The sequence below is a fragment of the Elaeis guineensis genome, chromosome 9 (genome assembly GCF_000442705.2).
Source record: "Elaeis guineensis isolate ETL-2024a chromosome 9, EG11, whole genome shotgun sequence".
Taxonomy (NCBI): Eukaryota; Viridiplantae; Streptophyta; class Magnoliopsida; order Arecales; family Arecaceae; genus Elaeis; species Elaeis guineensis.
This window is the reverse complement of record NC_026001.2, coordinates 6529588-6601676: the sequence shown is the minus strand read 5'-3', so window position 1 is coordinate 6601676 and position 72089 is coordinate 6529588. Positions and strand designations below refer to the sequence as shown.

Sequence of the window (72089 nt, the reverse complement as noted above, 5' to 3'; positions counted from 1 at the left end):
TCGGTAGATAGCCTTTCTTGAAATTTTTCATGCTGAACCTTTTCAGCATAGTATCAATGTACGTGGACAGGGATAAGCCAAGCAACTTTTTGGATCTATCCCTATAGATCCTCATCCCTAGGATGTAGAAAGCTTCTCCCAGATCTTTCATGGAGAATTGTGACGATAGCCAAATCTTTATTCCCTGTAATGCAGGGACATCATTCCTGATTAAGAGAATGTCATCCACATACAATACAAGAAATACTACTACTGGACCATTAGCCCACTTATAAATGCAGGGCTCTTCTCCGTTCTTAATGAAGCCATATGTTTTGATCGTCCTATCAAAACGTATGTTCCAACTCCGAGATGCCTGCTTAAGTCCATAAATGGACCTCTATAGCTTGCACACCTTATACTCATCTGTGGATGTGAACCCTTCAGGTTGTATCATATACACCTCTTCGTCCAGCTCTCCGTTTAGAAAAGCTGTCTTCACATCCATCTGTCAGATTTCATAGTCCAGATGGGCAGCTATCGCAAGCATAATCCGAATGGATTTGAGCATTGTCACAGGAGAAAACGTCTCGTCATAGTCTATACCATAACGTTGACGATATCCCTTGGCAACCAGACGGGTTTTATAGGTCTCCACATTTTCGTCTGCGCCCCTCTTCCTTTTGAAGACCCACTTACACCCTACGGGTTTTACTCCTTCGGGTGGGTCAACCAATGTCCCACATCGTTGACCTTCATGGACTCCATTTCGAATTTCATGGCCTTTAGCCATTTCTCAGAGTCAGGTCTCTGCATTGCATCCATGTAGGTGATCGGATCCTCATCGTTTTCATCAAGTACGACAGGATCACCATCCCGGACCAAGAAACCATAGTATCTGTCCGGTTGATGTGGTACTCTACCAGACCGCCTTAAGGGTGCATAATCAATGGGCTCCAGATCTGATCTAATCAAATCCGGTTCAGGTTCAGTAATATGTGTCGGTTTTTCCACCTGTCGAACTTCGTCAAGTTCGACCTTAGAGGCAACAGTTTTTTCACTAAGGAACTCCTTTTCTAAAAAAATTATCTTAAGGCTGACAAACACCTTTTGCTCATCAGCAAGGTAGAAATAATACCCTTTGGTCTCTTTTGAGTACCCTATAAAATTACACTTGTCAGACCTAGGTCCAAGCTTGTCTGTAATTAAACGTTTAACATAAGCCGGACACCCCCAAACCCTAAGGTGCGAGAGTACTAGCTTACGTCCTATCCATATCTCATATGGCGTTTTGGCTACAGACTTACTCGGAACTCTATTTAGAAGGTAACAAGCTGATTCGAGCGCATATCCCCAGAGGGAGATCGACAGACCAGCAAACCCCATCATGGATCGAACCATGTCTAACAGGGTCCGATTCCTCCTTTCAGACACACCATTATGCTGTGGTGTTCCAAGAGGAGTCCACTGAGAGAGAATCCCATTCTCCCCTAGATACGTCAGAAACTCATTGAAAGGTATTCACCTCCTCGATCAGATCGAAGAGTTTTAATACACTTTTCAGTTTATTTTTCTACCTCATTTCGGAATAGTTTGAACATTTCAAATGATTCCGACTTATGCTTCATTAAATAGACATACCCATACCTAGATAGGTCGTCTGTGAAGGTTATGAAGTAGAAAAATCCACCTCTTGCACTTGAGCTTATGGGTCCACATACATCAGAATGTACCAAACCTAAGAGTTCACTGGCCCGCTCACCTTTTCCAGTAAAAGGTGACTTGGTCATCTTCCCAAGAAGACAGGACTCACAGGTTGGAAGTAATTCACAATCACGAACTTCAAGAATTCCTTCTTGAGCCAACCTGTTTATCCTGTTCTTATTGATATGACCTAGCCTACAGTGCCAAAGGTAGACTTCTGGCACATTATCTATTCTAGAGCGTTTACCGAAGTTTTGAACCACATTAACAGGCTGTGATAGTAAGTAAATTCTATTATTTAATTATCCAACAAATATTGTAACATCATTCAAAATGATATTGTAAATATTTTCTTTTATTAAAAAATCATAATCGTACATGGCCAAAAGGCCTACAAAAATAATATTTAATAAAAAACTTGGACAATAGTAACATTCACTCAGAATTACATTACGAGAATTGATTACAAGACTCATGATTCCTAAAGCTAGAACTGGAACTTTGCTTCTATCTTCAACGTTCAGGAACCTCTCGCCTTCATCAAATCTCCTACTGACCTGCAGACCCTGCATCGAATTACAAATATGATAAGGGCTTCCGGTATCCAATACCCAGGCAGTAGTATCACAAATCAAAAAGTTGCAAGGAGTTATCATATAATTACCTTGCTTCTTCTTTAGCCTGTTCGGGTCCAGGGAGGCAATGTATTGAGGACAGTTCCTCTTCCAATGCCCGTGCTTCTTGCAAAAGAAGCACTCCGCCTGGCTCTGGTCGTACTTGCACTTCTTGGTCTGATCCTGTGCTACTGTCCCAGCATGAGATTGCACCTTCTTATTTTTCTTCTTCTTGTTCTTCTTCCCCTTTCCAAAGGGTTGACGACGAGAAGAAGACCCTCCCACTACATTCACCGACTCCTTATGGAGTTGGTGATCCTTCTCAAAGTTCTGCAGCAACCCCAACAATCCGTGGTAGTTTACTGCAGGCTTTGTCATTCAAAATGAGTAAGAAATGGGAGGAAGAACTTGGGCAAGGAATTAAGGATCGCATCCTTACCGAGCTGCTCGTGCAGAGGAAAGCCCAATTTGCTTAGGCGCTCAATCATCTCAATCATGTACAGTACATGATCAGTGACTGAGGCCCCATCCCTCATCCGAGCATTGAAAATGGCACAACTAGTTTTGTGCCTTTCAACATCGTCAGGCATGCCAAAGGAGTCGTTCAACATTTGAAGCATCTCCTGTGGCTAGGCGTTCTCAAACCTTCGGCTGAACTCGTCATTCATTGCTGCTAGCATAATACATCGAACGGTGGTGCGGTCATTGAGCCACTTCAAGTAAGTATCTCGGATCGCCTTACTAGCGTTCGGAGCTGGCTCCTCAGGTGCTGGATCCGTTACTACATAAAGGATCCGCTCATGCTCAAGGATGATTTTCAATTTTCGATACCAGCTATCGAAATTGGGTCCCATGAGCTTGTCATTATCTAATAATGACCGGAGCGACAGGATAGTGGCCATAGCTGCATAAAGAAAAATGAGACCTCTATTAGTACATAAATTAATACTAAAGACTTGGACTTTAGTCTAAAATTTTTTCCAATATTTTTACGAACTGATAGCCTCATCCTCCAATTCGAGGAATTACTTTAATTCCTTAATGGGTACTAGAATCCACACAGACTACACACGAGCCCAATTTTGGTTGGTCAACCCATGTGCATCTATGGATAGGTTCTTAACCAGTTATTTCTCTAAACAACTTCTAGTAATTGATTTTGCCCCAGAACCTAATCAGTAGGCTTTGGCCTCCACTGAAAAGATCTGGTTAGGTCCAACCATTAACATGACTTAATTTAGTGAATCGGACCAATAAATGATCAGGCCCGACTTTGGCCGGCCAACCTAACCACCATCAGAAAGACTCAATCAAATTATCATATTATGAATAATAATTCCATTAGCCAATGAGCACCAGGCCTTTGGGCCTCCAATGATCATTGAACTAATGGACTCATTATCATTCACTTAATGAGAGGCTATGACTTAGTTATCATTATAACTTAATCATTTTAGGGACCTAATAATTTTGATGATTTTATTAAAGAATAGTAGAGAAGAAATAATCTAGCCAATTTCAATCCTCCCACTGACTTCACCAAGTTAGATTAAAAAAAGATTTAATTAAAGCTGGCATTAGGAGCACCTAAATCAGTCACACTAATTTACCTAATGACATGGGTGAGCTCTAATCACCAAGTGATCTAATCAAAATCTAACTTACCAGATTGGCCAGGTAAGTGAGATCAGTGGTGGGGATTTACCATTAACTCGTCAATGATCGAATCAATGCGAGTAGCTCCCACTTAAGAACCACTGGTCAAAACTGCCGAACTTACCTTAGACACCAACCGGTTCATTAGTTTTAATTTTGATCAACTTAGTAAATAGGGCTCCACCGCGTAGCCATGAATTAAGTCCATCTTGGTCTAGTTAAAGACATGGACCCATTCAACTACAACTATTGAAGTTGAGTCTAGAGTATCCTTGACCTAATCTAATTCAACTTTTGATTAGATTTGACCAATTACTCTATTTAGTCCATTTTTTAAGCTAACCTTAGGTCTAACCCAATTATGGACCTAATTCATCTAACCCATTGACCCACAAGTTTATGCAATTGTCTTAGGTCTTAATTCACAATTCTAGACCTACTAGACAACACTTAATTCTTTTAATTAAGTACTTGGACTGATGGGTCAGGGTTTGGCATTTCGAAAATAATTTTTAAATTTTGAAAGATTTTATTTTTCTGTTTACCAAATGTGTTGACTCATTTCACAAACGGGTCAGCACATTTCATAAATAGCAATTCTATTGCTCATTTCATAACAGAAAATAACTCAAAATAAATCATAAATTTTCTTTTAGATCTAATCTAACACTCTCATGATAAATTTTTTAATTAAGTTCTTTCGCTGCTTCATCAGCATGAGATATAATTGCATCGGCACCTCTACTGCCATAGGAGACCCCATCGAATGGGAAGAGAGAGCCTTTAAACCCTACTTTTCTCCTATGACCGGACGGCCATGGCAACCAACCCAATTAGATTACTTGCTACTTGGATCAAGTATATCTAAATATACCAATTTTAAAATTTAAATTTTGAATTTCAAATTTCAAATTTCAAATTTTAAATTTCAAATTTGAGATTTCAATCAAATTTCAAATTTGAATTTTTAATCTTTGAATTTTAAATTTTGAATTTTAAATTTTAAATTTCAAATTTTGAATTTCAAATTTCAAATTTCAAATTTGAGATTTCAACCAAATTTCAAATTTCAAATTTTGAATTTCAAATTTAAAACTTCTAACAAATTTCAAATTTTAAATTTTAAATTTTAAATTTTTTTGAATTTTGAATTTCAAATTTAAACTTATAGATTACACCTTAATCTATGCATACATATGTATATCATATTCTAGAACCATGCTCTGATACCATTTGTAGCAAAAATTTAGTGCAGGGGCAAAATGATAATTTTAAAACTTTTTCAAAATTACTATTTTACAGCAGAATTATTAATTAATCTCATTAATTAATATTAATTAACCCTACACTAGGATCTAAATATGATACAACAGCATGCATTTAAATTTGAAATTCAAATTTGAATCAGTAAACCTTTTACAGTACTGTGTTTAGAACACATCACCTTTTGCGGGTAGTTGATCACCGCAATCTGATCACCGTCGGGGGGCTCTGATCGTCACGTCACAGCCACATAAATGTCTGACCTCTGCGGATCGTCCACACGAAGCTCCCTTCTGATCAGCTCCTCACGAATGCTAGTTCGTGATTTCACCCTTTTGATGGCAGATGTTGATCGAACTCCTTCAATCGATGTTTGTCGACTTTTCGGATGCTCCAGATCAACTGCACAGTTGCTTGAGAGGCTGATGGATCTCTTCCTGAAATTTGGTGGACTCACGACACTCGTGGCATACCAATCTCACTTCCCGAACCCTAGGTAGAAACCCTAGGGTACACACCAAAAACCCTGCGCCTAATTTTCTCTCTTTTCTTTCTTTTTCTCTCGGAAGGTTTTGGACCTTCACCTTGCACACAAACCTTCCTCACGCCCCAAAGTTTCTCTCCTAAAATTTTTACGCACGTCCCACCTTTCTCCTCTTTTTAAAACAACATCGAACGTGTCTTATCCGCGTGAGAGGATAAAGATAAGTGGTTGCACATTTGAATTCAAATCAAATTTGAATTCAAACGAAAACCAACTTATCCCTATCCTTTTGGGCGTGAGAAGAGAAGGGGCGTGGCTCTTTGTGCATGAAAAATGTTTCACGAGAAACCTTTTCTCGTATAAGTAATGTGGCGCACAAAATGGATAAGGATGAAGGGGCAAGTGATAAGTTATCCATTCAAATTCAAACATACTTTGAATTTGAATGGCTAACTAATTATTTTATCCATCCATATGGTGCACAAATGAGGGCGTGGGGAAGGGTTTTGCGTGAGAAAAATTTTACGAGAAGTTTCTTCTCGTGAATTCAAATGGGTGCAAGGAAGTTGGGTGTCGCAGGGAATTTAAAACAAGGTGGTTTGATTCAAATTGAGCCAACCTAGTTTAAAATTGGTTAAGCATAATTAGACCAGATTAAACCCAACATAATTAGACTTAATTAGGCTCAATAAAATCTTAATCAAATCAGAAATTAACTAAACCTAACCCCTGATCAAATCAGGGACTAAACCACCTTAGCGATTAGGTCAACATTTAACCAATCGGGTCAATCCAAACTGAATCCAATTCAATTGGACTTGATCCAAAAATAATTACTCAATCAAATTGAGTTAATTAATGATTAAATCACTAATTAAATCTCTCATAAATATTGAGTCCAAATCCGATGGGCAATCAGGCATCAGAGACCATCGATATGAAACACTGATCAAAGAGTTCAAATTTCAAATTCAAAATTTGAAATTCAAAATTTTGACCCCGGTATCCAAAATGTGTGGAACTCATGATCAGAGAATCTTAATTCTCAATCATAGAGTTCCAGATAGATAAGACTCATAATCAGCCATCAGATCAGAAAGGAACCTCTAATGTGTGTGACCCCGCAGGTTCGAACCTAAGCCGGTAGCACAGGAACCAATTTTTGTACTAATCGAAGTGACCATCTAGCAATGATACCCGACGACCGGATAGGTCGAATAATCGCAATCACAAAATTCAGAACCTACGTGAATATGGTTACCGTATAATTCATCCCTTTTGACCCCTTTGTTTAGGACGACTCAGGGTTAAACTGTCAACCCTGATGATATCATCCGAATCGTGCTCAACTCAATTAGTCCTGTGACTCCTCACTAGGACTACCCTGGCCAAGGTTTTGCTAAATTGAAACACGACTGTACACAGCTCCTAAACTGGAGTGGTCAATCCCATCTTGACACACGCACCGACAAGTCAAGTACTTGACTACACCCAGCAGCCTTCCGTCATTGAATTAAAAATTCAGGTAGTCCAGTGCCTAAGTGCAGTGAGTTGCTTGCAAGTCACCGTGGCAGTCTCAGGTCGGAGGGACATTTATACCCATATCTCATCGGAGCAAATCTTGACAGCAGAAATAGTTCCGGAGTTGGTCACGTTCAGTGCAGATGTACCATTACATCTCACCTGTATGCCATACCAGTGTCTCCACACTCTTTGGTTATGAGGACAACCAACCCATATGGCACACAACGACCTATGCTCGATAAACGTTGTCGTCCTTGGTAACAACGTATCATTTGGTCGCGAACATGTTTAAGGACTAAGCGACAAATCCTCCTTTGTCGAGTCTAAATAGTCCTAAGGACTTCACCGCAACACAGGAGTTCATTAGAAGATGAAATATTTGTGATGAAAAAATACCAAAATAACTTTTATTTATTTATAATTCATGTACTAATACAAAAGGAGCACAACCGTCAACAGGCTGACGATTGGCTTTGGGACACTATTCCCAACAGGTTGGTCCTTCCTTATTGATAAAATCTTCAAAAAGCTTAGTGGTTGGAAGCAACAAACTCTCTCTTTGGTGGGTTGCCTCACACTGCTTAATTCCGTTCTGAGTGCTATTCCAGTATTCTGGATGTCGGTCATGAAAATTCCGTCATCTATCATTCAGATAATAAATCAGAAGTGCAAAAAATTTTTTTGGAATAGTTTACCATCGCACAGCTCCATCAAGCATCTAGTAAATTAGAATCAAGCCTATCGACTTAAACTGTATGAAGGTCTTGGAATCAAGAACCTTCTCACTCTCAATCAGGCTCTTCTCTTAAAGTAGTGGTGGAGATTTCTCAGGTACCTCCAGAAACCTTGGTGCATTTTTATTAGGCATGCTTGTTACTCACGAAGGCCCCTACTTCACCCATCTCGTCGCCTGCTTCAAACTATCTCTCCCTTTTAGAGGGAAGTGCTTAGGCTCCTTTCTTCATTTGTAGGATGGTTCTTACTGTCAGTGGACAATGGCCGCTCAATCAAATTCTAAATGGATCATTGGATCGGTGATAGTGCATTATGCTCTTTACTTCCTCATCTCTACTTCTTTGCAACGAAGCATAACTGCTCAATTTCTGAATTCTTGCAACAACCAGTTCTACTGACTTCTTTCAGAAGCCTCATGAACTCTCATGCACATAGAAGACTTCAAACTCTCTCTTCACTTCTATAGAACTTTATACTCTCATTAGAATCAGATACATGGCATTGAAAGTGGAGTTCTAGTGGTGTTTTCAGTGTTCGTTCCTGTTATAAGTTTTTACTTCACGGTGGAGTGATCTCCCCTCTGAAAAAATTATTCTGGAACCTCCTAATTCTGGAGAAGGCCAAATTATTCTTCTGGCTAGCTTATTATGATAAAATTTTAACCAGCGAGAACCTAAAAAAAAGAGATGTCTCATCCTCAAAAAATTATCCACTGTATAATGAAAGCAGCGAAACCCTGAATCATCTAATGCTGCAGTATTCTTTCTCTACAACCTACTAGTATAATCTCTTCTCCCCATTCAGCATTCCCAATCTACCGCTATCATTCTCGGAGGTTTGGACTTCATGGTGTCACTCTCCCCAAGTTAGAGCAATGTCTTCAGCCCTAGACTGCCTGCTTATCACCTCGGTGTGGAGCCTCTGGAAGGAACAAATCTCTAGAGTTTTCAGATTTTTCACTCACATGCCACATGCCGCAACTCGCAAAGCTGCCTCTGTCTTTCTTGAATGGCTAGCGGATGATCCTCACCCTAATGTTACTTTCGCACATTCTTAGTTATCCCAGCAATTTCAAGTGTCGAGATAACGTAACCCTATGATAGGTTTCGGCTAGCTAGGGCCACGAAGTTTCATGAATTCTTCACTTCCAAGGAGCTCCCTGACTGGAGTCTCGATAATGGATAGATGGATAATATATTATCTAGGCGGAGAAGCATGGGCGGGTTTTTCTATAATATTTTATTTCTGGATACTTTTTCATAGTCATCTCCTCATTCAGCTCAATATTATTATCTGTCTTTAAAGGGTAATGTTGTTTTGGATGAGGTTTTCGCCTATCCCTATATTCTCGCAACCTTATACTGAATCGCTCTTCATATTTGTAACTCTCTTATTACAATTTCTAATATATATCTAGCTGGTGAAAGTATCTTACTTTTTCCATTTTCTCCAAAAAAAAATAGTGAATTACAAATTCACCATAGATAGAGAGAGAGAGAGATAAGCATGGTAATTTACCAATTGGTAATGTCTCTCGATGTTGACAGGTAAGATGTAAAACCTCTTCCAAATGAGGCTTAAATATATGAAAAATCTTAAAAGTTTTTGAGATTTTTAATTTCATTCTAAATTTTTATGTAGTACAATCAGGTCATTGAATTAAATTTTTTCAATTTGGATCTGACTCTAATTTTTACGTCTACTTGCCATGACTGGGTTGTCACGTGATACATGTGATCCACTTACGTGATACTTTTTTTGCTGATCTAGAAAAAATTTTGAAAAATCTTTCTCTCTTCTTTTTTTTATCTTCTTCCATCTAGGATTTCTATCATTGAAAGATGAAAAAAATTCTCCCTTTGGATCTCCATCCTTTCTCCCTTTTGTCTTCTTGGAATAGAAAGAAAAAATTTAATTTTTAAATTGGTAGAGATTAAGACTAATGCAACTCTATCACCTCCAATCTCCTTTCATCCTAACTTCACCATTCCACTCACTTCTCATCAATGATTTGGGTCACTTTCTGCTCAAAATCATTATCAGTATTTGAAGCTAAAGCAATCCTTATATCATTTTTCAAATTAACCTAAGGATCTATGATGTAAAGATTAGCGATAATGGAAAAAAATTGCATAAAATCATAACACATTTATAAATACAATCTAATATAAACTGAAAATATTATCTCCATCTCTGAAATCGAGGACAAGTCACTAATACTCGTCACCGAAGATAAACATCACCTCTCTTAAGGCGGTCATTGGTGTTCAAGCATCCAAAAGGTGAGAAGGGCTTTGTATCAGAATAAGTCAAAACCCTAACTGAAGATAAGCAAATTTATAAAATAAAAATCACTACAAGAAAAGAACATTTTTATGACGAAATTACTTGTGACATAAATATTTTCGTTGTCAATAATATCATTTATGATAAAAAATAAAATTCATCATAAATAATAAAATATTTATGATAAAATAATTTTTTATCATAAATAATTATATATTAGCGACAGAAAAAATATTCCATCATAAATATGAATTATTTATGATAAAATTTTTTATCATAAATAATTCATCATTTATTTTAATTTTAAATTTTTAAATATTTATGATGAAAATATTTTCATCATAAATAATTTAAGTATTTACGATGCAAATCATTTTCTTGTTGGTAATAAATTTATTCCTAACAAAAATATTTTTATCACCAATATTTTTAAAAAAATTAAAAAATTAAAAAATTATAAATTATTTATGATAAAATCATTGCATCATAAATAATTGAGTACCTACGATGAAAATAAAATTTCACCATAAATAAATTTATTTATGATAAAAATATTTTTATCATAAATAATTAAAAAATAAATAAAATTTAAAAAAAAATAAAAAGTTACTAATTATTTGTGATAAAAATTTTTCAACAAAAATGAGCTCTTTTTATGATGAAAAAAAATTTCATCATAAATACAAGATTATTTTTGATGAAAATATTTTCATCATCAATAGTTAAAAAATAAAAAATTTAAAAAAATCAAAAAGTTGATTATTATTTATGATAAAAATATTTCATCATAAATAAGCTATTTTTATGATAAAAAATAAATTTTCATCATAAATATGAGATTATTTTTGATGAAAATATTTTCATCACCAATAGTTAAAAAATAAAAAAAAAATCAAAAATTGATCATTATTTATGATGAAAATTTTTCATCATAAATAAATATTTTTTACAATAATTTTTTTTACTATAAATAAAAGATTATTAGCGATAAAAATATTTTCATCATCAATAGTTAAAAAATTAAAAATTTAAAAAAAATCAAAAATTGATCATTATTTACGATAAAAATTTTTCATCATAAATAAGATCTTTTTATAATGAAAAAAATTTTCATCATAAATATGATATTATTACCGACGAAAATATTTTCATCATCAATAGTTAAAAAAATTAAAATTAAAAAAAAAATAAAAATTGATCATTATTTATGATAAAAATTTTTATCATAAATAATATCTTTTTACGATAAAAAAATTTCATCATAAATACTGGATTATTAACGATGAAAATATTTTAATCATAATTAATTAAAAAAATTAGTACTTTATAAAAATCAAAAGTTGCTTATTATTTGAGATATAATTATTTATGATAAAAATTTTATTTTTATCATAAATATTTTTATTTATGATTAAAATATTTTCATCGTTAATATGTAAAAAAATCATAACTTTAAAAAAATCATAAAATTTAAATTTTTGATTTTATGTAAGATAATTACATCTATTTTTTGTAGCAGCTGTATGTATCTTTTATCCTTTTACATGATAAAAAAATAAATATGAGTTATGATCCAGACTGAACTTTTTGTATGAAATAGTTATATAAAAGTGGATGATATTTGTGAATAGAATGAATAAATCTTTTTGAATAAAATGAGCCATATATTTATTTGTGCATAAAATTCATTTATTCATCACTGTCACTGTTACTAGTGATATCAATGAATCTTTCTGATAGAGTGTCTATCTTAAGCTGCATCAAAAGAGCCTCTTTTCATTCAGAAACTATATAGTTAAGTAGCGTATTCTAGCATGACTTCCACGATCTCAAAAGGTACCATACTTCTTACATCGATCGATGTTCAAATGTATCTCTATAAGAGTTCTAATCATGAGAAGATAAATAATACGAGTACTCATCTTCTAGCAATGTAAAGTATAAATAAGAGCTTGTGCTTTATAACACAACTTGCATTACCCGCAGGTCTGCTTTGATTCTGGTTAATTGCTAGATCTTTGATGCTCATATAATTTCTGACGAATTTATCAATCTCAATCCTTACATGTACGCAATATACAAGCTTCTGGAATGAAAACTCTGACTTTCGAAATGAGGACTCCAAAAAGAAGACGAGCTCCTTGGAGATCGAAGACCTCAAAGCTATTGATCTCCCATAATGCCTATTCCATAGCGGAAGTCGAAGAGCTGTTCTTATAACAATTATTAGTGACGTAAATTGAACTTTTTATCGTAATTATATTTTTTATGTACGTAATTTTTTGAGAGAAAAAAAATTTTTTGGAAAAAAAATCATAAATTAACTATTTATATAAATTTTTATTGATTAATAAAAAATTAATTTTTTTGATGAAATTATTTTCAAAAAATTTTTTAGACCAAAAATTTTTTAGATTAAAGAAAATTTATTTTATTTTTCACTATGAATATTTTTTTAATATCATTTTTCTTGTTAAATTTTTTGGATGAAAAATTTTTTTGATGGAAGAAATCTAAAATTATTTTTTTATGAAATTATCATTAGAAAGATATTTAATTATTAGCGACATAAAACTAATTTTCATTGCAAATAGTCTTTAAATTTTTTATAAAAGTTTTTAAGAAAATATATTTGTGATGTAAATTTATTTTTCATCGATAATTATATTTTAAAAATATTATTTTAATCATATTTTATGAATAAAAAATTTATTAATTGAAAAAATTTATTAGTGATGAAAAGTATTTTTATCAAAAAATTATTTTAAAAATAATTTTTTTATAATTTTTTTGAAGAAAAATTGTTAAAAGAAAAAAAAAATTTGGCGGTAATTATTAGCAACAGAAATCAAATTTTTGTTGCTAATAATGTTATTAACAATGAAAAAAAATTTCCATCGTCAATAATTTATTTTTGGGCAAAATTTTTTTAGACAAAAAATTTTTTAGTGAAAAAATTTTTTTGTCGAAAATTATTGATGATAAAAATAATTTTTCATTGCTAATAATTGTATCAACGATAAAAATTTTTATCACTAATAGTTCTGCATTCAATGTGAAGGAAAAATCATCTTTTTCTTTGTAGGATCTTTCAGATTTCATCAAATTTGAGATGGAATAATTTAAAAAAAATTTATCCTATATTTATTTTAGATCTAAATCTCTAGATCTAATTTTATTATCTGATATTAATTCTAAAATAAATCTAAAAGCATGAGAAAATATGAAATACCTCAAGGATAATCTGATTACCCTGTAGATGATCGCAGCAAACCTGAGGTTCTGATTTAGCCACGCAATTGTCTGGCCTCTATCAGTATCCACTCGGGCAGGACCTGGATCATCTTCTCCTCGCGAATCTCTGCTCCAAAAATTAAAACTAAATCTAATTAGAAAAATCTTCAAAAGTCTTCCTGAAATTGGAGCAGCAGCTTGTCGAAGAACTCCTGCAGTCTTCCTGTTCAAGGTGTCACCACGCCTTGATCCTTCACCAGATGGATGCCCAACCTCTTGGGTGTGAAGAGGGGAGAGGGAGCACCAGGGAGGATATGGAGAAGAGGAGGGGTGACTGGCTTTTGCTGGGTAGGGAGCAGAATCTCTAAACCCTAGGCACAGACAGGGTTTATATAGACCCTGCTGTGCTGCGCAGTGCCACATCATTCGATCAATCAAAAAATTTTATTTATTTCAGAAAAATTTTGATTGATGGAGTGATATCATCTGATCACATCAGATAAGAACCCCCACCCCCTCTCCTATGTTGGTGCCAACATTGGATAAGCACAATCATGTTGGCGCCAAAGAGTCCATGTTGATCAAGACTCCTCTTGATCTTTATCCACTTGGGGCGCAAGCCTTATCCAATTATGGCATCCACTTTGGTGCTTATTTTTGGCAGATGAACACTCCATAAAAAGCCTTCAATAACCTCTTGCTAAGTGGCCTTCAGTTTAAGATCCATATGTCAACATTTGACAGATGTCCTAAAATAAAAATGACAGGTATCAGGAATTAGCAGGTGTTGTCTTAAATTCATCTCATGAATTAAGATAAGATTTTTCTGAGCTGGACTGGCTCCAGTCAGACTGAGAGATACCTTTTCAAAGTTCTCTGAGTAAGTCAAATCACATTTGGCTCAGTCGAAATGAAAAAGATTGCACGAGGAAAAAGTTAGGCTCAATCGTGTGCTAGCACGATTTTCTTGAACCTAATTGGATCTAATCCAAATCAATTAGGCTAGCCCAATTGATGACATCCAGATCCTAACCCTTGTTAGTGTGACCCAGTTAGGTTCAATTCCGTACAGTAATGAGACATGTCGTGATCTCATCATCGACATCATCGAAACTTCTTTTGATGGACCAGAACTCTTCTGATTCAGACAATTAGAATGATCGATCATCAAGATCATTCTAATTGCTCTCAAAATCTACTAGTGACACCTAGCAGTATATGGTGGCAATCCATCAAAACTGAAGACGAACCTCTCGGTGCAGCTACCTGTGTGATTGAGTTCCTCTATCATGAGTCCCGATTGAATTAGGGTTAAGGTGAACTCGTCAAACCCAACATCAATCATATGAGTTAATCGATCGATCCAAGTCCGATGTGAAATCCCAATGGAAAACTCTTTTTCATTATTTCATTCTGCCATGGCCATAGGCTTAAGAACTCGATCTTTCGATCATCATAGGACTACTCCTCTCATCTATCGAGGTTGATAGATCCCATCTTGGTGCGACCTAGTTCTTACAATGAATATACTATAGCCAACATACACCTTAAGGTTCCGAATAGCTAGGAGATCGAGTTATAGTGTAGTTAAACTATAACACACTCAAGGTGAGCTGTCGATATACCTCAAGTCAAAGAACTAGATATACAACTGCAGCATTGAGCTAGTCATCAACGAGAAGGTAGATTTTCTTATGATTGCTTGATATGGTCACGCTCAGTACTCTCGTTCTCAATGAATATCTATACTCTCGCTTCGGTGTCTCCACATCGTAGATTCAAGACACATCTACCCTAAGGAAACGATCGTACACCAACCTTCCGGATCGATCACCATCCTCGTGATGATCCTATGGTCAAGAGCTGTTTATGAGTTAGTTATGTAAATTTATGCCTTAAATTTTTAACTCTTGAAAATATGAATTGATATTCCTACTAACTCAAAAGATGTATTACAGACACAATGTACACAATGTGATAGAAGAATAACCCATTTATTGATTTATAGTCAAAATTATAAATTTGCCTTTAGATTTGTACAGGAATGTGTCAGCCAATCTGGCATCTAGGGCACACATCTAACACAATGCACATCAACTCAACGTTCCTTTGTGCGAAACCCATTTCCTTCCCCCCTCTCCCCTCTCACTCTCCCCTCTCCCTCTCCCTCTCCAAGCTCTCACCTCCTCTTGTCACCAGCGAGCCCGTCTCCACTGTCGCTGTCGCCGTCCGCCGTCCACACTGTTGCCGCACCGTCATTGCCGTCTGCCATCCGCCAGAGATAAGAGTTCTTCCAACCTTTTTTTTTTGGTTGATCGGGCCACCGGAGGGCGGAGCGGGTTGCGGGGCGGGGCCGTGGGCGGCCAGCGACGCCATAAGGCCAGAGAGGGGGTCGGCCGGTGGAGGGGGTTGCAGGGTAGGGGTGGGCGGCCGAGGATGACACGGGGGCAGCGATGGGGTCGATGGGAGGTCGGGGGCGACACAGGAGCGGGGAGGGGGCCGTGGGTGGTCGGCGGCGCCACGGGCCGAGGAGGGGGTCGGCCGACAGAGGGGGTTGCAGGGTGGGGGTGGGCAGCCGGGGGCAGGGATGGGGTTGGGGGGCAGTCGGGGGTGACACGAGGGCAGGGAGGGGGCTGTGGGCGGCTAGCAATGCCACGGGGCCGGGGATGGGGTCGGCCGCGGAGGGGGTCAGCAGGGGACGACATGGGGGCAGGGATGGAGTCGGGGGGCTGTCGGGGGCGAAACAAGGATGGGGAGGGGGTCGTGGACAGCTGGCGGCGCCACAGGGCCGGGGAGGGGGTCGATCAGTTGAGGGGATCGATCAAGGAGTGGGTGACGGCAGGGAGGGGGTCGGTCGGGGAGGGGTGAGTGACAGCTAGGAGGAGAGAAATGAGGGAGAAAAAAATAAAAAAATATATTAATCAAATATTTTATTATTTGATCAATAAAAAAATTTGAATTATGATTCGAATTGGATCGAGGTCGGGATCCAGGTCGAGATCTCGATTCAGATTGGGATCCAAATCAAGATTTGAGTTGGGATCCAAATTGCAAGGGGTTGGCAAGGGCGGCGACACCGTGGAGAGTGGATCGTGAGGGGTGGGTGACGGTGGCGGCACCATGGGAGTGGAGGTCGCGGAGGCCAAGTCTGGGCGGCGCGGGTTGGGTGACAACACCGGCACCCTAGGAGCGGGGGCTGTGGGCAGTCGAGTCCGAAGCTCGTTTAGTAGAAAAAATATTTTAAAAAAATATTTTTATATAAAAATATTTAAAAAAATAAAAAAATTATTTATAATTTTTAGATAAAAAATATTTTAGAAAAAAATAAAAAACCATCGGATCTTCAAAATTATGTTTCATTTTATTATTTTACGTTAATATTATTTTGCATGCTCAATAACTTATAGTTTATTTTATATTTATTGCATAAATTTTTTAGTGTTACTGCTAAAATTTATAAATTTTTTTTTGTTCCACTAGCACAATGCACATTACTGTTGCTTATTATAATTTAATTATTTTATGTGATATTTTGTATGCTTTTGCTTATTATAATTAAATATAAAAAAATATTTTTATTTTAGAAAAAATTCTACTGAAATTTTTGATAAAAAAATTTTAATATAGAGTTACTTTTTTTTGATGATTTACAAATCTATTTTTGAATGTATGTTCAAGGATAGTAGTTAAATTATATTGAGCTGTAGATTTTCGTTCAAGAGTCGATCTTGATCGAGATCGACTTTTGGATGTCTTGTATTCAGACTTTTTGAAAAAAATAATAATCTTATTATAGTTAATGGTTGATATTTTATTTTATTATGTGGTACTCAGTAATTATCTATCCACTGTTCTTTGGATATATACTGGATAGGGTGCGTAGGCATCATATTCATGTCGTATATTTGAAAAACCATGGGGAGATGCTGTTGAAATTTTTACAATAATAAAATAAAATATCGACTAATTACAATAATAAGATTATTACTTTTCTGAAAGGGATAGGACCACATCTGTTAGTAATGATTTGAAATGGATAGGATTATGCATTTTTGCTTCATTAAATTGGTGGAAGGAGATTTTCTGTGTTACTATTCAGTCTGTATTCTTTAATGCATGCTATTTTGTATAAAGTAATTTGTGTCCAGATCTAGATCAAGATTTGGTCCAAAATTTAGGTCGGGATTCGATTTAAAATTTGAATCGAGATCCGGTTCAGATGAATACCGCTAAAAATTTTTTTGTTGTTAATAATTTTCATGTTTGTTGTTAGATGGATATCAACAAAAGTTGGATGAATGATATAGGTATTTTTTTACTTAAATATCAAGAAGGTATTCGAGATTTTATTGACTTTGCACGGTATAAGACTGACAGTACTAGTCGGATAAAGTATCCATGTAAGAGATGTGTCAATATGATATACTATCACATAATACTTGTTGAGGAGCATCTGCTACGTTATGGTATGGATAAAAAGTATACTTACTGGATATGGCATGGGGAGGGTGATCCAAATAAAATTATACACGACGATGACGATACTAAAGATGATAATGATGCTGTTGAACCTATCGAACATGATAGTATAGGAGAACCATTGGATTATTTACATCAGGGTGTTTGTTCAAATGTACACGTGAGTACTAGTGCATCTGAAGGCAATTTTGATCATGAACACAATATCCGACTTAAGGTAGAAGAAACTTCTGAATAGTTTGCAAAGCTTGTAAGGGATGCACAAGAGCCACTCTATCCAAATTGTATAAAGTTGTCCAAGTTAGAGTTTTTGATAAAATTACTTCATATTGAAACCATGAACCGATGGAGTCAGAAATCATTTGATCAAAATTTGATATTGATTAAAGCAGCTCTTTCCGATAAAAAGAGTCTTCCAAAATCATATTCTGAAGCAAAATATACATGCGAAAATTGAGACTTGACTATATTTCTATACATGCCTGCAAAAATGACTGTATAATATTTTATAAGGATAACGAACCGGCAACTAAATGTCCAAAATACAGTGAGTCTAGGTATAAAACCGATAATAGAAAAAAAAAAGATACTTCAAAAGATTTTGAGGTATTTTTTATTGATTTCAAGACTTCAAAGGCTGTTATGCCCACAAAGATAGCAGAAGAAATGAGATGACATCATGAGTAGTGGGTTTTAGAGAAGAACATACTTAGCCATCCGACCGACTTCGTAGTATGGAAAAACTTCAATGCAAAGTATTCGCACTTTGCGAGTAACCCACGCAATATCCGACTTGGTCTAGCGACAGATGGATTTAATTTTTTTGATAATTTAAGTACTTTCTATAGCATGTGGCCTGTGATACTAGTTGTATATAATGTATCATCTTTGAAGTACATGAAAGAACTATTTATTTTTATGTCACTGTTGATTTCGGATCTGAAAGCACTAGATAATGAAATTGATGTATATCTACGATCGTTAATCGATGATCTGAAGGAGCAATGAAAAAATAGAGTACAAACATATGATTCTGTGAGTCGAAGAAGTTTTAAGTTATATGCTTCGATTTTATAGACCATAAATAATTTTTCTGCATATGAAAACTTATCTGGATGGAGCACCAAAAGATATCTGGCATGTCCAATATGCAACAAGGATGCATCCTCCTTACATTTAAAGCATAGATGAAAAATATGCTTCATGGGTCATCAGTGGTTTCTACCTGATAATCATTTTTAGAAGATCCATTACAACAAATACTTTGATGAAAAATCCGACCGGCATCCACCACCTAAAGAGTTAAGTGGAGCAGAAGTTTTAGAACAACTTGAAGTCATTGAAAATGTTCAATTTGAAAAAAATATCAGATACTCATAAGTGGAAGCGTACTGAAGCTGAGCTGAATTGGATGAAGCAAAATATTTTTTCGAACTACTGTATTGGAAGCAGCTACTACTTCATCATAATCTGGATGTCATGCATATTGAGAAGAATATTTGTGATAATATCATCAATACTATATTGAACATCTCAGAAAAAATAAAAGATAGTACAAAAGCTCGTCTTGATTTGCAGAAAATATAAATCCGATCGAAGTTGTATTTATTTCATCGAGGTGATAGATTTTTTATGCCACCTGCATGTTATTCGCTATTTGGTGAGGAAAAGAAGAGTTTTTATGGATGGTTCAAAATCATAAAATTTTCTGATGCATACGCTTCAAACGTATCGCAGTGTGTTGGGAACAACAATGGCAATATTTTTGACATAAAAAGTTATAACTCCCATATGACGATGCAACGCTTGCTTCCTGTGGTCATGCATGGCTATTTGGATGGTGCTGTGCCAATTGCATTGATTGAGTTGGGAGTGTTCTTTTGAGAATTGTATTGTCGAAAATTGAAGATTAACTTAATTGAAAAGTTTGAGAAGGATATCGTACTCATTCTTTGTAAGTTAGAAAAAAAAATTTCACTATCATTTTTTGATGTTATGGTGCATCTGGCTATTCATCTTCCAAAAAAAACTCTATTAATCGGATCGGTACATTATCGGTGGATGTATCTTATTGAAAGATAAAGAAATTGTACGTACTTTGTCATATCAGTTATAAGATGTAAATATATTTTTAAAATTTAAATTTTATTAAAAAATATATGCATAATAAAGTACGGCCTGAAGGATCTATAACGAAAGCATACATAGCTACGAAGTGTGTCACGTTCTGCTTGATGTATGTTGACGATATCGAAATAAGATTCAATCGTACAGATCGTAACATAGATCGTGAATGGGATGACAATGAACCAACACTGTCTACATTTAAACAAATGGTTTGATCCATTGATGGAAAAAAATATGAATTTATAGACGTGAATAAGCTATCCAAGGCACACTTATACGTTTTAAATAATTATGAAGAAATTAAAAATTTTATTGAGTAAGTACCATCTTAGCATACTGTTTAATATTCTAAATAATTTTTTCATATCGATGCAATATTAAAAATCATGACTTGTTGCAGTGAGCACAAGAGTATACTACGCAGAGAAAATAATACGAATGCTGATGATCGATATAGAAGAAAATTTATAAAATAGTTTGATGATCTTGTAAGTTGCACTAGTAATATATTTTTTAAATAATTATAAAAATAATTATTTGAACCAATATAATTTTTTATGTTATGGTGTAGATGAAATATAAGTATTTCAATAAAGAAGAGGGTGCAACCGCTGAATTGTACGATTTAGCATGTGGTCTCGATCGAAAGGTTAACCACTATATATCCTGTATCATTGGAGGAATGAGATTTCACACAAGAAGCTTGAGATGCAATGACAGACTCAGAATAGTAGGATTACTACGATAGGATATGAAGGAGAAGAGATTGAATATTATGGTGTACTGATAGATATCATAGAACTGAAGTATAGGTCCAGTAATTCTGTATTCTTGTTTCAGTGTGAATGGTGGGATATTAGCAATAAAAAGATTGATATTCATATCGATCCATACTTTATCAGTATAAATTTTGCATGAACATGATACCAGAATGAGCCGTATATATTAGTAACTCAAGCGAAACAAGTAATATATTTGAAGGATCTAAAATATCGAGGTAATTGACATGTCGTACAAAAAATAATATCTAGAGACGTACATGACATACCAATCTGATTAAAGATGGATAAAAATTTGAATTTACATGAAGAGAAACTTTTCAAGAGGAAGAACAAACATTAGCCGAGTTTCTTGTTGATGAAAAACTTGTAACAGCTCTTTTGAATAGGGCTGATCTGCAGCTCAACGAAGTTGAAGCTGATTTTGTATTTAATCTTGATGAGTCAGAGAGTGATAATCAGTTCAAAAATGATGAAGAGATAGAAGATGATAAATATGTTGATTATTGTGATTCGGAGGAGGATCTACACATCGAGAAAAATATGAATATTGATGAATAGATTTATGTTCTTTGTTCAATCTTCTCTTGTAATAATGGTATGCGATATAATTCTATTCATTAAAATATAATTTATTTTTTTTTTATTATTTAATATTATATTCATTTATTATCAAAAATTATAGGTATGGTACCAGGAGACAGACGACGACGTTCGTGTTCGCAGTCTACCCTGGAGGTTGAGGCACCTTCATTGATTTTCACTGCCGCACTAGCTCCGTCGCCAGAGGGTCCTGCATTGGCAGGTCCCAATGAGACGAGTCCGAGTAAGATGGGTCCAAGTGATATTATTATATTTTTTATATAATAAAATTTAATTTTTTTATTTGAATAGCTATCATACTAATGATTTATTTATTGTTGTTTCAGGCCAGTCTCTACCAGTAGTGAGGTAAGGGCGAGGTCTATCAAAGAATCTTGCTCTAGAGTATTAGAGATGCGAGCGCCCAAGACAGCATCTCCGTATTGAGATACCATCCATCTACACCAGACCCATTAGGAGATAGTGCAAGCCATGGCAGACCGAGCTGGACATCATACGCCATAGTTATGCCCCGTGATGCTACTCAATTAGCATTATATTGTACCAGCTCAGAGAAAAATTTTCTACACCCAGTTACAGATAAAATAAATTATACTGTGAATATTTAATTAGCATGATATTTTTCTAATATTTGTTATTGGCAGGATGTATTTGATATTATTGATTTTGAAAAGAATCACTGCGGCGAGATGTGGACGCTCATTTATCTTTGCATTTTAAGAAGTATCGCCACCATATCCATCAGCATTGGTACCGTGTGATGCAGAATCATGGGGTGGAAGTAGCGTGGCAGCGGCCTTATAACAGCATCACTATGGATGATTGGACTCTCATATGCCGGCATTATGAGGATCTAGCATATCAAATTATATATCCAAATTTCTTTTTTTTAGAGTTTAATGATTGAATCATTTATTCTTAAATTCAGTTATTACCTACTAATTTTACTACTAACTGTATAAAGAAAATGTGCCCAAAATATTGCGAATCGGGCGAGACAGACCGTATCGTATTATGGGGATTCGAGGTCGTTCGCTTGTCACATGGAGTAGATAGTAAGTAATTTCTAATTAGTATATTTTAACTCTCTAATTATTTAAAAAAAATTAATTAATTATTCTCAAATTGCAGAGAGATGCAGAGAGTGGCGAGCTTCCTGGTAGGATCGATATCTACCAGCGGATCCACCAACGACAGTTAGAGGAGTAGACGATGGGAGTCAGGAGCTTTTTGTAAATTTATTCAATTATTTTTTCATTCATAGTTTGATTTTCAGTATGAAATTAAAATAGCTATAACTTTAATTTTCAAAATCGTATGATAGACATCAAATCCTAATCTACTCCTAAGGGCTCAACCGCACCCACAAATGATGAGATCTATGATCAGATGTTTGGTATGAAACTGTATTATGTTAGGGGTCTAGAGCATGAGATCACTGCTTCCTCATCCTCATGCTCGTCCAGGACTGACATCCATACTGCCTGCGATGCTCAGCTGGCGGAGGTGCAAAGGTAGGCTGAGCAGTGAGCTGATGAGTTGACTGCACACATCGACGAGTACCAATGGCTCCAGATCCAGATGATAGAGCGGATAACACAGATGGAACAGATGATGCAGCTGATAAGGCAGCAGCAGGCTGGTTCGAGCTTATCCGAGTGCTCTCCTTCTCCAGCCCATTCTCCTTCTGCAAATGCTGATACTTGACGGCCTATTTGTATAGCTTTTTATTTTTATTTTAGAATTCTTATAATTTTAATTTAATATAATAAAATGATAAAATTTATTTGTAAATTTATTGTGTGAATTTTATATTTTAATTTTATATTTTTAATTTATAAAAAATATTATAAATATAAATTAAATATATATATATTCATAAATTATTTTTTTAAAAAATATGTGTAAATTATTAGCGACAGAATTATTTCAAACGAAATATTGATTGCCAAAAAATATATTAGAGATAAAAATTAATTGTAAATAAATTTTTTAATAAATTTAAAATATCAAAATTTTATATTAAATTAATAGTGACAAAAAATTTTCATCGTAAATAATTAAAAATTTATTATCGATGAAAATTTATGTCAAAAATTACTATATTTGCGACGTAAAATGTACATCGTTAATATTTTTTAAATTTGATTTTCATAAAATTTTTAATTAAATTAATAGCGACGAAAATATTTTCATCGTAAATAATTATTAACGATAAAAATTTACATCAAAAATTATCTTATTTGCAATGAAAAATTTACACCACTAATATTTTTTTAATTTAATTTTTATAAAATTTTTAATTAAATTAATAGTGACGAAAATATTTTCATCGTAAATAATTGATAATTTATTAGCCACAAAAATTTACGTCTAAAATTATCATATTTACAACGAAAAATATACGTTGCTAATATTTTTAAATTTGATTTTCATAAAAAAATTTAATTTAATTAATAGCGACAAATAATATTCATCGTAAATAATTATTTTCTCATCAGTGATGTAATAGTTCATCGTAAATTATCTTTTTTTTACGATCAAAATTTTTCATCCTGAATAGTTTTCAAAAAAATAATTTTTAATGACGAAAGCTTTTCGTCGGTAATATCGATTATTGATGATGAAAATATTTTTCATCGTTAAAAGTTATTAGCAACGTCATTATTTACGATCAAATATTAGCGCCGATAATTTTATCGCTAATAACTATTAGTGATAAAAATCTATTATTAATGATTAATTTTTTCGTTGCTAATATTCTATTCTGTTGCATCATTCTGCTTCGTCATCATTTTTTATCATATAAGTAAATTTTTGTTTTATAGACAAGCCACATCGTAACTCTATTACAATAGATTCATGAAAATTACAATCATAGTTTGAATTGAAGAAATTTGAAAGTCCAATTACTTAATTATATTAAATTAATTTTTAAAAAAAAATTAAAGATTTTCAAAAATAAAATTAAATTAAATTAAAAAAAATGGATAATTAAGCGTCCTAATAAAATACCCCGTTATTATTGTGGGATGGATCTGTATTAATTTTGCTGATTAAAATAATATGAGAGCCAGAAGGGCCGAGAAGCTCTCGTACATCCCTGTGGGTTGTGGAGTCCATCCCAGTGCACACGCATACCCGCGCGCGCGCGCGCGCGCACAGACGTTTCAAGACACGCATGCATGTGCTTGCAATGCATACGCACGCACCCGCATACGCATCCATGCATACATGCACGTGCACACGCTCGAAGATTCATGCATTCTCCCTACTCTATAGGATTTCGCCGCTATTTAACATTTTATATATGACTTTGAAATCACAATTTCTGATCATTCTCAAGCCTACACGACTTCCCATGGTGTCACCTTTTTTCCAAGTTTGTTGTAACATTGCTTATTTTTCCAGGACATACATCTGCTTGTTTGTTCTTCCTGGGCTATGATGTAAGCTAGCTACGTACTTTGTTAACCTAGTTTTCAGCCTTCTTCTACCAAAAAAAAAAAACACACAAAGGACATGCTCTTACCTCTACAGCCATTTTGGACTTTCTCATGATCAAGCCACCATGGTTGAAGATCCTCTGTCCTGTGCGATACAAATCCAAGATGCCAACTTGGATTGAACTAAATCGTGTTAAAGCCTTTGTTTGATCTAATGGATCAATCTATAAGTTTGTTTTAAAAAAAATTATGCAATAAGCCATATTTGCAAAGGTCTATAAATATGCCAAAAGCTTGCAACCTTATCACGTATTCTACTCCTTTGATCATTAATCATGATTCATATGGTTAGCTAATCTAAACACATGGAACTTCCACTACGTATCTTCAACCATGGTATGCTTAAAATATTCCATCTTTCCAAGAAATTCCATATTGGCTAATTCTGTTGAAGCACTGTTTCCCTTGATTGGACAACGCCTAACAAGTCACTCTTTGATTCTTCGATTCAAAGTTTCAAACCATGTGGTAGAAGACGAAAGAAAATTCCAAACCGTAACATACTGTACAAGTCATAGACTTGTGTTCATTTCTTTAACGCCTGCACCAGGAAATGGTAGATATATCTCCTTGGAAAATGAGTAGAGATTCGCCGGCCACTACCTGACCTTGGAACCCATTTGAATGCGTCGATAACTTATGCTGACTTCCAAAATGGAATCTTTCTACTGTTCAACTTATGCTGGTGGAATGTGACGTAGCTTAAGACTCAATGATGTAGACCACCAAATTTTACCACCTGAATTAGGCAAGGAATTCAGCATCATTTCTTTTGGGACATGTTTTCTGAAGTCAAGATTTCTCTTTCCCACACCAGTGTAACTTTCTCTAGTGGATTCCTGTTTTTTCTCTGAAAGGGAAGTAGATTCTTATCTTTACAGGCTTATTCATACTCTTATCTGTAAATGATCTGAGTACTAGCTTATTGAAAGAACAAGTTGCTACAATGACCATTATTTCTTTTACTCAGTAATTAACATTACGTCATTTTAAGTTGGCTCCAGTATCAGTTAATCTGAATCCATCATTTTAAGTGAATACTTTTATCCACTTCATAATTTACAAAATAAAAAGGCTTGATTTCCTTAACCGACCAGATTCAGTCATATAATTTCTTCAATTCTTGTTCTGATATTCTTCCTGAAGTCTCTTTGCAAATCCAGAATGCTAATTTTTATATATCAAAGATTAAATTTTCTTCTGATTTATTGTACTGAAGAACGGGAGAACACTACAAATCAAGTAGGTAATTATGTTCTATATCATGTAGATAATATTAGTTTTGATAGAGTTGAAATGGCATCGTAGAAATTGCTTATGATCTTGTTAAACATTTACTTTTAACCTGTCATTTATATCATTATTGTAATAAACTCCCAGTCTTTGAGTTGATTACATTCCTTTTTGCTCAACATCATCATAATCTGATAGATTAGTTAGCGACTTTCAATTGAGTGAACTCTGTAATTTTAAAATGGTAAAGTAAACCTAAACATGGTCCCTTTCTATCATAGCTAAACCATTCTAACCTCTTTCATATGCAGCAGATATCAATAGACAAATGCCGAAAGAACAACAATGCATTAGTAAAGAATGGCTGGCACTTGGCTTCAGACCAGATCAAGGAACTTATAGAAGTCAGCAAAATGTCAGCTATTAACTATTTCAGAGAATGGTCTCTGCTCTGTAATTCTAAAGGAAGCAGGAGTATTGAGAGATCAGCAAAATGCTCAAGAACAGCAAGCTTATGCAGTTTTGCCCACCAGTCTCTCTCTCTCTTCTTTTTGTTGTTGATCAGATGTCTTCTTTTTTTCTCTCTCGTTCCTTCTTTCAATTGGTTATTCAACACGATACCAGAGCTTAGGTTTGCTGGAGGTCATGATTTCGAATCCGTCAACGTTAATTGTTTACATGCATAGGCTGGGCCACACGTAAAGCAGGGGTTGTTGAGCTTGATATACACCATTGACCCTTTCCCTACCAGCTCAATGGTTCTTCAACACGGTATGGTTTTGGTTCTGGCTTAATTTCATTTTTTCTTTCTCCCCTCCTTTGCTGCTTAATTTATACCTTGAATTATTTTGTTTTATTTTAATAAACAATCGGGAGTTTCTTTTGATCTCTGTCATTTGCTTTCAAAGGAGTCATGTGAACAAACTTTAACAAAACCTAGTGCAGGAGATACTTTCCATAATAAATCTTCTTTTCAATTGTATGCAGTTTTTTATTATCATGAGATTACCTAAGTTGACTAACGGTTTCAGAGCATTGGATCTCTCATATAAACTTTGTGGAACACGAAACAATAGGATTTTGCAGTTCAACCCCCTTAAGACGACAATAAAGAAATCTATCCTCACATGGAAGAACCAACTTAATTATAATTGCTAAAAGTTTATTCTCCTGCAAGGAAATGTTCTACGACACAAGGAAACAATATATCTAGCAAAATATTCTCCGGCCATACTCTGGCGGTGGAACCCAAGTAGATGACTATATATAAATTTCTACGACTGATATATATCCTTGCAAATCTTCATTAGGTGGAATCTTATATATTGGAGATCCACTCGTACCAATGCATAGTTGTTTGAATTGACTCAAATACTTAAGAACAGGTCCTGCCAAGAATGTAAAAATAAAAATAAACAGCATATAAACCATCTCTATCCATTAACAAGTCGCTTCTTTGTCTGCCCCATCAGCACATAGCCTCAGCCGGAAGGTTTGACAAAGTCATGATCATATTCTATGATAAGTTTCATAATCAGAAGATTAGAATCATTTACTTGATACCATATTTAGATTGAGGTGCATTTCAAAAACATACTCTTGGTTAGGTACGTCCAAAGTTAACTATTAAAGAATATTGCTGCATTTCAGATGTTGTGGGAGCAACCTTATCTCCCACATCAGGACAAAAAACTGGCCCAAGCAATATAAAATCTGGTATAGATTATGTTTTGGTGCAAATTAAGATTTTTCTTTTTTCAGAAAAGCGCCAATTAAGATGTTAGACAGAAACATGTCAACAAACCGCTTCCTGAGTTTTTGCTTTAAAAACCAAAAATTGCTATAAATAAAATTAAATTTAATGGATACGAGTGAATTTAGATTGTTATCATCAGCTGCAGCTATTGTATCCAAAGCCATTTTCAATTTGTTGTAATATCTAACTTTTAATGCACGAGTTCTTATATCATGACCATCACTGCATGCATGCACTAAATTTTTCTGAATTCTAATGAAGGCCGGATGGCTGTTTTTGCCCCCCTTTTCATCAAAAAAAAAAAAGATTAAAAAAAAAAATCTCTGCATGCATGCAAGCGTACAAGTATTGGTTTAATGGAAGCATATGATCAGGCTAGATTTGAGAAATGTCACAATTTTGTCCTTAATTAAGGAGGACTAGAGCAAAATGTTTGATTCAAATGCAGGCACTGTTATTGGGTATACAAGAAAAAGAAGTGCCCCTGAAAGAATTTTGGATCTGCAAACAGATAGTATCTACTGTTCCATAAGTATCGAAATATGAGAAACTCCCTCATCATTCCTCAGTTATCTTTGAAGCAAGATTAGATGAGAAAGAGATCTTTCTCGCAAACTTGGCTCTTAGAGTTTATAGCAGAGAGATTCATTCTCCTCATCTGCAATAAAGGTGAGTCTCTGTTTACAAATAACATTATGAACATTTAAAAAAAAAAATGATGAAGAAATCAAAAATATGTCCAACTGATTCATCGATGCTTTTGACAAATGAAAGCAGTGATAGTGTATGAGACAGGCATAATCTTTATTTGAAATATCAACATTATCCGGGATAAAAATAACAAAAAAACTAAATGGATTAGCGCATTGTACAATTATATAATAATTACTGTGGACGGAGGCTGGAAACATTTGGCCAGCTACAAGCTGCATCAAGTGAGTGATTGGGTGACCGTACGCAGTGCCATGCAGAGACGTTGTTAGGTGCCTGTCTTGCCATCCTAAAGATATTGCCCGCCCTTCATCTCTCTCAAGAATTCGAAACCCACAGACACCATCATTCTCTATGGTTGACAAGTGACTCTTAATCTTCAAGAGAAGCTTTGCTTGGCCCACAGACCTTGAACTCAATTTTATTTCTTGGAACCCGAAGCTCTCCATCTTTCCCTTCCATGTATCAACCTCTCAAACTTCAGATGCTTTTCCTTTCCTTCTCCTCTTCAGTCATGGCAATCTTGATCTCTCTACCCAGATGGTTCTTCTCAATTTTTAGCCTCTCAGTGCTCTCAGCAGGAAGGCAGTCATCCAGCGAATCGAACATGGCTGCATAATAATGTAAAGACTCCATAAATCTTGATAAGAAGGTACGTGGTCTTTGGCCACCTTCTTTCTCTACGACGACCACCAGAGATGGATTCAATGAATAGATACCCATCAAAACATCAGATATCTCCGAAGAGCTCCTCAAGTTTTGCAGGTAAAAAACCAAGTTTACGACGAGCGTCGCATTCTTTTCGATCTTAAAATCACTACGTGCTGAACCTCTCAGCAGCCCTTCAAATTTCATTTGCAAGTTATCACAGCCTTTTGTGAAGTTGACGAGCCTCATTTCAGTTTCTCTGAGTTCCTCAACGCTTCTACCGATTCCAGTAATTCTAAGAGAGATCGGCTTGCTCCTTGTGGCTTTATCGGAAAGTGATTGGATTAAAGAAGGCCACTGGAATCCAGACGACACATCGAAATCTATCACATGCAAGCCTCTTCCATTATGCTCCTCCTCCTCCTCGAACGCCTCCATTATCGCTTGGTTGGCGGTGAAGTGAGCAAACTGGTGGAAAGGAGACGCCTTATAGAGTTCGGTGAAGGCCAAGAACTCTTCTTCTGGTGCAGGATGGGCCATGATTGTTTGGTAGAAAGGAGAGCTCTTTGTTAGAAGCCTAGCAGTCAAGCCATCGGCAAAGTAAGCTGCAACCCGTTGGATCGGATCACCATTCGTCGAGACATGCTGGTACAATTCATGCAAGGCGTTGATGGCTGAGATCATGTTGTTTGCGTCAACCGCAGTGGCAGACGCGAGAAGCAAATGAATCAATTGCAGACCTCCTCCATCCTCCAACCCATTCCTCCTGGGATCTAATCTTAACATTCTCTCCCTCCCTTGAAGCAACCCGAAGAACTTTTTATCCAAGACGTCCCGCATCAAGGCACCGCAAGAAATAACATTACTTTCATCTATTCTCTTCCTCTTCTTCGTAGTGCTCGAACACCAAGTGCTACTAATACCCAAGTTTAGACTTAGCATCTCCTCTCCAGTATCTTCTTGCATTCTCTCTCTCTCTCTCTCTGAGTTACAGATGGACATGCAAGAAAGGAGAGAGGGTGCAGGAGTCAGCAATGGGGGGTGAGTAGGGAAGACAAGGGTAGGTGTCAGAATTTAAAGGGAAGCGGAGAGAGAAGCTTCATGAAAAATTCTTTCGTGCCACCAAATGAGAAAGAGAACAATGGAAAAGCGAGAGAGGGATCGAGGACTTGGTTTCGCCTTTTGAATGAACGGCATCTTCTTGCCTCGGTACTATTTATTCTTGGATTTGGATCGACGTTTCTCATGGATTCCAAGGTTAAGACGGTGGGTAGTGTTTTCTTCTCCGTGTTTTGTTCTACCTTTTTTTTTCTTTTTCTGTGGTTAATTTTGCTTGATAATAGTAGTGGGTTTTATTTGTTGGGGATTGAGAGAAGTGGTTGGAATGAGAATGGTTCAAAAGATGCCATGAGGCAGTCGACAAGGAACAAAGAAGGTGGGAAAGGAAGGAGCTGGGAATCATCCGTTGTCTCCACACGACTTGTCGCCTTGTCCTGTTTTCAATCCCTACCGCGTCAACCGATTCTCTTATCTTGTATTATTATAACCTCCTTTTGTTCCAACTTTTTCAACAACCAGATTTTCCTCCCCTCCTCTCGAGAGTTCGTTAGATATGATAGCAGTGGGAGGTTACTGCGGGCAGGCATATTCCGTTGCTTGGACCAAATCCCTGTCCACAAAGGTATCCCTATATATATATATATATAATATATAATATATATATATATATATATATATGCATACATTTTTTTTTTTTTGGTTCAAAATACATGCATACATTTTTGAAACGCAAGTTCAAATCGACACATGCTTTAGTTACATGTTTGGGCAAAAAAGAGTTTGAAACCATGGCTTTGTTTTTTCCTATTAGTCCTGAATCATCAGATGTGGCCCATCATGGAGTCTGGAACTGAGGACTGAGGCTTTGGTTATTACACAAAATTCAATTACCTGAAAGTCTCCCAGAGAAATGCTCTTTCTTTTTCTTTTTTTAATCAAGACTACTGACTTTTCCACCAAAAAAAAAAAAAAAGTCCGCTGACCTAATCAAAACAAAATTCCACTGACATTGGTGCGAAAGAACATTTTCATTACCAAATCTTCCCACATTGTCTAAAATATTCAAGTCCCGGAAGCTTGGAAATTCCAATTCTCATGTTTTTTTTTTCTCCTCCCTTTTGTGGGTGCATACCATTAAGGATTTGGACGGTCAAGTCAGACAATATCAGTAGTACATCTTTTTTGATAAAGATATAAGTTGTGCTTTTTACTTTGAACTTGAGATACACATGTAATGCCTCAACATATATAACCAGAAACAAGGGACAAGACCAGAGCAAAATAGAACTGACAGAGTCCCGCTTTCGTCAGAAAAAAATGAATCCATGAATGCTACCTAGTTAAATCCTGCTTGATGGCAACGCAAACATAGAGAAAAAACACTCTACCTAGGGGCATGATGGTTATTTTTAATAACTTGTTCCATCCCCCACACCCCTCTGGTAGCTGCAAAGCAGAGCTCAACTGGGTGGCCCGTCAACTACTGTGGCATTACCGTTTGATACAATAATCTCAGGATAGAAACTACGGCTCGTAAAAAAAGGCTCCAGGTCATGTAACCCATCATTTAATTCTTATCTATTACTAATAAGCGATATTCACATAGCAGATGATGATCCATGCTTCATGCTAATCGATGAAGGAAAGCAGAGAACCAAAGAGTATATCATCTAGTTGGATCCAACTTGATCTAATAACAAATGTTTTTATAATCAAATGTTTAGTGAGAGGCTTTTCTTCATTGAGATTCTACACCAGTTGAAGGTCTACATCCATCCATGACATGCGTACATCAATTTAAATAACAGAATTTCCAATAGCAGCACCTTCTTCTCCTATACTTCTTTAGTTTACAGCAGAACGAGCCAATTCGTCAAAGAACTTGTTCACCCGTCTATACCACCGAACTCCTCTAATGGCTGGATTAGAAATTTCAGTAAGTTCACACCTTTCTGCTTGGCCAGGAATGGAATGTCCTCTCTGATTTGGCAAGATAATCCTGATTAGTATCTCTTGAAACATGTTCACATATTTTTGCTTGAGGTCACGATTGTTATTGCAGTTCTTTTACACAAGTATAATGCTTCTCTGCTTTTTTACATTATGGCAACAGGACAAGCATGCCGACTTTTCCAGCTCTAAATTGCCCATCCAGAGCCTGCTTAGAATTGCAGTTGAGAACAGGCGTGAGAAAACACCGGCAACAAAAAGCTTCAATTACAAGGCCCTTTTCAACCATCATCGCTTTAAAACAATCGAGTGAATTAACTAAAGGTGCTGGTTGACAATAAAAGGAAAAATTTGAGGGCCTTCCAATTTGCCTGGTGCTAATTTCCATAATTGAAATGATTGTTAGCTGAATCTATCCCCGACCCCACCCCCCATCCCTTCCACACATGCGCGCACATGCGCACATCAAACAGAATGAGAAAAGGAAAAGCGGGGGTGGGAGGCAATAATGCTGCCTGATATAAAGTTAATTTACATTGGGAAGTCAGAGTGCTTGAGGAACAGATAAGCCAGAGTAACAAATTTACTGTTGTTATCAACCACCTTCACCCTTTCTCTATACCCGAAAGATTACTGGTGATTTTTCAGTTGGTCCTCCCGTCCCTCCCCATGGAAGACAAAATATTTCCTCATCAAGAGGCTTCAGAATATGACCATACCTCAATGTAGAGATTGTTGAGCTTTATCTTCCTCTAGCAACAAATGGACAATAGATTTCACCACTCCATTGTTGACAAAGGTAGCCCTCTGAAATAAGGGTAAGCAAAAGGAAATTAAACCATATCATATTTTTAAGTCCAGAATGCATCATGAGAATAATGACAACTGCCTATACTGCAAATACCATGATTATCATGATATATCAAACCAAGCAGCCTGACAGACATTACACTTGACTTGCAAAAAATTATGCTTAAGTTCATAACTAATGTTGCTCTTGCTTCACAAACTATAACCATAATCACATCCAAATATTTTTCCATAAAACAAATATTAGATGTGTGTCATTAAGAAATGCAAAAGACAGATTGCGTTGAAGTATTTGATATTAACATGAGAAGTTGGATGATTTGGCTTACCATTTCAATATCTATGAAGACAGGTGGCATAACAACCGAACCAACCTAAAGCACAAGCCTCCGACAAGGGTGCTTAAACAGGAAGTCTAATCACAAGTAACATATAACTATATAAGACAAACTTCCCATAGAAGTCATGGAGTAAAGAATGGAACTTGATGATGGATTTTACAGATCATAAGAAACAAAGAATGCATTACCAGAAGGAAATTAAGCTTGGAGAAAGAGGGAACTTTTAAGTATGTGTGAGAGAGTGCAAATATTCTAAGTTATGAGTGAGCTTTTAGCCGCAGTTACCAACAACCTTGTCCATTTATCAAAGGCATATTTTCCTTATGCTATTTGCAGATAGTGAAGGGGCTGATAAGGTTAGTCATAGCAGGGCGAAATGCAAAATTCGAAATGTTTAATGAACCTACTCGCTTTAGGCTTGTACAGTACAACATATGCATTGCTTTTATGCTATCTATACACATTCCTTTAATGTTCATGAATAAATAGAAGGTTGTTTAAGGAATACATGCAGATTACGTGTGCAGCCTTTCCATGGAGTTCTTTGTATAAGACATGAGTTCTTTGTAATTGTCTCTGTTTGTCTGAACAAGCATTCACACTGCCACTTGCACATCAATTGTATGGTGTTAGAGAACATGTCACAATTACCCAGGGCTTATTTATGTTTGTACTTGTCTCTTTTTGTCTCTGTTTGCAACTGTATGTTTGTAATTGCTTGCATTCTAGACCAATTGTGAGATACAACCACACATCATTGATTTCCACAACTGGGATTAATTATAATATGCCACTTCCTGCACTCAAACTTTATTACCCACTTTGGGAGCCCGTCAAAATCTAATGATTCATTATTGACAAATTATAGGAGCGTTCACATTATCAAATGAGATGGTACCAATCCAAAGCAGCATTAAAGCAGATTAAAGCAGCGTACCTATCCACAGATTAAAGCAGATTAAACATTAGGGCTACCTATCCACAGATTTTCATTAGCAAAGCTGCCTATCCACAGTCAGATTTAAGCAGATTTTCTTTCAATTAGCAAATAGATTCTGCTAGTACAACTCATTAGGGGCTACCTAATGAGTTGACTGTCAGATTAAAGCAGATTGAACATTAGGGGCTACCTATCCACAGACCTTCATCAGCAAAGCAGCCTACCTGCAGTCAGATTTAACCAGATTTTCTTTCAATTAGCATATAGATTCTGCTGGTACAACTCAATTTACTCATGCAGACTACCAGAAGAACTGATACTTTTTTAGTTCATGTTCTACTCCCCCTTAAATTCTCATTTTAAGTTAATCCTGGTTCGAGAAAGTAACAATTATTTAATCAGGTTCATCTTTGATTCAGACAAGCTTGAAGTCCGGGCTTACTATTTATGCTTTGATCAAAACAAAAATTAAGTAGCACTTCTTTTTTTTTTTTTTATAATGAAGATCTCCATTATTTTCTGTTCCTTTATGGAGCTTTTCAGCTCAGTGTCACTTCAGATGCTAGATCCATTTTGGCTAACCCCTGTTTGTTCATATCTCTTAAAGCATGTGCTCATCTATATGAGCCTTTATTAAATTAGTTTCTGCTTTTTTTCTCATTTTTCTTCTATCAATGCACCAAGTGTTGCGTACCATCTTCTTTTTGGGTTTTCAATTCTTTCTCATCAATGGATGTTATTTTTAATTTTGTGAAATCGTCAGTTACAAGACCTGTTTTAAGACCTAGAGTTTGAGCTTGGAAGGCAAGTCCCTAGAGCTTTAGAGGTTGATCATGAAATTCTTTAATTTCTTTCCTCCCCATATTTGTTAAGATTCTAGGACTTCTATGAATCAAATGTCAAGTTTAACAGTGAATATGCATATGTGCTAATGTTGGGACTTAACCAACTAGGCATTCACTTTGGATGAACCCTCCAACATGGCCTCAAAACATAATTTTCGCAGCAGTTTGATTGAGTGAATTTAGTCGAACACTGTTAATATTAAACATGCCAAATGTTCTAGATAAAGTTTATATCCAATAAACAGAAACCAACCATAGAAACAACAGAATTAGTAAGGAAAGTATAGGTCCAAAGGGAAACCATTCAATACTCAGATTTTAAAAGGAAAAAAAAAAAACTTGCACTTGCAGTATTCCTAATTTTGAAGAGAAAAAATCTAAAAGAAGTGAGACTCAATAGATTTAAATGTGAAACAAGGATACAGACATTTGATCAGCAAATACATGAAGTCATGAACTGTATAAATGTCATATCAATACATCAATTTCAACCAGGTAGAAGCTCTACCAGTTGGATGCAAAGATACTGAAAAAAAAAAAAAAAAAAGACTAAGATTCTCCAGCTAACTGTAATGTTCAAGTTCTAGATACAAGATTCACTACTTCCATAAATAATAAATACTGCCACTTCTATCTGAAGCATTAAAGAATGCCACAAGATCAATAGTGAGACCAGATTTTGCAAGAGTCAAAAAAAAAACCCAATAAAGAAAATTGCCATTGGCAACAGAGTTTACAACATCGGTTTCAGTACCCATACCAGTTACCCAACAGGTACAGTGTCAGCACAGTCCAGTTCTCGTAGGACACTCAATACAAGGGATGTATCATGCATCCGTTCCCTACCACTATGAGTCAGTACCCAAGTATGGACTGGTACAGTCCAGTACTGCAAACCATGTTTGGCAGGATCCTTTATTATTTTGACAAGACTATTTCCAATCACATGAAATTTACAAAGAGAAAAGAGGCCACATACCTCTGGCTTGCTGATAAGTTCCTTTAGAACATCATGGAGTGTCACGCAGAGTTCCTTAAAACGAACAGCAATCTGTGCCAGGGCAGTAAGTTTTGACCAGCCGTCTATAATGACCAGTCCTGTCTGCAATAGAAATTCAAACCGGTCATGGCTAGGCCAAAATCAACAGATTAGCAGTCCCAAGAAACAGATCTCGATTAAAGACGGGAACTTTTCCAAAGATGTTTTTGCCTTTAAGTTGAACAAATCTTCTTACCAAGTCAATATACCAACCAAAATTTCCACAAATTAAAAAAAAAAAAAAGAAACCAAGACCCATATAAATGCTTTTAAAACTTTTAGAATGATATTCCAGCAAGCATGTGTACTGAATTTGGATGACATTATAAATATAAACTAGATACATTGAGTATAAACTGCATTTAGTTAATCTTTGCATATAGAAAGAACTTAACAATGCGCACAAGGCAGTCCATCAATGTAGCTGCATCAAGTTTGACTCCTTGTAGAAAGGCAGCTTGCTGCTTGCTGGATATTTGACTAGATGATCATACTAAGATCGTGACAACACCTAAGCATGGAAGTCAAACGACCAAGATGGCCTGAATTTGGCCAAGATGAAATCTTAGGCCCCAGCTTGGGTTGGCCAAAGCAACCTAGGTTTCTTATGCACAAGACTGGTCCAATATGTAAACCAAGGATCGCTAACTTGGAACCAGACCCCATCCTGGCTGGCCAGTAGTACGAGTCAGTATAACCTCGTACCGGACCATACTAGGCCCGAACCGACATAGAAATGAGGGATGAACCAAGAAGGAAAAGAAAGAGAAAGAGGGGAGGGAGAGAGAGAAAGGGAGGGAAGGAAAGGAAGGCCGGCAGAGACATCGACAGTGGCCACTAGAGACCACAGAGACCGCTGGAGGGCTGCCAAGGCCTTGCGGGCTCCGCGAGAGAAAATGCGAGAAGAGAGAGAGGGGAAGGGAGAGAATAGAAGGAAGCGGAAGCGGAGGGGAGATCGCCGAAGGGCCGTCGGTGGCCACCGTGGCCGTCGGACAGCCCAACATAGCCCCACGGCCGTCGAGGGTTTAAAACAAGGTTTGCCCCTATTTCATCATGTTTTTTAAAAAAACACCACACCTAATGAATCTAGCAATAGGTTTGCCCCTGTTTCGAATCCGCAGCAACCGCGGAGCAATTTTAGGTCGTCCAACGGCTACGACGACCACTCGGCAGTTCTCCAGTGGCCTCCCCACTGTCTCCCGCTCCCTCCTCTTCTCTCCCTTCCCCCTCTCTCTTCTCGCATCTCATGGAGGATTGGAAGCCCCAGAGGCCTCGGCAACCCTCCAATGGCCTCTGCAGGGTCATCGTTGGTCTTTCCCTTCCCTCCTCTCTCTCTCTCTTCCTCTCTTTCCTTCTCTCTCGCTCCGTCTTTGCCAGCATTCCAAGTCAACATCCGAACCACACCGGTTAGCTGCCAGTATGGTTCAGCATACCCCAAACCATCCGATTCCGGACGGTTCGGTGAACCCTATTGTAAACTTTAAAATGTAGCCCAATTTTGACATGATATGGTTTGGGGCGGTTCGGCGAATCCTATTGTAAACTTTAAAATGTAGCCCAATTTTGACCTATATTAGATAGTTGGACCTAACCTTGACCTATAAACTACAATTCCATATTAAGACTTTTCCTAGCCCACAAAATTTAGCATTAACCATAAAATAGTAACATTATTTACTTAACCGGAAAAAAGAAAAAAAACAAAAACAGACATGCAAATGATTAATGTGTCTACAAGTGTTCTCAAAATGTTGATGCTTCATTGTCTGTTAGTCTGTAAATAACCATGTAGATAATTTGCACATAGGAACCAAACTAAGCAACAACAAGAATGTAAGTATTCTACAAGGGAAATTAAAGAAAATATAAACATAGTAGTTTGCTGAGGATCCATTATCTAACCACCAGTCCATTCCTGAAAGCAATTACAAGCGTGCTAACAACAATAGTTGCGAGTTCGGTTCTCCAGTACAATTTGACTAGAGGTAAAGATGTAGAGTTTGAAAAAATAGGAAGAATCCACTAGAAGTTCGCAAGAATTTTGACTGCTAAAACATAGAGACATTAACAAAAATAAAGTAAGATACTTGCTGTATTTGTAAGATATTCAACATATTTATATTTTGTTCATGTAAAAATGAGCATGTAGGACAAGAACAACAGACAGCAAAAAAAAACAGCATCACCAGCAACTTATAATGCTGCTAATCTGTAATTTACTAATGTTTCCTACACCAGTCATCAATAGTTTAGTGAATTGTTAAACTTGTGAATAACTGCATGATACCCCAGAATGATTCAGAGATTCATTCAGCCAAAGCAAGGAAATGGGGAATAAATTTAAGAATTTTCAGATAATTGGGACAATATTGTCACTACACCAATAGATACGAGGTAGGATACCATGTGGAAATGTATCTCAGTATTGGCAAATCGTAATTGCCAGGAGAAGCAGGTGGCTGGCTTTGCTTATAACACAGAAAATAAATGAAATAAGAATCAACATGTCGATCCTGTCTAAGCACATGGTATCATTCTATGTGTAGATATCAAGACTAACATCTCCAAGAGTAAATCATTTTAAGGCAATAAATCAAAGTTCATTTCAACCATACTGCATGATAAGGAAAAACCACACCAAAGCATATCAACCAATACCTAACACATACATGTTATAAATACATTTGAGTCAGACAAGAAATGTAATGGGGATTAACCATACTGCTAACCTCCTGGGTTGTGTGCACACTATGTTACAGCATCCACCTAGCCCCGAGTTCATCATGTCATCCAAAAGAAATTGCGGAACCTGCAAGTGTTAAGTAGTTAGAAAACGATCACTATTGTCTTCTGCAAAAGAAGTAAAAACAAAACAAAACAAAACAAAATATACTGATAAATGAAAAGACCAAGCACAACAGGCAGAAGGCTTTAATTCTAGTGGGCAGTGGGTAACATAATCTTTATAATGTTACTTTTAAAGTTGTGATAGTGATATTAATCATGGTACAAATCCTTGAGTGGGAGAATTTTTTTTCCCTAGAGAGGCATCACAAAGCAAAGAAACTATAATTATTTTATAGTTGTGGAGAGGCATATCTTATTCGAAAAAAGCCACATAACACTGCTTTAGTACTAAAAATTTAGTAGACTGGCAGGTATGCCATTTAACTGGAGGAGGGACTCCTGGAACATGATTAGATATTATAGGCCAAACAATTCCAAGAATTTCTCTGAACAATACAATTACAACATTGTCACTTCACCTGGTAGGGTTAAAACAATGTTCGCAATACCAGTTTTGATACTCATACAGGTACCATGTTGGTATAATGACAGCATTAGTTCGGCATATTGACATTCTATACAACCCCGTACAGAATATCAGTTCAGTACCAATATGGCACAATATGCACTGTACATGGCAGTACGATGGCAGAGCGAACCTTGGGTTAAATATTGGCTCTTCTTTGTTACTTGATCAATATTTGGCATGGTGGTATTACACAAGCATCCTTTTCCAAGCTACCGAATGGAGACCAACAATAGGTATAGAATAGTAGTTGAAACAATGAAGAGAAATACCCAAGCAACACAGAAATCTTGCAAATTTTTTTATTGTTCTTCTGCCTGGCAGCATTGATGGTGCTAGTTGCGAAAGGAGATAATACATTAGCTGTGTGATTTCCATGTGAGACAAGGATTCTTGACAATAAATTGTCAATTAGACCCATACTAAACTTCTGACAAAGGTTTCATGTGTCATCTATTTTGCTCTTAGGAATCAATAGTCTGCACTTCTACCATGAACACACTCAGCATCCATCAGCATAATATACATGCCCAAACTTGTTGGCGGATACCATGAAGGAATGTTACCAAGACCCATATCTTTCTGATAAACCTCTGTATATAGTTCTTTTAAAATTGAAAAAACTATGTTCCTAACATTTAAACCACATGATGCATTCCAACATCATACCTTATGAAATCTCTTAAATGTGTTTTCATATCAATGAAACAGCATCAAAGATACATACAGTACACAAAGGGGAACAACTATAGGTATCCCTTTCAGCACTACCATTTACTTTGATTATGTTGACAACATTCCAATAACATTACATTGACATTGAGATGGAAGGATAAAAGTTGCTCAGCTGAAAAAAAACAAAGATATCATTTTTACAAACTGTACAATCCAGATATCACCACATGAAACAAGCAGTTGAAGTGTTGTTCCCTTCCAAATGCAATCTGTCATTCAAGCAGGTAGTGGTTCCTCCAAAACTGCAAATGCAATAATATAAGTAATCAAAACGTATGTGTGTGTGTGTGTGTGAGAGAGAGAGAGAGAGAGACCTTTTGTCCTTGTTGCTTTAGTTGAGATGCCATCCGATGCCACTGGGACTGGGGTTGTGGTAGGTACATCAGGAAGCTCAAGAACCTCATCTTCTTTGCCTTCAACTTGGAGTCCCGCTTCTGGCTGCAGTTTAGGTGTCTTTCCAGCTACTTCTGTGGATGGTACTGATGAAACAGGAACTGCTGGCAAAGACTGCAGGGTGATCTGCCAAGTTAAAAAAGGCAAATTTTGTATTAGATAAGAAATAGTTTACTGAAATGTTGACATAGGGATAAATGAACTTTATCTGACTGTGGCAAGAAGAACATTTTTTAGTAGTATAAATTCAGTTGTATGGGAGAATATGATTAAACTCAATGATGTTGACTTGATCAATCAGAGATTAAGATTCGGTTTGATGCTCCTGTTACCATAGACTCAAAAAGCTGCCTATTGATTTCTAATATTTAACACACACAATCAGTATGGCCCTTTATGTGAAGGCATAAAAGGTTCTTATACCCTTGAACTTGTCACTACTGATACTGGGATATGTATTAACCACTGAAGCAGATTCTATCGGAAATAAAATGATAATATAATAAACCTTAAGGGACTTGATTCCATAAAGAAATTAACAAACATACCTCATTTTCCAAGTTCTCGAATTCTGCTAAAACATCTTCCTCATCCTCAGCAGATAACTGCTCGCCTAGGATTGCATTTATTTCCTTTGGTAACAAAAGAAAATGTAAGTCATGAACTTCATAACAGTGAACAGGTTAGCTAAGAAAGTATTCTTCAGACATTAACTTAGTCAATAACTTGCTATAGAAAATAATTATAAGGATCAGGGTTTGCCCCAATATTTGAGATTTCATGCTTGGAGGATGCATTTGTTTTTATTTTTTTTTTTCTAAAAAAAGAGCCAGGAAAGACAATTGAAAGAAAGCACCATTTATTCTAAGAAATAAAGTGCATTGACAAGATGAGTTTGTATATCAAACAACAATGTCATAATATAGTAACCATCGTAGAAACCAACATATGCCTTCAGCAAGAGATCAGGGCATGATTTAGAAAACCATAATCATGGTCTGTGTCTCTGAAAACCAAACCTATCCATTAAATCTTCTACCAAATCTGAGAGTCTGCAGCAACTAGCCTCTACATTTTCATAAGTAAAAAAAAAAAAAAAAAAGATTTTCATTTTTGGACTATTTTTTATTTCTTTAGCTGGTAATAAGTTGGATCAGCTGGCATGAAATTAGGCATTACTTAATTTCTCATGGTGTCCATTTGGCTGCTAATCATAGTTGCAATACAAAATCCATGATTATGCCATTGCGTATCGGCAACATTCTCAGTCCGCATTGGAAGCCCATATGATCTGAATCACAATCTTGTGTGCTAATCAAACCAGAACACACACTCAAAACATGAAAAGGAAAGAAAATAAAGGAAGAAAGAAAGAAGACACAGAGAGCACGAAAAAAAGTTGAAGATAGAGGGGACAACCGGAAGAGGGTCCCATCCACATGCAACAGGGGACAAATACAGGAGAAAACAATAAGATATAAAACTAAAGGAGAGGAGGTTAAAGGACTGTTGTCTTCGGCTTTTCGTCACCAAATGATTACCGGAGGGAAGATTTGATTATCTGTGGGGAAGTGACAAATCAGATATAATCGTGCCATGAGCGTTAGAAGCCAGATTAGGCATTACAAGAGGCAGAAATTGTCGGTTCCATTGCTACCATGGATTTATGGAAGGTGTGAGGAGAAGGATATGTTTAAGGTTTCTCAGAAGAGAGACATCATGGGTTCCATCACCACGGTGCTGAATGCTTCAGGGTGGGAGAAAATCTCAGAATTTGTTTCTGTATTGGTATAGGGAACAGGAGCTTAATTAGCTTTTGGTGAAGGAAAGAGTTGAAATCAGGGCATTATATGAACTAAGCATCATGAATCTTAGATACCTGAAGCAGAAGCAGGTGTAGCCATGTAGGATCAAATTTAGGTGTGAGAAAGCTAACCTCTCAAAAATTTAGAACAAGTAATGTCTTGACAGTGAGTGTGGAAGTAAGTTTCTAAAGAGATTCCAGAGTAGGTGCGATTTCCTAAATATGATTTCCCTCCTAACAAGTTGTAAATTATAAGAGAGCTGGTAACAGGCATCGGAGGGCACTGAAAGCACAAAAAGGTATTGTAAGAGCAGTACAAGCATAAAAATGGGACAGATTCTTGGTAGATAAGTTACTGCTAAATCCATGCATGCATGCGTTGCACACCCAGCACCCACACAACTGTGCATGTGCATGCACACACACCACATCATGTTTTGCTGATCTCTTCTCTTCATTCTCATTCACAATCCAGGTTGCACAATAAAATAATTTCACTACTGCAGATAATGGTAAAGCAATTCCTTGCTACAAGAAGAATTACCTCTATCACATCTCACATAGCCATTTTCAGTTAGACAAATTGGGCGCTACATGATTTACCTTGAACCTAATCTCTTTGTTCAATAGCCATAGACTGTAACACATTATTTCAATATACCATGACATGAGTAAACGATGATGTAAATATTTTACAATGTCCACAAATATGGTATCTGTCAAAATCTTAAGACCCCTTTGGATGCCAACTGGCAGATCCCAGGATAATCCCCACATTTTAAGGGGTTACCATAGGAAGAGGAATGGAAGATAAGTAGTACAATTCATGAGTCCTACAACCTGCAATCCAAAAGCTTTTGGATCACAAAACCCGTCTAAGAAAGGTGACCATCAAAATTCGAAAGAATTTTAGATTGTGCAAGCAACTGGCCTCAACAATTCCCCTTCCATCATCTCCTCTTCACAGCTGATTCCCATCTCACAGGAGATATGCTGCAGATACAACAACCTACAGAGAATCTGGAGCTGTAACATACAGCTGACAGGCTGATTTCTGTCATGCCACATCATTCCAAAAGCATATTCAAGCCAGATTCATGTAGCCAACTACAGGTGACTGGGCTAAGAATTGCTTTTCATAATTCATGAGATAAATATTGAATACTTTGTGTTTATAGAGAGATATCTGTATCTAGTTAGTTGCATGCTTGTCCATGCATTGATTTCTACTTGCTATCTAATGTGAAACTCCAAATGGTTCAACTAAAAGCAACATTAATGCAAAAATAAAAAAAAAGAAAAAAAGATTACTAGGACTCACATCTTGATAAGCCTTTGCCTCTTCTGTATCATCCATCAACTTGTGAACATCTTCCAGATTGATCTCACTTTGTATAGCTTTAATGGCATTATTGCCTGCCTTCAAGCTTTCAAATACAGCTTTCTGTTTACTTGCCAGTTCAATATCTGCCAACTGAAGCAAGCCAAAAAATGCAAACAGAGATTACTATATTATTTGAGAAAGAGGACGGGTACAATTAGGTCATTTTTATGTAGTTCAACCAAAAAATATCCACCATACAAAATCTTGCACTGCTACAACACATGCATTCCTTCACATGTAACTACATACTTGTTGCTCAACATTAATTAACCAAGCATCAACTTGCTTCAATAATTCTTCCTGAGCTTTCTTCTTCTTTAGTGCAAGGAGGGCCCTGTCTTTCCTCCTCTCTCGAATCAGGTCCCTTGCAGCTTGCTTCTCAGCTTCAATAACAGCATCAAGCTGGAGGGAGAAAACAGAGAACAAGAGCACAAAAATGAAGTTAGCAGTGTAAAAAATGCCTTAAATGTTCATAAAGCGCATTTCCTATAAGTTCATCAAACAAATATTCAGTGCATAAAGCTTTGGAGCTTATGCAGATAGTCTAAGATACAGTACCACTATATCCACTGACCTTCACATACAAAACCAAAAGAGCATATCCTTTCCAAATTTGCTGAAGCAAAACAAGCATTGCAGAAAAACAAAAGCAACCTTCATGATTTAATAAATAAATATAAAAAGCTTAACTTTACCAGCATGGAGGACCTTGAGCACTCCTATCATAAAATTAGATATTGGTCTCTTAAATTATCTGAAAAAGCATAATTTTGGTGCTAAAACAGATGATGGAGGCTTTGTATTTGTGACTTAGGATATGCATTACCTACTAAACAAGCTACAAAGATATAACTTTGACCAGAGTTACTTTGATCCCTAACCATGACAACCAAATGATTGGTGTCACAAAACTAATGGGAAGAAAACAGACACCAGTTCCCCATCCGATGTACAGAGTTAGGCAAAGGAGTGCATCTCATTGCTTAGAAAAGGATTAAAATGGGTTAGAAAAAGTGGATTTTCTTTTCCGGGCCAAGAAGGCTAAAGCCTATGGAGTTGTATGCGGTGTAAAGCTCCCCGGGCAAATCAGAAGCCCAACGCATGCTGGTCCATTCCCGGGTGCCCAACTTGGAAAGCCAGTCAGTAGGTTGATTGGTTTCTGGATAGACATGAGTGATATTTACCATGGAAATGGATTTCAGAAGAAGTAAAATATCATGCAACAAGGGGCTGGAGGGCTAGAATGATGAATCCAAGAAGTGGATGGTCAGTTGAACTGGAAACCACAAAGACCTCATGGATAAGTTATGTCCACTGAACAAATGATCTTGTAACATACTTGTGTATGGACATCAGAATTTATAGGGAACACAGTTTGCCAAAAAAACAGAATCCATGGGATACAACAGTGCTCAAAAAGGCATTCCCACAAACTAGGTGGATGAGCAATTGGGATTAAGTAAATAATCATACCAGTATACCAAGAACCTGATAGGCAACCAGACAAGGATTCAAATGGGAAAGTCAATATTATACTACTTACAAGCTCACAAGGGAAATAAACTGATCTGAAGTTGCATCCTCCAAGACTTTGACCCTGATATGTCGAGGGTTGTCATCAGGTTGAGAGCTGACCAACCATAATACATCATACAGTTATATGGATCATGCCTTGATCCTTGAAGCCTCTCATTGGTTAAGGCAATATGGAAAGAGAAGAAAATTAACAACACTCAGACGGAACATAACTAATTAAAATGAATATTTGGAGGATTTTAGCTTTTATTCGTGACTGTAACAAAAGAGAAGGATACATATATTCTGAGATTGGTGTATAATAAGTACTCTCCCCTTGTGGCCAATAAGAAGAAACGAATGCAGAGAAAGGAACCGGTATATTCTTTAAGTGCTAATGAATATTGTTCATGAGTGCTTTGCTTTGGCATGAAATATGATAACATTTAAAGATATCAAATGACAAACTTTTTTTTTTTGTTTTCTGTTTTTTTGCATTTTTGTGGGTTGCGGGGCAGCATCTCGCCCATAAAAGAGAAAAAGAAAGACGAAAGTGGTAGCTCTGATTGGTTAATTATTGGTGACGCTTAGTCAGAATAGCGTCCAAAATGAACTCCCTGGATCGACCAGATGCATTTCACTGCTAATCAATTGTCTCAGTATTATATAAGAATACTTCATGGAACATATCCAGAGAAGAACAGGAGTTGTAACTCACCACCAGCATCTCATTCTACTGGGAAAGGTCAAGGAAAACATGGGGGCTGGGGAGAATTAGCAATCTCTGATGGCATGGAGACAGAGAAAAAGATGTGATTTATAAAAACGAGATCGTGGCTCCATTTAGCAGAGAATACGTTCTAGGAGACACAATGATTGAGAAAATCGAGATATATTAAAAGCCCTCTCCTCTTCTAGCAGCCATTATTGGATCATGGACGAACAAATACGAAATCAAGAATTCAGGGGAAAAGATATCTTATTGTTTTTGGATCATGCAGAAACATGCGAACATATATAGATAGATTGAAGGAAAGCAGGAGGAAGAAAGGCGCGAGGGGACCTGCTGCTGGTATTGAGCGAGCTTGCGGCGTTGGGTCTTGAGGGAGAGGATGGCACGATCCACGTCCGTGATCTTGGGTTTCTTCACGAAAATATTCCCCATATCCGCAGCTCTCCAAAATAATCCCCAAACCCTAATCCTTGCTCTCCTGATAAAAGAGAGAGAGGGGTATGGGAAATCCAAGGAAGGAAGGGGAAATCGGTGCGCCCTTCCCCCTATCTCTCTCCCGCACCCGCTTGGAGTTGAGGAAGGAAGGAGAGAAACACGAGCAACCTTTTTCGGCTCCTCTCTCTCTCCCTCGTCTTTTCCTTTTCTTTTCGTTTTGCTGCCCGCCCCTGCACTAACACATCAGAAGCTCAAATATAACAAGTGTTCGTCCCAAGCGCATTGTCTGAATTGTGACATTCAAAAACACATCCTATATTTGTGAAGAAAGAAAGAACATAAATAAAAAAAGTTTTGAACATATTACTACCGGTAAGTAACCCGCGCTGCATAGCGCGGGCGGTACTCAAATGGCGATAAAAATTAATTAATAAAATATAATAATAATAAAAATTAATATTTTTATTTCAAATATTTTTTTTCCTTCTAAAATATTATAAGGAGATCAGAATGGAGGGCCGACGCCGATGACGATGGAGAGCAAGGTAATGATGGAGATCGATGGGAGGCGATATCGAGGAGAGTGGGGTGAAGAGTCCAGAGCCTCCCATCCGATTGAAATCTTTGAAAATAAAAAAAAAAATAAAAAAAAATCAACATAAATTAAAAAAAACTTTTTCGTATAGATTGTTCAATTTTTTTCTTTTAATTTTTTTTTTACTTATCATTTCTTTCTCTTTTTCAGAGATCCATGGGAACAAAAGTACTTGAAGGAGATCGAAAGGGAGGGCCGATGTTGGTCTTGATGGGGAAGAAGGCAACAACGGAGATCGGCGGGAGGTGGCATCGAGAAGAGGAGGTGAAGAGTCTAGAACCTCCTACCCAATTGAGACTCTTGAGAATGAAAAAATAAATAAAAAAAATCAGATAAAAATATAAAAAAAATCAACGGAAACAAAGAAAAAATAGAAAAAAATTTTCGTATAGATTGTTCAATTTTTTTTTTCTATCCATATAGATTTGTCCAATTCTTTTTTTCTTTTCTCTTCTTTTTCTTTTCATTTCTTCATCTTTTCAAAAATCTGCGGGAAGGAAAGCACCTGAGCGAGATCGAAAGGGAGAAGAATCAAAGAATTTACATGTATACTCTTCCAAATATTCAAATTTATATAAATATTTTTTAAAAATGATATCTACATATATATCCTCATAATTTTTTTTTTATATATGTGCCCATATCATCTAATACTGTTAAAAATTAACGATTTAAAATTAAAATGATTAAAATTCTTATGAATAGATATATAAAAAAAAAAAATAAATATATATATATATATTATATATATATATATATATATATATATATATATATATATATATATATATATAATTTTATGAGGGTATTCACTCAAATTTAAATATTTGAAAGGGTATACCATAAAAAATCTTTAACATAAATACATCCCTCTTGGTTTGTTAATTCTTTCCTTATTCTAATAGAGAAAATTTAACATATACAACTAAAATAATAAATTTAATTAATTTATTAATTTACATAGATAAAATTATCTTTTTATCAAATGATAGATTAAAATTTTTTTATCTTGAAAATAAATAGATCATAACCATCCATATTTTCTCTAATATATAATAATATGCTTTTAAAAAAAAAAATCTAAACTTGATATTAGATGAATATCTTGTATATTTACATAAAATGGACATAGTTATGAATTTAGACATTATGTAATAATAAAAATTTATAATATTATTATATTTTATTTTAAAATTTTTTATCGAAAATATCTTTGTGACGTGTATAAGGTATATTATGTTGTTATAAGACGGACATAGTCATCTCATCTCGTATAAAAATATAATATAATATAATATTTTAATATATAAAATATTATATAATATCATCATCGTGTTATTATATTATGTAATATATTATTATATTATAAAGTAAAAGAATCTAAATCCATCTAGATAAGATAGATGAAAATTAAATTAAAATTTTTTGCATGTATATTCTTCTAAAGATTCAAATTTACATGAATACCCTCATAGAATTACTTTTTATATATACCCTTATAAATTTTTTTTTTGCATATCTATCCATAAGAATATTTTAGTCATTTAAATTTTAAATCGTTATTTTTTTGATGGTATTAAATGATGTGGGTATATATGCAAAAAAAAAGAAGGATATACATGCAAAATAAATATTTTATGAGAGTATACATATAAATATCAATTTTGAAAGAATATTCACGTAAATTTGAATGTTTAGGAGGATATACATGCAAAAAATTTGAAAAAAATATCGTGAAAAGTTCAGAGCTCGACACATGGTGCACTGGGAGAGCTCCGAACTCCCCTTTAATGTATAGGGAAGATATATCCAATCATCACCCAGTGTACAAGTTCATCAAAGAAGATCATCAATCAATTGGATAAGAACAAATGAATATGACACATACCAAGCATTATTCAAAATGAGATCAAGCAATCCACATGATCCACATCATTTGAGGCAAAAAGGAGGCACGTATCATATGCAAAGTCTATAACAAAGGCAACCCATAATTTACTTTGGAATATTTAGAATTCCAAGAAGAAATTGCATAAACAAACTCGCCAAAGAGATAAACTCATGGAGTCCAAAAAAAAAAAACAACAACCTAAAATGATGACGATATTTTCAGTAGAAAAAAGAGGGCTGGGGTGACTACTGCAAATGTTCTGAAATATAGTTGCTTTACATTCTCTTTGAGGATTTTGCAGCTATTGAATTTAGCTAATACATAATGTATGCTTAAACAGTACTTTTAATCATTTTGTTTTTTTTTACATTAAGTTCTTTTGCAAGCATAGTAACATTTTATTAGAACCTTCACATATTCAGGCACGTCTGATGATTGAGCCAGGGAATTTGAAATAAGAGTGAAAATCTGTGGAGGAGGTTATGACCATAAAGAAGCAATGGGGGATTTCTAGAGATGTTTCTTGCAAGCTGAATGATGGATATAACTGAGGATTGGGAAATAGAAAGAACCAAGAATCAATTCAAGAGAAGATGTATCTGGTCAACAACTAAGAACTTTTTAGAGGATTTGGGTAAAAGATGGCCTGCTTTGAGTAAGGGTGAGGGCAAGGACTTGAATGCCGCCAGACAGGGCCGTCCTGATTTTTCCTGGAAACGGGATGTCATAGGTATGCCATCCTGGTCCATTCCCTTACATCTCATCCTGACACTTTGGATGGTGCCCAGTCCCCCACCGTCCTATTCTTGTTTAAAACCTTGGGTGAAGTGATTTTGGGTTCTTGACTGAAATGTAGATGATTGGGTGTGCACTGAGTAGGTCATGATGGATGGAATTAAGAGTTATGGCATAAATGAAGAGAATCTCTCTCTCTCTCTCTCTCTCTCTCTCTCTCTCTCTCTCTATATATATATATATATATATATATATATATATATATATATATATATATATATATATGTGGGGATTAGGGTTAGAATTGAGCCGGATCCTATCCCAGCTCGAGCCCAGCTCGAAATAATTTTTTAGACTTCGAGCCGAGGTTAGGTCCATTTGTTTAAAAAAAAATACAAGCCTGAGAAAGGCCCGAGCCCAATCGTCCTGGCCCGCGTCCAATCTTGCTTCAGGCTCTTCATGCCCAACCACCGCACCCGGCACCACTCGCATCTCTTCCACCCGTCCGCAGCCCCTCTGCCCACGGCTCCTCCATCTCGATCCCCCTCCCTTGACCCCCCTACCCCGGCATCCATGGACACGTCTCACTCGTCAACGGTGATGCGGAAGCCGTGAAGGATGACGTGAACAGTGCCGCGGAGGGACATCAAGACTATGACGATCTTGGGGCATTTCAGCTCATCGGTGAGGTGCTTCCAAAAGGATTTAACAGCAGAATGCTGGTCCTTGGCCTTGATCTGGCGATGGTGGTGGTACGTGAGGGGATCGGAGAAGGAGGTAGGACTTCTTAGAGGCGGAAATGAGAGAGGGGAGGTCGTTGAGGTTGTCCATAAGGTCCCAGGTGTTGATGACGGCAATGGGTGAGGCAGAGGCAGCAATGAGCTGGGGATCGGGGCCGTCTAGGATTTTGAGGGAGCGGTGGATGGTGGAGGTGAGGGAGATTAAATGGATAGACTAAAGACAAGGGAGAGAGATGGAAACCTGAAGAGAAGAGGAGGCGGAGGAGCGGGACGGGAAGGTGGTGCCATCGAGGAGCACCACCTAACCTGCCTCCCTTGCGAGAGTGGCAATGACCTCGTTGATGTCTGTCTGCATCCGAAGGTTGTAGTTTCCGTGCCGTTGGAGCTCGGATAGGATCCTCACAATGATTGGCCACCGGTGCCACTCCCTAAGCTTCGTCTTTTTCTTTTCCTCCTTCGGCCGCAGTCGCCTCATCACCCCCCTTTGCATTATCCACTCCCCCCACCGCTGCTGTCGCTGATTCCCTCTGGTTGCTCGAAGTAGCGTGGGGGTCCGGATCGAACTTTGGGTCAAGTTTCGAACCTCGGCTCGGACGTCAAAAGTCTGTTGGAGTCGGATCCGAAAGCAAAATGGGCCTATTTTTTGGGCTCGAGTCCGATCTGAATGATTTCGAATCGAGCCCGAAGCTGGCCCAATCCGATGGGTCTCTGATCGGCCCGAGCCCACTTTCAATCTTAGTGGAGATTTTATTGCAAATAGAGAATTGCTGAAGCTCCGGCGAGGAGAAAAAAATTTTAGTCATCGTGTGAAAGGTAAATGCTACATGTTTGACACCTGCCACGCGATATTGTAATATGATCTTGTTTTGATGCTTAGAGGAACTTAGCACAAGGGTGTTTATGAAACTTATCATTTTCTTGTTTGTACATGAATTTGGTCACGTCTATTGATGTGCTAATGTGGAAGACACTGCATCTAGAGCAACATGGGGTGGTTGCACATGGGATTACTTTGCCTTCTCCATTCTTTACATCCACCTTTCGCCATCAGTTTATTCTTTCGAATTTAAGTTACCGCTTAAAAGAATTGGAAAAAAAAAAGGCTCTGCTGGTTCGGTTTTATATGAAATGAGCTTATTTTTTACAGTTTTTATATGAGTAAAATGTTATCTTTATTTAACCTTATTATATATGCAGCAACCCAATGATGAGGACCCCTTGAATCATGACGCCGCCATGGTACGTTTTTCCCGTCTTTTCTCCCTTTTGGGATTTGATTTCGTTTCCTCGGGTCGAACTCGGGCTTATAGGGATTTTGGAGACCCCATGCGGATGGGCATGATTTTGGGTAATCTTTGATGGTTCGGGGACAAAAAGATTTCATCTTTGCTTCTTTACACAGCGTTTCTTGATGTTCTATCTTACCTTTTCTTTCTTTACACAGGCTGCAAAGCTTCTCGCCAACTTGGTAGTTATGGGTTCTGGGATATTGGGAAGAGCTGTTTTATAAGCACATCGCAAGGCACTAAAATGTAAGTTTAGTGCCATATATTATCATTTTTTTTATTGTGAGTTCATCTTTAATTATTTTATCTGGGTAATCTTTTTTATTACAATTTTTGTATGGATTGTATGCTTGGATTAAGAATTGTTTATGTATTTTCTCGTCTTTCATATCACTTTTCTATGATCACTCTAATATTGGGCCCAAAGATGATCAAAATGGAGGCTTTTTAAAAATCCTCAATTATGGGGTATATGCAGAGCCATGAACATCCATTCGAACTAGGTTGACATTTCTTAAGATAATGCATTGTTGGAGGCATTGCTGTTATTACAGTTTGGCTGCAAAAGATGTCTATTCCCTTTAGCCTGTACAAGAAATTAGAGACTTATGAAGTCCTCTTGAACATTTCTTTGCAAGGATGTGTTCTTGAATCGGAGGTCTACGGGCAACAAAGTTGTAGTATGATAAGTACATAATAGTTGGATGGTGTTAACATGACGGTCAATAACCTAGTGCTGAAATCTTTGTCTGTTTATTTTTTGTTATTTCTTTAGATGAATTTGTACAATTCCAAATCATCAAGATTTAACATTAATTTGTCAGGGAAATCAAACCTGAAAATGAATTATATGAGCATCAATATTAAGTATTTACTCCATTATGTGTATTTATGTATGTTTTTGTATACGAAAGTGTTTGTCTATCAGTACAATGTGGAATGATGCATTATATGTAGATACAGTATAGGACAGACTATTGCTCTATGTGCATGTGTTCACTTGCAGGGGAATAGATGGATTCAGCTCTCCTTTTAGTGGAGACCTGGTTTATGTGCATGTATTCTCTCATGGAATAGGACAAACTTTTCACTTTCAGGGCAAAATAAATGGATAAATCTATCTATAGGATGATCTTGTATTTGTTAGGATTTGACGTTTCGAGATTCGGTCCATATTAAGTCCATAATGAGGTCTGCGACGAAAAAGAGAGTCCAACGAACCCAAAATCACCTAAAACAGAGTCTAGATGAAGGTGATACGTTCGATTGAAGTTGGCACGAAGTTCGAAGCGATGGAGGACCGATGGCCATTGGCGGTGGGCCGTCGGACCGGACGATCCACGACCGGATGCATGGACCACATGCATGTTTTCCATGCATTTCTTGCGGTCTACCGTGGATCGATGGGCGTTTCCTATGCGTTTCTCGCGGTCCACCATGGACCGATGGGCGTTTCTTCTGTATTTCTCGAGGTCCATGGATTATTCTATGGAACGGTGCACGATTGGACGGCTTGAGGAGTTTGCGGTCGTGATCCAAAAGTCCTGGGTGGTTTTATGGGTACTATAGGAGACCCTATCCTAGTTTATCACGGTTTTAAGCCTTTATAAGGCTCTGTTCCGTGAACAGAGAGCTTAGGTGGTGGCGTGGTTTCATCAGTTGCGAAAAATCCAGAACCCAGTGAGAGAGCAGACGCGGTGCTGAGAGGAGCAGGAGCAGAGCTCTTGAACAGCAGACAGCAGTCACTTCAGGGGTTTAAGGGATCCTCTTAGAGAGAGAATTTTTGTGAGGGAGAATTTTTTGTGAGGAAAAGATTTGGTGTACGAAAGTTGAGGGTGTGATCTTCTCTTGTAATATTTTTTTTTCTCGTAGTAAAATTTGCATGCCCCATGGAGACGAGCACTTTTTTGGCTGATCCATGTATTTGATTATTTCTGTTTATTTCTTCTTTCTTCCTGCTATAACGTGCGGTGTCGAAAAGGTCTGGGAGGTGGTTCCTGATCAGATATCCACCTATAAGTGGTATCAGAGCAAGACGATACAAGGATGCAAATTGTAGTAGTGGTGAGCAAGACTGAAGATGGAGAAGACAGGATCAATCAAGATGGAGATCAATAAATTTGATGGAAAGAGCAATTTCTTCTTGTGGTAGATAAGGGTGAAGGACGTGCTCATCTAGCAAGGGTTGATCGATGCTCTCTTGTGCGAGGAGAAGCCGACCACCATGGAGGTGCAGGATTGGAGACGGCTACAGATGCAGGTGGTGAGTACCATCCGCATGTACCTAGCAGATAAGATGGTAATCCATGTGCTTGGCGAGACTTTCCTGATGGTGCTATGGTCGAAGCTCGAGGAGTTGTACATGACAAAATCTCTTACCGACACTCTCTTCCTCTGGAGGCAGTTCTATCAACTGTGGATAACTGAGGGACAGAGTGTGCAGGAACATCTCAGCCACTTTCAGAAGATCTTCACTGACCTCCTTAGTGTTGACGAGAATGTTGAGGAGAAAACCAGGGCACTGGTCTTGCTAGCATCGCTTCCTCTTTGTATGAGTTCTTGATGACTACTCTTCTAGTGGGGAATAGCACCATCAAAATGGAAGAGATCACCGTGATGATTCTTCAAAATGAAGTTCTTAAAAGGGAGAATCCAGCTTTGAGCTCAAGTGACGGCAGCTCAGCTTTGATGATTTTTGGAGGAGCAGAAGGTGGTAGACAGAGCGACAGGAGATCACGACGAGGGCGGTCTAAGTCTAGGACGAGGGACTTGAGCAAGATCAGGTGTTACTAGTGTGACGAGTTTGGGCATCTAGCCAAAGATTGCTCTCAACTCAAAGATCGGACGAGGGCTACTGCAGTGAAGACCAGTAGCGATTCAGAGGGAGATGTCCTGAAAATATCTGACGAGATATCTACTTCTTTTCAGTAGTGGATTTTAGATTCTGCATGCACCTATCATGTATGTTGTAGAGAGGAGCAGTTTGACTTCATGGAGAGCAGTGAGGGCACTGTTTATCTATCGGATGGATCGAGCTGTGCGATCAGAGATATTGGGACGGTTAGTTGGAGGACACATGATGGTGCAGTGAGGAGATTGGAGAAGGTCCGATACATACCCGATTTCAGGCAGAATCTTATCTCACTGAGCAGACTGGATTCGAGAGGCTACAGGACAGTAGGTGGTGGAGGAATCCTGAAGGTGTTGCATGGCGATAGAATTATTCTGAAGAGGAAGAAGAGAATGAGAGGACATTACTACCTGGCAGAGAATCCAGTGCGAGGTGGAGCTTTAGGAGCTAAGAGGAGTCCAGAGCAAGGTAGAGCTCTAGGTGGAGGTGGATTGAGCACGAGATGCGAGACTAGAGAGGATGAAAGGCGATATCGCAAGGTGAGATTTTTATTGCCACAGGATGATACTTCGAGCAGGTCTCGGGTCATGAGGAGCACAGCATACCATGGCGATGGGATCGAGCAGCCTGACTCGACTCCCATGTCTGCCCATCCATGATCAACCGACGATTGTCCTAGGGCATGGGGGCGAGGAGATCCAGAAGCTCTCAGAGTTAGGAGGAGGTCGAATATCGAGTCGAGGTAAAAATTGTGAAGATTTGATGCCTTGAGATTCGGTCCACGTTGAGCCTACAGCGAGGTTCGTGATAAAAAATGAAGTCCAGCGAACCCAAGATCATCCGAAACGGAGTCCGGGTGAAGGAGATACATTTAATTGAAGTTGGCACGAAGTTCAGAGCAGCAGAGGATCGGCGATGGCTGACGGCGGGCTGGTGGATCGAGCGATCCACGGTCGGGCGCGTGGACCACATGGGCGTTTCCCATGCATTTCTCGTGGTCCACCATGGACCGATGAGCATTTCTTATGCATTTCTCGCGGTCTACGGATTATTCTGTGGACCGATGCGCGATCGGACGGCCTGGAGAGTTTGCGGTCGTGATCCAAAGATCCTGGGTGGTTTTCTGGGTACTGGAGGAGACCCTATCCTAGTTTATCACGGTTTTAAGCCTTTATAAGGCTCTGTTCCGTGAACTGAGAGCTTAGGTGGTGGCGTAGTTTCATCAGCTACGGAAAACCCAGAACCCAGCGAGATAACAGACGCGGTGCTGAGAGGAGCAGGAGCAGGGCTCCTGAACAGCGGACAACGGTCGCTTCAGGGGTTCAAGGGGTCCTCATAGAGGGAGAGCTTTTGTGAGGGAGAACTTCATGTGAGGGAAAGATTAGGTATACAAGGGTTGAAGGTGTGATCTCCTCTTGTAATATTTTTCTTTTCTCATAGTGAAGTTTGTATGCTCTGTGGAGATGAGTCATTTTTTGACTGATCCACGTATTTGATTATTTCTATTTTTTTTTCTTCCTGCTGCAACGTATGATATCAAAAAAATCCTGAGAGATGGTGTCCTAGCCAGACATTCACCTACAGTATTCCTTAAACTTCTGAGACTTAAAAATGGTCTAACCATAAGTAGATTGGTATATTACCATGTTAAAAATTTTCAAGTTCAAAGCTTGATGGAAATGAGAAGATATCCTCTAGTAAGACATTTATTGGGGAAAGCTAATCTTAGTGCATCAAACATATTTCTGAGAAGTGAGAAAAATATGAACAGAATATGTGATATATCATAATTTTAGTTATCATATGACATTTTCAGAGTTCACATTTGTTCTTGAGGAAACTTCTTCTGTACCATTCTGAACCATTATTTTGACACACATTTAAATAGAGGAAGATTTTGAAAAGTATTGTCTGCATAAATGATGTCGTTGATTTTATCAAGGATTTGGTGAAAAAGGGCTCGCACTCATGGGCAATCGATAGAATGTAGCATTTTCTAAAGTAAATCGACACTTTATGCAAGCACAAGTCAGAGACACATTCATGTGTCTCTGACTTGTTTTGCATGAGAAAACACTGGCATGTTTGGATGCTGGTTGATCTTAGCAGCCTGATAAGATCTTCTGGTGGAGGCTTCTATTTTAAAAAATATGTTGGAAACTTGTAGGAGAAATAGATCATGTGCTAGGAGTAACTAATCCCTTTAGGAATGATCAAATTCTTTTCTAATATGATTTATGTTATCACTAAAAAACAGAGATTAGTGCCCCTTCCAGTTGCCTGGTCTCTTTCTTCCACCTGGCCTCCAACTCATTTTCAAACTAAAATCCTCCAGAGGCCAGAAGATCTTATCAGGCCAATAGGATCTTCCAGCATTCAAACTTCATTTGGCAGACTGTCTTCTTTGTAGTTTCATTGTGATCAACATTCACTTTCCTTTTCTTTTGTTGCTATATATTAGGTTATCATATATAAAATTTGCATGATGAGCTGAGATGTATAGATTCCTCTCTATCTTTATAACATATTAGATGCATGCCTTCATTTATGCTATGCTTGCTTTTTTTTGCTTTTTTTTTTCCTTTCTTTTTGCAGATGCAAATAAAACTGGTGTTGCACATGAAGCTGTACAAAATATACGCAGAGCTAGTAAAGCCATGACTGAACAGGAAGCTAGGCGCAGATATTAGGAATCAGTGAGCAGTCAACCTGGGAATAGATTGTGGAGGTTGGGTTTCCTATTCACGTGTGCAGTGCATGATTGTTGCAGTTCGTGGCTGAGTGTTTGCATTTGTTATTCTCCAAAAAATCCTGAATCTATTCATGCAATATAAATATGATGGTTTTCCCTAAATGCATTTAATCATTTTCCTATGTTGAATTTATTGGGAAGCATCAAGTGAGTCTGACCGCACACTTGATGAATCTTCCTGATCCGAGTCTGCTCATGCTTAATACTCTGAAGTCTGAACAAATGAAGTTAATTAACTCGCAATTTCTGAATAATTCATACCCAGCTCACACTTATAATTTACCCCCTTCAACATCACAATGATTTTAGAATATTAGGTTGTTGTGGTTGCTGATTCTGAAACAAAGTTTCTTATCACCTCATCCCTGACATATTTCCAGATGATATCATATTTTGGTATGTGAATCTGAGTAGTATGTTTTGCCAACGGTGCAGAAGTATGATATCTCGTTTGAGAGGATGCCAAACATGGAAGCTTTTACCTGCAGTCAAAGGTTCACCGGGCCAAGGAATGTTTAGAAGCTGTATACCAACAGAAGGGCGATGGAAGACTTTGAAGACCGCTAACTTCGCCTTCGTCTCCATGCAGATGTTTCTGCAGTTAATTTGTACAATCTTATATTCATTATATCTACCGAGTTATGAAGGTGTTGGGAAATGTGTTTTTGATTTGGATGTCATTTTTCTTTCACTAGGAATGCAATGTTTTACCTTTTTTCTCTTTACTTTTGTTTTATATTATCATCTTAAGTCCTATATATAGAAACTTCAGTCTTTGAGGAACTTTTTCCCCTATGCTGACAGCTTGCATTAATCATATCCAAACTGCAAATTTCTCTGCACTTCACACTCCTTTTAGAGGTAAATACCTTAACGAGGTTTATCTGCTTATCCGTGGAGTTTGAATGGCTTGCATGTTTTAATATATAGTCACCAAAAAACTTCTCCAGTTGCATCCCATTGCAACATGAGGGTGCTCATCTTTTGCTGACTTCTGTACAAAGAAATTTCTCATGCTGTGTGGCAACTAGGTAGGTCCTTGTTTAGCCAGGGCCGGTTCTGACATTTTTTTAGACCTAGGGCTAAATGAAAAAATGGGACCTTCTCTATTAAAAATTAACATACTTTAAATATTAATTATCATTAAAAAATTAATCTACGTGCAATAATTTTCTATAGATATATTCGTTAAGCAGTGTATAAAACTCATCATTAACCTATTTAATTATTTTTCTTGTTATAATATTGTAAAAAGATATCTTTGCACCCTATTGGAACATTAATACAAGATCTAGGCCTGGGGCCTGGGGCGGTCGCCCAGTTTGACCTGCCCCAGGGCCGGCCCTGTGTTTAGCATCTCGTGGTCCAAAAAATCGAATTTTTTCTGCTATAGCATGACTAGGAGTATTCCATTGTCCAGATGAGTTTGATGCAAGGTCCCATGGAGATTCATATTATCTGTTCCTTGCAATGAGTACGGACTCCAATCTGCAACGGGCTGAGGTTCAGATGGGCATCATTCTTTAGTGGTTTCCAATCCATTCAACTTTATATGGAGCAGTATTTCCTAACTCATCTTCTCATGTTATCCTGCTATAATCTTATATATATTGTCGGATGTTATATCTAATGCGGTTGAATCTTGTGACCGTACCATGGTTTGGAACTCTCAAGGAAGACCTCATGGAAGCTCAAGTTCCTTGACATTGTAATCGAGTGTGAATCGCCAACCCAAAAACTTCCCTAACAGGGAATGTTTCCATTGGCTTTATGCCTTCTCAATTTCCTTGAAGAAAATCACCACCTCTGTGAATCTCTTGCTGGAGAGCTATTTCCTCATTGGTGACTGCCGGCTTGCTGCATCCTCTACGATGGATAAAGGTCGATAGAGATCCATCCTCAGGACCATCAATTGATGCCACCTCCATTCTTAACCATTCTATGTTTAAAGAACTTGAACATATCATTTCTTAGAAGAGAATTAAACGCATAGGAAAACATGAAAAATAAGTACGAGCCTTCCTACTAGCATCTTGATGCCCAGGCAGATGCAGGCAACTTGGATTCAAGCTAGATGCATGGCATTTGAGGTTCTAGCTTAAGGGCATTCAAGTTGCTTCAGATTGCTCTATTGCTCCTTCTGATCTAGAAAACACTGAATTGCCAATCCACCGTGGATCGAGGGAGAAATAAGCGTAGTACTTTACCAACTAGTAATGTCTCTCAGCGTTGTTGACAGTTGAGATATGAAACCTCTAACCAAATAAATGTTGGGTTGGGTCTCTCCTACGTGGAGAATGGCCCAAAGTTTATATGGGTCAAAATCCATATTGATGACTCATTTTTATTTTACTCCAAAAAAATTCTAGTATTTAAAAAAGGTAATTTTGAAGAGCCCACATAGAAAAAGAGGTTTTGAAGATCAGAAACATTAGACGGCAAAAAGAGAGATCGTTCCTTTTTCAGATTTATTTGTGTAGCCTTCGCAAAAGTGGTCGTCCGAAATTCGTTCACCGTTGGATCAAACTGAAATTTGGTCTGCACATTCTCGATACCTGGTTCTTCAATCTGGACGGTGAAGATCGAAATTAGAGTCCTTTTTCTTTGATTTCTGCTTGTCGTTTTCTTCAGAATTCTTCTATTTTCTAGTAATATCTTCTCAACTTCACTTGTTGCATCATTAGATGTTTGTGGGTGCTAAGAATATTGATTCTTGATGATTTATTGTGTTGAGAAGTTGATGTATGCCTCTGGTTGTTGATAACTAGAGAGAAATCTTGTGTATTCTCATTATTTGATTATAGTGGAAGTTGTGGGTGTCGGGCCGTGGTTTTTACTCCTCATATTGAGGAGGTTTTCCACGTAAATCTTGGTGTTTCTGTGTTTGATTTGTTCGCTGCATCTTTCACATATTTTGCTTGGTTTCTCTACTTGTTAAATTTCCATCAAAAGTGGTATCAGAGCTAGGTTCGTTGATTCGTTGTCCTGTGTCGAACAATGGAAGTTAATTCAAGTAGAATGATCAATTTGAATGGATCTAATTATGCTGTTTGGAAATCAAAAATGGAGGATGTTCTTTATGTGAAAGGATACCACTTACCTGTGTTTGCTTCTGAAAAACCTGTTGATAAAACTGATGAAGAGTGGAACTTGATACATAGACAAGTATGTAGATACATCAGACAGTAGGTTGAGGATAATGTATTGAACCACATTATTGGAGAGACACATGCACGAACTTTGTGGACTAAGCTTGAGCAGTTATATGCAGGGAGGACTGAAAATAATAAGCTGTATTTAATCAAGCAGATGATGGCTTTGAAATACAGAGATAATACCCCCATGACAGATCATCTGAACACCTTTCAGGGAATCATAAATCAACTAGCTGCTATGGGTATTAGATTTGATGAGGAAGTGCGGGGCTTATGGCTTCTTGGTATACTACCGGACTCATGGGAGACGTTTAGAACGTCGTTATCTAACTCAGCTCCTAATGGTGTGATCACAATGGATATGGCTAAAAGTAGTGTTTTGAATGAAGAGATGAGAAGAAAGTCACAATATTCCTCTTCACAGCCAGATGTTCTAGTTGCTGAGACCAGGGGGAGAAGTAAGAGCCGTGGGCCGAAGAATAAAGAAGGTAGCAGAAGCAAGTCCAGAAATAAGTTTGCAAATATTGAGTGCTATCATTGCGGTAAGAAAGGGCACATCAAAAGATTTTGCAGACAGTTAAAGCGAGAGAACAAAAATAATAATAAAAAAAATAAATAAAAATGATAACAACAATGAAGGACGAGTTGCCACCACTACCGAAGATTTTCTTCTTGTTTATGACAGTGATATTGTCAACCTAGCATATGACGAAACTAGTTGGGTGATTGATAGTGGTGCTTCGACACATATTACTTCTCGAAAGGAGTTCTTTACATCTTACACGGCCGGTGACTTTGGGGTTGTGAAGATGGGTAATGACGGTGTTGCTAAAGTTGTTGGCATTGGAGATATTTGCTTAGAGACAAACAATGGTACCAAATTAGTTCTCAAGCATGTGAAGCATGTTCCAGACATCCGTTTGAATTTGATTTCAGCAAGTAAATTGGATGATGATGGTTTTTGTAATATTTTCTCCAATGGCCAGTGGAAACTCACCAAAGGTGCTATGGTTGTGGCTAGAGGCAAGAAGTCTTCCACTTTATATTTGTTGCACGCAAGGCTCTCCAAAGATGTTAATGTAGTAGAGAATATGAGTGAAACAGAGTTGTGGCATCAAAGACTTAGTCATATGAGTGAGAAGGAAATGGCTTTATTGGTCAAGAAGAATCTATTATCTGGTATGATGAGTTCACATTTGCAGAAGTGTGCTCACTGCTTAGCAGGAAAATAGAATAGAGTGTCTTTCAAGTCACATCCTTCTTCTAGACAGCAGAACATACTTGACTTGGTGCATTCTGACTTGTGCGGTCCTATGAAGACAAGTACACTTGGTGGTTCACTTTACTTTGCTACTTTCATTGATGACCATTCAAGAAAGTTGTGGGCTTATACTTTAAAGCATAAAAATCAAGTGTTAGATGTCTTCAAATAGTTTCAAGCTTCAGTTAAGAGAGAGATAGGAAAAAAGTTGAAATGTATCCATACAGATAATGGGGGTGAATATTCAGGGCCATTTGATGAATATTGCAAACAGCAAGGTATTCGGCATCAGAAAATACCACCAAAGACACCACAGTTGAATGGGTTGGTTGAGAGAATGAACAGAATATTGATGAAAGAGTCAGATGTTTGCTTTCACAAGCAAAGTTACCTAGATCCTTTTGGGGAGAAGCTTTAAACACTGTTGTTCATGTATTAAATCTCTCACCATGTGTTCCTTTGCAGTTTGATGTACCCAACAGAGTTTGGACAGGCAAGGATATTTTTTATAATCATTTGCGGGTCTTTGGATGCAAGGTATTTGTGCATATTCCCAAAGATGAGAGATCCAAGCTCGATGTGAAGACAAAACAGTGTATTTTTGTGGGTTATGGTCAGGATGAGTTTGGTTATAGGTTTTATGATCCTATTGGCAAGAAACTTATTAGAAGTCGTGATGCTGTGTTTATAGAGAACCAGACAATACAGGATATTGACAAGACTGAGAAATCAGTGCCTCAATACACTGATAATTTGATTGATTTGGAGATAGTCCCTTCCACACCAGTCCTTGAACAAAATGCAGATGAGCCTGTAAACAATAAGACAAATGATAATGATCATTATCAGCCAGCAGTGATAGAAACCTCTCCAACAATGCCACTCAGAAAATCTACTAGAATACGACAGCCGTCTACTAGGTATTCCACTGATGAATATGTCTTATTGACTGATGGAGGAGAATCTGAGAGTTTTGAAGAGGCTGTAGATAGTGAGCAGAAAGAGGAGTGGATTGAGGCCATGCAAGATGAAATGAATTCCTTGCATGAGAATAATACATATAGGCTAGTGAAATTGCCTAAAGACAAGAAGGCTCTAAAAAATAAGTGGGTTTATAGAGTTAAACACGAAGAACATAACTCTCATCCACGATACAAAGCCAGATTGGTGGTTAAAGGATTCAGTCAGAGAAAAGAAATTAATTTTGAAGAAATATTTTCTCCTGTTGTGAAAATGTCATCTATTCGGATTGTTCTTGGCTTGGCTGCTAGTCTTGATTTGGAGATTGAGCAAATGGATGTAAAAACTGCTTTTCTCCATGGTGATTTGGAGGAGGAGATCTACATGGAACAGCCTGAGGGTTTTAGAGTAAAAGGAAAAGAAGATTTTGTATGCAAGTTGAACAAAAGTCTTTATGGTTTGAAGCAAGCACCCAAACAATGGTACAAAAAATTTGAGTCAGTTATGGGGGAGCAAGGCTACACAAAAACTACCACTGATCATTGTGTTTTTGTGCAAAAATTTTCTGATGCTGATTTTATTATTCTTTTACTCTATGTTGATGACATGTTAATTGTTGGTAGGAATGCTTCTAGAATTGATGGCCTGAAAAAACAGTTGTGCAAGTTCTTTGCCATGAAAGACTTAGGGCCTGCTAAGTAAATTCTTGGCATGAGGATCACTAGAGAAAGAACTACAAAGAAACTGTATTTATCACAAGAAAAATACATTGAAAAGGTTCTTCAAAGATTCAAAATGGATAAAGCCAAAGCGGTTAGCTCTCCTTTCTCTATTGCTACTAGATTGAGTAGTAAACAAAGTCCTTCTACTGATGAAGAAAAAGAAGACATGCAAAGTGTGCCTTATAGTTCAGCAGTAGGTAGTTTGATGTATGCAATGGTATGTACGAGGCCAGACATAGCTCATGCAGTTGGCATGGTAAGCCTTTTTCTTTCAAATCCAGGGAGAGACCATTGGAATGCGGTGAAGTGGATTATGAGATATTTGCGGGGTACTTCTAGTCTGAGTCTTTGTTTTGGAAGTGAGAAACCTGTGTTAGTTGGTTACACAAATGCAGACATGGCTGGAGATGTTGATTCTCCCAAGTCTACCTCAAGCTACTTGATCACTTTTTCAGGAACAGCTGTGGCTTGGCAATCAAGATTGCAAAAATGTGTTACACTTTCTACCACAGAGGCAGAGTTTATTGCAGCTACTGAAGCTTGCAAGGGGTTGCTATGGATGAAGAAATTTTTTCAGGAACTAGGCTTCAAGCAAGATCGATATGTCCTATTCTGTGATAGTCAAAGTGCTATTCACCTTGCTAAGAACTCTAGTTTTCACTCGAGATCGAAACATATTGATGTGAGGTACCATTAGATTAGAGATGTATTGAATGCTAAGTTGTTACTACTTGAGAGAGTATCCACTGATCATAATGGTTCGGATATGTTGACAAAGGCATTACCATCAGAGAAGATCAAAGCTTGTCGTCATATTGCTGGGATGACGACTCTCTCCACATAGTCGAGAGGGGGAGATTTGTTGGGTTGGGTCTCTCCTATGTGGAGAATGGCCCAAAGCCTATATGGGTCAAAATCCATATTGATGACTCATTTTTATTTTGCTCCAAAAGAAATCCTAGTATTTAAAAAAGGTAATTTTGGAGAGCATCCACATAGAAAAAGAGGTTTTGAAGATCAGAAACATTAGACGACAAAAAGAGAGATCGTTCCTTTTTCAGATTTATTTGTGCAGCCTTCGCAAAAGTGGTCGCTGGAAATTCGTTCACCGTTGGATCAAATTGAAATTTGGTCTGCACATTTTTGACACCTGGTTCTTCAATCTGGACGGTGGAGATCGAAATTGGAGTCCTTTTTCTTTGGTTTCTGCTTGCCGTTTTCTTCAGAATTCTTTTATTTTCTGGTAATATCTTCTCAACTTCACTTGTTTCATCATTAGATGTTTGTGGCTGCCAAGAATATTGATTCTTGATGATTTATTGTGCTGAGAAATTGATGTATGCCTCTGGTTGTTGATAACTAGAGAGGAATCTTGTGTATTCCCATTATTTGATTATAGTGGAAGTTGTAGGTGTCGGGCCGTGGTTTTTACTCTTCATATTGAGGAGGTTTTCTACGTAAATCTTGATGTTTCTGTGTTTGATTTGTTCATATGAAAGCCAGAAGGCACACGTTGATGACCGAGAAGCTCTTGCACATCCCTACGGGTTGTGGAGTCTGATCTCAGAACACACGCATACCTGCACGCAAGCACAGATATCACAAAACACACGTGCATGTGCTTGCAATGCATACGCGTGCACCCGCATGCGCTCGCAATGCATATGCGTGCATGCGCATCCACACATACATGCACGTGCATCAACACACGTGCATATGCTCGCAATGCATACGCACGCACCCGCATGCGCAACCATGCAGACATGCATGTGCACACACGCTGGAAGCATGCATGCATTCAATTTTCTTAAATCCCTACTCTATACGATTTCGCCGCTATTTTACACCTATATATATATATATTTATATGGCTTTGGAATCACAGTTTCTGATCATTCTCAAGCCTACACGACTACCTATGGTGTCACCTTTTTCTAAGTTTGTTGTGACATTGCTTTTTTTTTTTTCCAGGATACGTGTCTGCTTGTTTGTTCTTCCTGGGCTATGATGTAATTATATACATACTTTTGTCATAATCCTTACTTGTAACGCAGTCTTCAGACTTCTTCTACCAAAAAAAAAAAAAAAAAGAAAAAAGAAAAAAAAGACATGCTCTTACCTCTACAGCCATTTTGGACTTTCTCATGATCAAGCTACCATGGTTGAAGATCCTCTGTGCTGTGCGACACAAATCCAAGATGCCAACTTGGATTGAGCTAAATCGTGCTAAAGCCTTTGTTTGATCTAATGGATCAATCTATAAGTTTTGCTTAAAAAAAATTATGCAATAAGCCATATTTGCAAAGGTCTATATATATGCCAAAAGCTTGCAACCTTATCACGTATTCTACTCCTCTGATCATTAATCATGATTCATATGGTTAGCTAATCTAAACACATGGAACTTCCACTTCGTATCTTCAACCATGGTATGCTTAAAATATTCCATCTTTCCAAGAAATTCCATGTTGGCTAATTCTGTTGAAGCGCTGTTTCCCTCGTTTGGACAACGCCTAACAAGTCACCCTTTGATTCTTGGATTCAAAGTTTCAAACCATGTGGTAGAAGACGAAAGAAAATTCCAAACCGTAACATACTGTGCACCAGGAAATGGTAGATATATCTCCTTGGAAAATGAAATCCCACGCCTTTGTCTGGGTAGAGATTCGCCGGCCACTACCTGACCCTGGAACCCTTTGAATGCGTTGATAACTTATGCTGACTTCCAAAATGGAATCTTTCTACTGTTCAACTTATGCTGGTGGAATGTGACGTAGCTTAAGACACAATGATGTAGACCACCAAATTTTACCACCTGAATTAGGCAAGGAATTCAGCATCATTTCTTTTGGGACATGCTTTCTGAAGTCAAGATTTTTCTTTCCCACACTAGTGTAACTTTCCTGAGTGCATTCCTTCTTTTTCTCTGAAAGGGAAATAGATCCTTATCTTTACAGGCTTATTCATACTCTTGAATAGCATGATGATGCTTCTTCGTAGACTGATCAACATTCGCACTAATGTAAATGTTTTACATGATCCGAGTACCGGCTTATTGAAAGAACAAGTGGCTACAATGACCATTATTTCTTTTACTCGGTAATTAAGATTACATTATTTTAAGTTGTCTCCAGTATCGGTTAATCTGAATCCATCAAGACGCACGTCAGATTGCAAATATCAGAAGTGAATAACTTTATCCTCTTCATAATTTACAAAATAAAAAGGCTTAATTTCCTTAACCAATCAGATTCAGTCATATAGATTTCTTCAATTCTTGTTCGATATTCTTCCTGAAGTCTCTTTGCAGATCCTGATTGCTAACTTTTATACCTCAAAGATTAAATTTTCTTCTGATTCTTGTACTGAAGAACGGAGAACACTGCAAACCAAGTAGGTAATTATGTTCTATATCATGTAGATAATATTAGTTTTGATAGAGTTGAAATGGCATCGTAGAAATTGCTTATGATCTTGTTAAACATTTACTTTTAACCTGTCATTTATATCATTATTGTAATAAACTCCCAGTCTTTGAGTTGATTACATTCCTTTTTGCTCAACATCATCATATTAGTTAGCGACTTTCAATTGAGTGAACTCTGTAATTTTAAAATGGCAAAGTAAACCTAAACATGGTCCCTTTCTATCATAGCTAAACCATTCTAACCTCTTTCATATGCAGCAGATATCAATAGACAAATGCCGAAAGAACAACAATGCATTAGTAAAGAATGGCTGGCACTTGGCTTCAGACCAGATCAAAAAACTTATAGAAGTCAGCAAAATGTCAGCTATTAACTATTTCAGAGAATGGTCTCTGCTCTGTAATTCTAAAGGAAGCAGGAGTATTGAGAGAATCAGCAAAATGCTCAAGAACAGCAAGCTTGTGCAGTTTTGCCCACCAGTGTCTGCCTGTCTGTCTCTCTCTCTTCTTTTTGTTGTTGATCAGATGTCTTCTGTTTTTCTCTCTCGTTCCTTCTTTCAATTGGTTATTCAACACGATACCAGAGCCTAGGTTTGCTGGAGGTCATGATTTCGAATCCGTCAATGTTAATTATTTACATGCATAGGCTGGCCACACGTAAAGCAGGGGTTGTTGTGCTTGATATACACCATTGACCCTTTCCCTACCAGCTTAATGGTTCTTCAACACGGTATGGTTTTGGTTCTGGCTTAATTTCATTTTTTCTTTCCCCCCTCCTTTGCTGCTTAATTTGTACCTTGAATTATTTTGTTTTATTTTAATAAACAATTGGGAGTTTCTTTTGATCTCCGTCATTTGCTTTCAAAGGAATGTGAACAAAACCTAGTGCAGGAGATACTTTCCATAATAAATCTTCTTTTCAATTGTATGCAGTTTTTTATTATCATGAGATTACCTAAGTTGACTAACGGTTTCAGAGCATTGGATCTGTCATGTAAACTTTGTGGAACACGAAACAATAGGATTTTGCAGTTCAACCCCCTTAAGACGACAATAAAGAAATCTATCCTCACATGGAAGAACCAACTTAATTATAATTGCTAAAAGTTTATTCTCCTGCAATATGGAAATGTTCTATGACACAAGGAAACAATATATCTAGCAAAATATTCTCCGGCCATACTCTGACGATGGAACCCAAGTAGATGACTCTATAAATTTCTACGACCGATATCCTTGCAAATCTTCATTAGGTGGAATCTTATATATTGGATATCCACTCGTACCAATGCATAGTTGTTTGAATTGACTCAAATACTTAAGAACAGGCAGTGCCAAGAATGTAAAAATAAAAATAAACAGCATATAAACCATCTCTATCCATTAACAAGTCGCCTCATTGTCTGCCCCATCAGCACATAGCCTCAGCAGGAAGGTTTGACAAAGTCATGATCATATTCTATGATAAGTTTCATAATCAGAAGATTAGAATCATTTACTTGATACCATATTTAGATTGTGGTGCATTTCAAAAACATAGTCTTGGTTAGGTACCTCCACAGTTAACTATTAAATAATATTGCTGCATTTCAGATGTTGTGGGAGCAACCTTATCTCCCACATCAGGACAAAAAACTGGCCCAAGCAATACAAAATCTGCTATAGATTATGTTTTGGTGCAAATTAAGATTTTTCTTTTTTCAGAAAACGCCAATTAAAATGTTAGACAAAAACATGTCAACAAGCCGCTTCTTGAGTTTTTTACTTTAAAAAACAAAAAATTGCTATAAATAAAATTAAATTTAATAGATACGAGTGAATTAGATTGTTATCACCAATGCAAAGCTGCAACTGTTGTATCCAAACCATTTTCAATTTGTTGTAATACCTAACTTTTAATGCACGAGTTTTTATGTCATGACCATCACCGTATGCATGCACTAAATTTTTGTGAATTCTAATGAAGGCCGGATGGCTGTTTTTGCCACCCTTTCTATCAAAAAAAAAAAAAAAAAAGAAAATCTCTGCATGCATGCAGGCATACAAGTATTTGGTTTAATGGAAACATATGATCGAGCTAGATTTGAGATATCTAACAATTTTGTTCTTAATTAGGAGGACTAGAGCAAAATGTTTGATTCAAATGCAAGCACTGTTATTAGTATACAAGAAAAAAAAGTGCCCCTGAAAGAATTTTAAATCTGCAAACAGATAGTATCTACTGTTCATAAGTATCGAAATATGAGAAACTCCCTGATCATTCCTCAATTAATCTTTGTAGCAAGATTAGATGAGAAAGAGATCTTTCTCGCAAACTTGGCTCTTAGAGTTTATAGCAGAGAGATTCATTCTCCTCATCTACAATAAAGGTGAGTCACTATTTACAAATAAAATTATGAACATCTGAAAAAAAAAAAACAGTGAAGAAATCAAAAATATGTCCAACTGATTCATCGATGCTTTTGACAAATGAAAGCAGTGATAGTGTATGAGACAGGCATAATCTTTATTTGAAATATCAACATTATCCGGGATAGAAATAACCAAAAAACTAAATGGATTAGCATACCAATGAAACATTGTACAATTATATAATAATTACTGTAGACGGAGGCTGGAAACATTTGGCCAGCTACAAACTGCATCCAAGTGAGTGATGGGTGACCGTACGCAGTGCCATGCAGAGACTGTTGTTAGATGCCGGTCTTGCCATCCTAAAGATATTGCCTGCCCTTCATCTCTCCCAAGAATTCGAAACCCACGGACACCATCATGCTCTATGGTTGACAGGTGACTCTTAATCTTCAGGAGAAGCTTTGCTTGGCCCACAGACCTTGAACTCAACTTTATTTCTTCGAACCCGAAGCTCTCCATCTTTCCCTTCCATGTATCCAACCTCTCAAACTTCAGATGCTTTTCCTCTTCCTTCTCCTCTTCAGTCATGGCAATCTTGATCTCTCTACCCAGATGGTTCTTCTCAATTTTTAGCCTCTCAGTGCTTTCAGCAGGAAGGCAGTCATTCAGCGAATCGAACATGGCTGCATAATAATGTAAAGACTCCATAAATCTTGATAAGAAGGTACATGGTCTTTGGCCACCTTCTTTCTCTACGACGATCACCAGAGATGGATTCAATGAGTAGAGACCCATCAATACATCAGATATCTCAGAAGAGCTCCTCAAGTTTTGCAGGTAAAAAACCAAGTTTACGACGAGAGTCGCATTCTTTTCGATCTTAAAATCACTACGTGCTGAACCTCTCAGCAGCCCTTCAAATTTCATTTGCAAGTTATCACAGCCTTTTGTGAAGTTGACAAGCCTCATTTCAGTTTCTCTGAGTTCCTCGATGCTTCCACCGATTCCAGTAATTCAAGAGAGATAGGCTTGCTTCTTGTGGCTTTATCAGAAAGTGATTGGATTAAAGAAGGCCACTGGAATCCATACGACACATCAAAATCTATCACATGCAAGCTTCTTCCATTATGCTCCTCCTCCTCCTCGAACGCCTCCATTATTGCTTGGTTGGCGGTGAAATGAGCAAATTGGTAGAAAGGAGAAGCCTTGTAGAGTTCAGTGAAGGCCAAGAACTCTTCTTCTGGTGCAGGCTGGGCCATGATTGTTTGGTAGAAAGGAGAGCTCTTTGTTAGAAGCCTAGCAGCCAAGCCATCGGCAAAGTAGGCTGCAACCCGTTGGATTGGATCCCACTCGTCGAGACGTGCTGGTACAATTCATGCAAGGCGTTGATGGCTGAGCTCATGTTGTTTGCGTCAACCGCGGTGGCAGACGCGAGAAGCATATGAATCAATTGCAGGCCCTCTCCATCCTCCAACCCATTCCTTCTGGGACTAATCTTAACATCCTCTCCCTCCTTTGAAGCAACCCGAAGAACTTTCTCTCTAGGACGTCGTGCGTTAAGGCACCGCAAGAGATAACGTTAGTTTCATCTCTTCTCTTCCTCTTCTTCGTAGTGCTCGAACACCAAGTGCTACTAATACCCAAGTTTAGACTCAGCATCTCTTCTCCAGTATCTTCTTGCATTCTCTCGATCTCTCTCGGAGTTAAGAGATGCACGTGCACAAAAGGAGAGAGGGTGTAAGAGTTAGCAACGAGAGGGGAGATCGAGTAGGGAAGACAAGGGGTAGGAGTCAGAATATAAGTTCACGAAAAATTCTTTTGTGCCACCAGATGAGAAAGAGAACAATGGAAAAGGGAGAGAGGGAGGACTTGGTTTTGCCTCCTCCGGGCATTTACAAAGTTTCTTTTGAATGAACGGCATCTTCTTGCCTTGGTATTTTTTATTCTTGGATTTGGATCGATGTTCCTCATGGATTCTAAGGTTAAGACGGTGGGTGGTGTTTTCTTCTCCGTGTTTTGTTCTAACTTTTTTTTTTTCGGCCTGTGGTTTTGCTTTATAATAGTAGTGGGTTTAATTTGTTGGGGATTGAGAGAAGTGGTTGGAATGAGAATGGCTCAAAAGATGCCATGAGGCAGTCGACAAGGAACAAAGGTGGTGGGAAAGGAAAGAGCTGGGAATCATCAGTTGTCTCCACACGACTTGTCGCCTTGTCCTTCTTTCTAGAAGCAATCCCTACCGCGTCAACCGATTCTCTTATCTTGTATTATTATGACCTCCTTTTGTTCCAACTTCTTCAACAACCATCTTTTCCTCCCTGAGAGTTCGTTAGATGATAGCAGTGGGAGGTCACGGCGAGAAGGCATATTCCGTTGCATGGGCCAAATCCCTGTCCACAAAGGTATCCCTGTGTGTGTGCATATATATATATATATATATATATATATATATATATATACATGCATACATATATTTTTTTAATACAAAATACATGCAAGTTCAGATCGACATATATATATTTGAAACGCAAGTTCAGATCAACACATGCTTTAGTTACATGTTTAGGCAAAAAAGAGTTTGAAACCATGGCTTTGTTTGCTCTTATTAGTCCTGAATCATCGGACGTGGCCCATCATGGAGTTTGGAACAGAGGCTTTGGTTATTACAAAAAACTAGCTTAGAATTCCGTACGATATACGATATATATTTATTTTTTAATAATATTTTTATCAATTAAAATTTTA

At 37.2% G+C, this 72089-nt stretch overlaps 3 protein-coding genes and 1 pseudogene across 6 annotated transcripts; 1 reads left to right on the top strand and 3 right to left on the bottom strand.

Moving 5' to 3' along the window:
• Nucleotides 1-28706: 28706 nt before the first annotated feature.
• LOC105051876 (scarecrow-like protein 21) lies at nt 28707-30820 on the bottom strand. The gene is given in 4 exon segments (XM_010932523.4): nt 28707-28936; nt 28939-29142; nt 29145-29168; nt 29171-30820. Coding segments are annotated over 4 exon segments (1470 nt in total). The 5' UTR covers nt 30324-30820; the 3' UTR covers nt 28707-28847.
• Nucleotides 30821-32012: 1192 nt separating this feature from the next.
• LOC105051878 (vacuolar protein sorting-associated protein 20 homolog 1) lies at nt 32013-46914 on the bottom strand. Of its 4 annotated transcripts, none has more exons than XR_003801813.2 (10): nt 46513-46913; nt 44184-44336; nt 43872-44024; nt 41295-41378; nt 40668-40872; nt 40518-40595; nt 39035-39114; nt 36246-36368; nt 33050-33137; nt 32013-32538 (listed from the first exon to the last, which is right to left on the bottom strand). XR_003801813.2 is itself a non-coding variant. In XM_029266625.2 (6 exons), exons 1-6 carry the CDS (start codon nt 46612-46614, stop codon nt 40570-40572), a joined length of 723 nt encoding a protein of 240 aa, XP_029122458.1. In that variant the 5' UTR covers nt 46615-46913; the 3' UTR covers nt 40297-40569. The 4 variants fall into 4 exon arrangements, 1 of the variants encoding a protein (XP_029122458.1); XR_012134322.1 differs by having other exon boundaries at nt 40521-40595; XR_012134323.1 differs by lacking the exon at nt 40518-40595 and having other exon boundaries at nt 32015-32538; nt 46513-46914.
• A 5114-nt stretch (nt 46915-52028) lies between these two features.
• Nucleotides 52029-58259, top strand: LOC105051914 (mitochondrial import inner membrane translocase subunit PAM16 like 2-like; annotated as a pseudogene).
• Nucleotides 58260-69467: 11208 nt separating this feature from the next.
• LOC105051915 (GRAS family protein RAM1) lies at nt 69468-71729 on the bottom strand. The gene is given in 4 exon segments (XM_010932558.4): nt 69468-70363; nt 70366-70692; nt 70695-70838; nt 70841-71729. Coding segments are annotated over 4 exon segments (1434 nt in total). The 5' UTR covers nt 71031-71729; the 3' UTR covers nt 69468-69590.
• Nucleotides 71730-72089: the final 360 nt, after the last annotated feature.

Bases quoted from the DNA above. Each gene is read 5' to 3' on its own strand.
- LOC105051878 (XM_029266625.2), bottom strand. From the start codon at position 46,614: ATGGGGAATATTTTCGTGAAGAAACCCAAGATCACGGACGTGGATCGT. The intron at 44,025-44,183 runs GTATGTAGTTAC...GGCTTGCTTCAG, and splicing joins TAATTAATGTTGAGCAACAA to TTGGCAGATATTGAACTGGC. The intron at 40,596-40,667 runs GTCTCTCTCTCT...TTGCATTTGCAG, and splicing joins TAAAGCAACAAGGACAAAAG to TTTTGGAGGAACCACTACCT.